At 36.6% G+C, this 68,504-nt stretch overlaps 2 protein-coding genes and 1 long non-coding RNA gene across 3 annotated transcripts; 2 read left to right on the top strand and 1 right to left on the bottom strand.

Moving 5' to 3' along the window:
- The first annotated feature begins 34,836 nt into the window (after window positions 1–34,836).
- Window positions 34,837–36,119, top strand: LOC144567234 (disease resistance protein RPP13-like). The gene is made up of 2 exons (XM_078317324.1): window positions 34,837–35,542; window positions 35,879–36,119. Exons 1-2 carry the CDS (start codon window positions 34,917–34,919, stop codon window positions 36,117–36,119), a joined length of 867 nt encoding a protein of 288 aa, XP_078173450.1. The 5' UTR covers window positions 34,837–34,916.
- A 10,156-nt stretch (window positions 36,120–46,275) lies between these two features.
- LOC144569763 (CBS domain-containing protein CBSX5-like) lies at window positions 46,276–49,381 on the bottom strand. The gene is made up of 2 exons (XM_078320239.1): window positions 49,000–49,381; window positions 46,276–47,274 (listed from the first exon to the last, which is right to left on the bottom strand). Exons 1-2 carry the CDS (start codon window positions 49,314–49,316, stop codon window positions 46,425–46,427), a joined length of 1,167 nt encoding a protein of 388 aa, XP_078176365.1. The 5' UTR covers window positions 49,317–49,381; the 3' UTR covers window positions 46,276–46,424.
- A 4,081-nt stretch (window positions 49,382–53,462) lies between these two features.
- Window positions 53,463–55,340, top strand: LOC144548986 (uncharacterized). Its single transcript, XR_013509532.1, has 2 exons — window positions 53,463–53,907; window positions 54,175–55,340. It is a non-coding gene; the product is annotated as an uncharacterized LOC144548986 (long non-coding RNA).
- Window positions 55,341–68,504: the final 13,164 nt, after the last annotated feature.

The raw sequence follows: 68,504 nt of genomic DNA, 5'->3' as shown, positions 1-68,504 counted from the left end.
TTAGTTTAAGGGAAGGAGAGATCTTCCAAAGATGGTGGAAGCGGCGAGAGAGGATAGAGGTGCGAGCGGCCATGGCACAGCTGAGCGGGAAAGGAATGTGGTTATGCTTAGATTAAGTAGAGGTATATAAAAGTTAAAATGAAAGTTCACAATGATATTTTGGGTTTAGACCAAATTTGCGTTCAGTTATATTTATTTAGGTGAAGATCCAAAATTCAGTTATAAGTTAGTTTAATTTTTTATTCGGTCCTATATTGAGTTAAATTATAGTATATTATTAATTTTTATCTCTTAATTTGCAGACTTATTTAGAAATTTAACTAAAAGTAACATTATATAAATAGGATACATGTACACTATGTGTTAACAAATATAAATATACAAACAAGTTTCAATTTACAAAATGCAATTACTATTACTAATATACAACCATAAATACATATTCTAATTCTACTCTAATTGCTATTATAGTTCTACCATTTTTTGTTGACATTTTGGGCCTTTTTCCATAAATTTTTTAAAATTAAATCACAACATTTAACCCTTACTTCCTTAGTTAGACTATGTACCAAGTGACAATAAAAAAGAACAGTAAAACATTGTTCCTCTTAGTTTCTACAATACAACAGCTAATAAAGAGGATTTCCTCATGCCAACTTTAGTATCAACTACACAGAGGCCTCATGTTGCTTCGGTAATTATTTTCAAAATATGAAGTTATGTACAACTGAAATTAGTGAAATGCATAGACGTTATAAAAACTTCATTAGACATAATTCCAATTTGAAATAACAAAAAGTTTACAATTGAAAACAGTTAAGATTGTTTTGTGATAAATCTTCTGAAAAGAGTTTTATCTCATAACAAAATACATTCAAGTGTTTTGTTAATGGGTATACCAATGCAATAATATTTACAACTAACAAAATATGTCAAAAAAAATTGTACAAAATATGGTAATAAAGTAATATTTTGATAGGATCGATTTAATGCAAAGGCAAAACTTAATATATTTTACTTCTGTTATCAATATCTTTTACTCTATTACTCTCTTACATCCAAAAGACTCCTTACACATTATATAAACCTATAGGAACTTTCTACACACTCCACTAACACTAAATGACATTTAATCATCTCATAAACTCTCTCTATTTCTATACAAGATTGTTATCTTTCAAGATAACCTAAATGACTACAACATGCATCTACATAATTCCAATACATTCATAACAATTCTAGAGAGTTTACAAATTAACAAATACATTTGACTAATTGACAAACTAATTAAGTTTACTATTTTCAACATCCCTTCTTAAACTTAATTATTTTCATCCTTTCCAATTTATGATACAAATATAATTCTTCTTTTAGGACATCTTTCTCAAACTCTATTGTTTTCATGGGGTTACATCAGTGAATCGTCTACTAATCATACTTGATCTATCTTCATGGTCACTTCTTCACATGACTTACTATTTTCGTGAGCATCATACTTGAATCGCCTATCAAGCATCCTCATAGTCACTACTCCGTGCTACTTGCTTCGGCCATGAGCACACTCAACATCACATAACTCTCACAAAAACACTCTAGTAAAATATTCTCCAACGGACTTACACTACTTCGTAACAATCAGCTCAAACTCAGCCCTTTAGAATTTGGAGCAGCAACTTCTTCACTTAATAAACTCCAAACCACATCTCTTCTCATAGGTAATCTTTTTGAACATGTCATCATCCAACCCTTGATGGATGATACTTAACACGCTTTGATATCCATTTTTTTCAAAGCATTTCACTCTCTTACCGTGAGTTCGCTATCATCTTCGGGATCTTCAACCCAGTTTTCGACAATGTTCCACAATCCATGAGCGCCAATAATGGCTTTCATTCGCAACGATATTCATAACGACTGTGACCTCTACAACAACCACCACGACCGTTCTAACCTTGATCACTGTTGCCCGATCTTCTTTTCGTTTTGTTTCACTAGAAACTATTCTTCAAGCAATTCGTGATTACCATTTGGCAATCTCACTTTGCATATCTATTTTTTCTTTTTTTTCTTCTTCTTAGCCATGGTTGAACCTATTTTTATTTTACCAGGCTCTGATACAAATTTGATAGGATCGATTTAATATAGAGGTAAAAACTTAATATATTTTAGTAGTAGAAGAGAGAACACTCTATGGCATAAAATTTACTTCTATTATCAATATCTCTTACTCTCTTACATCCAAAAGATTCCTTACATTATATAGACCTATAGGAACTTTCTACACACTCCACTATAACACTAAATGATATTTAATCATCTCATCAACCCTCTCTATTTCCTATACACGTTTTTCACCACAACATGCATCTAGAGAATTTCAATAGATTCCTGATAATTCTAGAGAGTTCACACATCAACTAATACATTTGACTAATTGACCAACTAATTAAGTTTATTATTTCCAACATATTTCAGGAGCCTTGAGTCATCACCATCGTATTCCTTAAGCTCCAGGGTTAGAGCATGGAAGGAGTGCACTGTGAAAACTAGTGATCAAGGCCAGATGAAAGTGCACAAATTTGGTTAGGATGGTAGGCATAGGTTCCCGATTATTGGGATCAGTTTCTTTATCTTGTACTGGGCCAACACATCCTCTCCTTCATCAATTTTCTGTAATAAAATATACTAATGATTTTAATCTTCTGCTAGAAATATACCATTATTATAATTTTTAAATGTTGCACCATGACCATTTGGATCAACTTGAATATTTTTGTGCATACTATAATCATGATATATCTGGATACATAATTGAATATTTTTCTGCTGGAGTGTTGTATTAGGGTTGTAAATGCCTTATTATCTTGCCATCTGGAGACACTACTAAAGTGCTGCAAACACGTTCAATTGGAGAGTTGTATTAGGGTTGTAAATATCCTATACTAGAGGGCTCCAAACAGCATCAATTGGATTGTTGTATTAGGGTTGTAAATGTCCAATTATCTTGCAATCTCGAGACACTACTCGACTGCTCCAAATACCTTCAAATGGAGTGTTGTTTTAGGGTTGTGTATGCAATATATCTTGCCATCCGGAGACACTACTAGAGTGCTGAAACCACCTTCAATTCGAGTGTCCTATTAGGGTTGTAAATGCCATATTATCTTGCATTCCAAAGACACTACTAAAGTGCTCAAAACACCTTCAATTGGAGTGTCGTATTAAGGTTGTCAATGCCATATTATCTTCCCATCTGGAGACAGAACTAGAGTGCTCCGAACACCTTCAATTGGAATATTGTATTATTGTTGTAAATGCCCTATTATCTTGCCATCTGGACACACTACTAGAGTGCTCAAAACACTTTCAATTGCAGCATTGTATTAGGGTTGTAAATGTCACACAATCTCGCTATACAGAGACATGACTAGAGTGCTCCAAACACCATCAATTGTAGTGTTGTATTAGAGTTGTAAATGCCCTATTATCTTGCTATTTGGAGATACTACTAGAGTGCTCCAAACACCATCAATTGGAGAGTTGTCTTAGGGTTTTAAATGCCCTATTATCTTGCCATTAGGAGACACAAGTAGAGTGATCAAAACACCTTCAATTAGAGTGTTGTATTAAGGTTGTAAATACCCTATTATATTGCCATTGGGAGACACAACTAGTGTTCTCCAAACAGCTTCAATTGGAGTGTTGTATTAGGGTTGTAAATGCCATATTATCATCCTATTTATATACACTACTAGAGTGCTCCAAACACCATCAATTGGAGTGTTGTATTAAGGTTGTCAATTTCCAATTATCTTGCTATTTAGACACACTACTAGAGTGCTCAAAACACCATCAATTGGAGTGTTGTGTTAGGGTTGTAAATACCTTATTATCTTGCTATTTAGAGACACTACAAGAGTGCTCCAAACACCATCAATTGGAATGTTGTTTTAGGGTAGTAAATGCCCAATTATCTCGCCATCTGGAGACACTACGAGAGTGCTCAAAAAACATTCAATTGGAGTGTTCTATTACGGTTGTAAAGACCCTATTATCTTGCTATTTAGAGACACTATTAGACTGCTCCTAACACCTTCAATTGGAGTGTTGTATTAGGGTTGTAAAGACTTTATTATCTTGATATATAAAGTCACTACTAGAGTGCTTCAAACACCGTTCAATTGGTTCGTTGTATTAGGGTTGTAAATGCCCTATTATCTTACTATTTAGAGACACTACTAGAGTGCTCGAAATACCATCAATTGGAGTGTTGCATTAGGGTTGTAATTTCCCTATTGTCTAGCTATTTCGGGACACGACTAGAGTGCTCCAAACACCTTCAACTGGAGTGTCGTATTAGGGTTGTAAATGCGCTAGAATGATGCCACCTGGAGACACCACTATTGTGCTCTGAACACCTTAAATTGGAGTGTTGTATTGGGGTTGAAAATGCCCTATTATCTTGCTATCTCGAGACACAACTACAGTGCTCCAACCACCTTCAATTGGTGTGTTGTATTATGGTTTTAAATGTCCTATTATCTACCCATATAGAGACTATTAGACTGCTCCAAACACCATTAATTGAAGTGTAGTAGTTGTAAATGTCATAATATCGTGCAGTATAAAGTGACTACTAGAGTACTCCAAACACCTTATATTGGAGTGTTGTATTGGGGTTGTAAAGCACTTATAATCTTGCTATTTAGACACACTACTAGAGTGCTCCAAATACTATCAATTGGAGTGTTATATTAGGGTAGTAAATGCCCAATTATCTCGCCATCTGGAGACACTACGAGAGTGCTCAAAACACCTTCAATTGGAGTGTTGTATTACAATTGGAAATGCCCTATTATCTTGCTATTTAGAGACACTACTAGAGTGCTCCAAACATCTTCAATTGGAATGTTGTGTTACGGTTGTAAAGGCCCTATTATCTTGCCATATAGAGTCACTATTAGAGTGCTTCAAAAACTATCAATTGGAGTGTAGTATTAGGGTCGTAAAGGCCCTATTATCTTGCCATTTAGAGACACTACTAGCGTGCTCCAATCACCATCAATTGGAGTGTTGTATTAGGGTTGTAAATGCCTTATTATCTTCTTATTTAGAGACACTACTAGAGTGCTCCAAACACCATCAATTGGACTATAGTATTAGGGTTGTAAATGCCCTACTATCTAGCCATGTATAGTCACTACTATAGTGCTCCAAACACCAACAATTGGAGTGTTGTACTACGGTTGTAAATGCCCAATTAACTTGCCATCTGAAGACACTACAAGAGTACTCAAAGCACCTTCAATTGGAGTGTTGTATTAGGGTTATAAAGGCCCTATTATCTTGCTATTTAGAGAAACTACAAGAGATCTCCAAACACCATCAACTGGAGTGTTGTATTAGTGTTCTAACTGCCTTGTTATCTTGCCATTTAGAGACACTACTAGAGTGCTCCAAACACCACCAATTGGAGCGTTGTATTAGGGAAGTAAATGCCCAATTATCTCGCCATCTTGAGACACTATGAGAGTGCTTAAAACAACTTCAATTGGAGTGTTGTATTAGGGTTGTAAAGGCCCTATTATCTTGATATTTAGAGACACTACTGGAGTGCTCCAAACATCTTCAATTGGAGTGTTGTGTTAGGGTTATAAAGGCTCTATTATCTTGCCATATAGAGTCACTATTAGAGTGTTTCAAACACCTTCAATTGGAGTGTTGTATTAGGGTTGTAAAGGCCCTATTATCTTGCCATTTAGAGACACTAGTAGCGTGCTCCAATCACCATCAATTGGAGTGCTGTATTAGGGTTGTAAATACCCTGTTATCTTGCTATTTAGAGACAGTACTAGAGTGCTCCAAACACCATCAATTGGAGTGTTGTATTCGGGTTGTAAAGTCCCAATTATCTTGCTATTTAGAGACAGTACTTGAGTACTCCAAACACCATCAATTGAATTGTTGTATTAGGGTAGTAAATACCCAATTATCTCGCCATCTGGAGACACTACTCGAGTGCTCAAAACACCTTCAATTGGAGTGTTGTATTACAGTTGTAAAGGCCCTATTATCTTTCTATTTAGAGAAACTACTAGAGTGCTCCAAACATCTTTAATTGGAGTGTTGTGTTAGGGTTGTAAAGGCCCTATTATCTTGCCATACAGAGTCACTATTAGAGTGCTTCAAACACTATCAATTGGAGTGTTGTATTAGGGTCGTAAAGGCCCTATTATGTTGTCATTTTGAGACACTACTAGCGTGCTCCAATCACCATCAATTAAAGTGTTGTATTAGGGTGGTAAATACCCTGTTATCTTGCTATTGACAGTCACTACTAGAGTACTCCAACCACTATCAATTGGAGTGTTGTATTAGGGTCGTAAAGGCCCTATTATCTTGCCATTTAGAGACACTACTAGGGTGCTCCAATCACCATCAATTGGAGTGTTGTATTAGGAATGTAAATACCCTGTTATCTTGCAATTGAGAGATACTACTAGAGTGCTCCAAACACCATCAATTGGAGTGTTGTGTTAGGGTTGTAAATGCCCAATTATCTCGCCATCTGGAGACACTACGACAGTGCTCAAAACATCTTCAATTGGAGTGTTCTATTACAGTTGTAAATGCCCTATTATCTTGCTATTTAGAGACACTAGTAGACTGCTCCAAAAATCTTCAATTGGAGTGTTGTGTTAGGGTTGTGAAGGCCCTATTATCTTGCCATATAGAGTCACTATTAGAGTGCTTCAAAAACTATCAATTGGAGTGTTGTATTAAGGTCGTAAAGGCCCTATTATCTTGCCATTTAGAGACACTACTAGCGTGCTCCAATCAGCATCAATTGGAGTGTTGTATTAGGGTTGTAAATACATTGTTATCTTGCTATTTAGAGACAGTACTAGAGTGCTCCAAACACCATCAATTGGAATGTTGTATTCGAGTTGTAAAGTCCCAATTGTCTTGCTATTTAGACACAGTACTAGAGTACTCCAAACACCATCAGTTGGAGTGTTGTATTAGGGTTGTAAATGCCCTATTATCTTGCTATTTAAATACACTACTAGAGTGCTCGAAACACCATCAATTGCAGTGTAGTATTACTGTTGTAAATGTCATAATATCGTGCAGTATAAAGTGACTACTAGAGTACTCCAAACACCTTATATTGGAGTGTTGTATTGGGGTTGTAAAGCACTTATTATCTTGCTATTTAGACACACTACTAGAGTGCTCCAAATACTATCAATTGGAGTGTTATATTAGGGTAGTAAATGCCCAATTAACTCGCCATCTGGATACACTACGAGAGTGCTCAAAACACCTTCAATTGCAGTGTTTAGGGTTTAGGGTTGGAAAGGCCCTATTATCTTGCTATTTAGAGAACCTACTAGAGTGCTCCAAACATCTTGAATTGGAGTGTTGTGTTAGGGTTGTAAAGGCCCTATTATCTTGCCATATAGAGTGACTATTAGAGTGCTTCAACCACTATCAATTGGAGTGTTGAATTAGGGTCGTAAAGGCCCTATTATCTTGCCATTTAGAGACACTACTAGGGTGCTCCAATCACCATCAATTAGAGTGTTGTATTAGGGTTGTAAATACCCTGTTATCTTGCAATTTAGAGATACTACTAGAGTGCTCCAACCACCATCAATTGGAGTGTTGTATTAGGGTAGTAAATGCCCAATTATCTCGCCATCTGGAGACACTACGAGAGTGCTCAAAACACCTTCAATTGGAGTGTTGTATTAGGGTCGTAAAGACCCTATTATGTTGCCATTTTGAGACACTACTAGCATGCTCCAATCACCATCAGTTAAAGTGTTGTATTAGGGTTGTAAATACCCTGTTATCTTGATATTGACAGTCACTACTAGAGTACTCCAACCACTATCAATTGGAGTGTTGTTTTATGGTCCTAAAGGCCCTATTATCTTGCCATTTAGAGACACTACTAGGGTGCTCCAATCACCATCAATTGGAGTGTTGTATTAGGGACGTAAATACCCTGTTATCTTGCAATTTAGAGATACTACTAGAGTGCTCCAAACACCATCAATTGGAGTGTTGTGTTAGGGTTGTAAAGGCCCTATTATCTTGCCATACAGAGTCACTACGAGAGTGCTTCAAACACTATCAATTGGAGTGTTGTATTAGGGTCGTAAAGACCCTATTTTGTTGCCATTTTGAGACACTACTAGCATGCTCCAATCACCATCAGTTAAAGTGTTGTATTAGGGTTGTAAATACCCTGTTATCTTGCTATTGACAGTCACTACTAGAGTACTCCAACCACTATCAATTGGAGTGTTGTTTTAGGGTCGTAAAGGCCCTATTATCTTGCCATTTAGAGACACTACTAGGGTGCTCCAATCACCATCAATTGGAGTGTTGTATTAGGGATGTAAATACCCTGTTATCTTGCAATTTAGAGATACTACTAGAGTGCTCCAAACACCATCAATTGGAGTGTTGTGTTAGGGTTGTAAATGCCCAATTATCTCGCCATCTGGAGACACTACGAAAGTGCTCAAAACATCTTCAATTGGAGTGTTGTATTACAGTTGTAAATGCCCTATTATCTTGCTATTTAGAGACACTACTAGGCTGCTCCAAAAATCTTCAATTGGAGTGTTGTGTTAGGGTTGTGAAGGCCCTATTATCTTGCCATATAGAGTCACTATTAGAGTGCTTCAAAAACTATCAATTGGAGTGTTGTATTAAGGTCGTAAAGGCCCTATTATCTTGCCATTTAGAGACACTACTAGCGTGCTCCAATCAGCATCAATTGGAGTGTTGTATTAGGTTTGTAAATACCTTGTTATCTTGCTATTTAGAGACAGTACTAGAGTGCTCCAAACACCATCAATTGGAATGTTGTATTCGAGTTGTAAAGTCCCAATTGTCTTGCTATTTAGACACAGTACTAGAGTACTCCAAACACCATCAGTTGGAGTGTTGTATTAGGGTTGTAAATGCCCTATTATCTTGCTATTTAAATACACTACTAGAGTGCTCGAAACACCATCAATTGCAGTGTAGTATTAGTGTTGTAAATGTCATAATATCGTGCAGTATAAAGTGGCTACTAGAGTACTCCAAACACCTTATATTGGAGTGTTGTATTGGGTTGTAAAGCACTTATTATCTTGCTATTTAGACACACTACTAGAGTGCTCCAAATACTATCAATTGGAGTGTTATATTAGGGTAGTAAATGCCCAATTATCTCGCCATCTGGAGACACTACGAGAGTGCTCAAAACACCTTCAATTGGAGTGTTTAGGGTTTAGGGTTGGAAAGGCCCTATTATCTTGCTATTTAGAGAACCTACTAGAGTGCTCCAAACATCTTGAATTGGAGTGTTGTGTTAGGGTTGTAAAGGCCCTATTATCTTGCCATATAGAGTGACTATTAGAGTGCTTCAACCACTATCAATTGGAGTGTTGAATTAGTGTCGTAAAGGCCCTATTATCTTGCCATTTAGAGACACTACTAGGGTGCTCCAATCACCATCAATTAGAGTGTTGTATTAGGGTTGTAAATACCCTGTTATCTTGCAATTTAGAGATACTACTAGAGTGCTCCAACCACCATCAATTGGAGTGTTGTATTAGGGTAGTAAATGCCCAATTATCTCGCCATCTGGAGACACTACGAGAGTGCTCAAAACACCTTCAATTGGAGTGTTGTATTACAGTTGGAAAGGCCCTATTATCATGCTATTTAGAGACACTACTAGAGTGCTCCAAACATCTTCAATTGGAGTGTTGTGTTAGTGTTGTAAGGCCCTATTATCTTGCCATATAAAGTCACTATTAGAGTGCTTCAAACACTATCAATTGGAGTGTTGTATTAGGGTCGTAAAGGCCCTATTATCTTGCCATTTAGAGACACTACTAGCGTGCTCCAATCAGCATCAATTGGAGTGTTGTATTAAGGTTGTAAATACCCTGTTATCTTGCAATTTAGAGACAGTACTAGAGTACTCCAAACGCCATCAATTGGAGTGTTGTATTACGGGTTGTAAAGTCCCAATTATCTTGCTATTAAAGAGACAGTACAAGAGTTCTCCAAACACCATCAGTTCGAGTGTTGTACTAGGGTTGTAAATACCCTATTATATTGCTATTTAGATACAGTACTAGAGTGCTCCAAACACCATCAATTGGAGTGTAGTATTAGGGTGGTAAATGCCCAATTATCTCGCCATCTGAAGACACTACGAGAGTGCTCAAAACACCTTCAATTGGAGTGTTGTTTTACGGTTGTTAAGGCCCTATTATCTTGTTATTTAGAGACAGTACTAGAGTACTCCAAACACCATCAGTTGGAGTGTTGTATTAGGGTTGGAAATGCCCAGTTATCTTGCTATTTAGAGACAGTACTAGACTGCTCCAAACACCATCAATTGGAGTGTTGTATTCGGGTTGTAAAGTCCCAATTATCTTGCTGTTTAGAGACAGTACAAGAGTTCTCCAAACACCATCAGTTCGAGTGTTGTACTAGGTTTGTAAATACCCTATTATCTTGCTATTTAGAGACAGTACTAGAGTGCTACAAACACCATCAATTGGAGTGTAGTATTAGGGTAGTAAATGCCCAATTATCTCGCCATCTGAAGACACTACGAGAGTGCTCAAAACACCTTCAATTGGAGTGGTGCATTAGGGTTGTAAAGGCCCTATTATTTTGCCATATAGAGTCACTATTAAAGTGCTTCAAACACTATCAATGGGAGAGTTGTATTAGGGTCGTAAAGGCACTATTATCTTGCCATTTAGAGACACTACTAGCGTGCTCCAATCACCATCAATTGGAGTGTTGTATTAGGGTTGTAAATACCCTGTTATCTTGCTATTTAAACACAATACTAGAGTGCTCCAAACACAATCAATTGAAATGTTGTATTAGGGTTGTTAATGCAACATTATCTCATAATATAGAGTCAATACAAGATTACTCCAAACACCTACAATTGGAGTATTGTAATAGGGTTGTAAATGCTCAATTATCTTGCCATTTGGAGACACTACAAGAGTGCTCCAAACACCATCAATTGGAGTGTTGTATTAGGGTTGCAAATTACATATTATCTTGCCATCTGGAGACACAACTAGTGTGCTCGAAACACCTTCGATTGGAATGTTGTATTTGAGTTGTAAATGCCCGATTATCTTGCTATTTAAACACAACAATAGAGTGCTCCAAACACAATCAATTAGAATGTTTTATTAGGGTTGTAAATGCCATATTATCTTGTAATATAGAGTCAATACTAGAGTACTCCAAACACATTGAATTGGACTATCGTATTAGGGTTGTAAATGCTCAATTATCTTGCCATTTGGAGACACTACTAGAGTGCTATGAACAATTTCAATTGGAGTGTTGTATTAGAGTTGTAAATGCCCTATTATCTAGCCCTATATAGTCACTACTAGAGTGCTCCAAACACCATCAATTGGAGTGTTGTATTAGCGTTGCAAATACCATATTAGCTTGTTATTTAGAGACACTACTAGAGTGCACCAAATACCATCAATTGGTGTGTTGTATTAGGGTTCGAAAGGCCCTATTATCTTGCTATTTAGAGACACTACTAAAGTGCTTCAAACACCATCAATTGGAGTGTTGTATTAGGATTGTAAACGCCCTATTATATTCCTATTTAGATGCACTACTAGAGTGCACCAAACACCATTAATTGGAGTGTTGTATTAGGGTTGTAAATGCCCTATTATCTAGCTATATAGAGTCAATACTAGACTGCTCCAAACACATTCAATTAGAGTGTTGTATTTGGGTCGTTAAGGATGTATTATCTTGGTATTTAGAGACACTACTAGAGTGCTCCAAATACCATCAATTAGAGTGTTGTATTAGGGTTGTAAATGCCTTATTATCTTGGTATTTAGAAGCACTACTAGAGTGCTCAAAACACCTTCAATTGGAGTGGTGCATTAGGGTTGTAAAGGCCCCTAATATCTTGCTATTTAGAGCCACTACTAGAGTGCTCCAAACACCTTCAATTGGACTGTTGTATTAGGGTTGTAAATGCCCTGTTATCTTGCTATCTGAAGACAGTAGTAGAGTGATTCAAACACCTTCATTTGGAGAGTTTGTATTAGGGCTATCAATGCACTATTATCTGGCCATCTAAAGGCACAACAAGTATGCTCCAAACACATTCAATTGGAGTGTTGTATTAGGGTTGTAAATGCCCTATTATCTAGTCATATAAAGTCACTACTAGAGTGCTCCAAAAACCATCAATTAGAGTGTTGTATTAGGGCTGTAAATGCCCTATTATCTTGCCATCTTGAGACACAACTAGTGTGCTCCAAACACCTTCAATTGGATTGTTGTATTACAGTTGTAAATGCCCTATTATCTTGCTATTTAAACAAAGTACTAGAGTGCTCCAAACACATTCAATTGAAATGTTGTATTAGGGTTGTAAATGCAACATTATCTCGTAATATATAGTCAATACAAGAGTACTCCAAACACCTACAATTGGAGTATCGTATTAGGGTTGTAAATGCTCAATTATCTTGCCATTTGGAGACACTACTAGAGTGCTCTGAACACTTCCAATTGGAGTGTTGTATTAGGGTTGTAAATGCCCTATTTATCTAGCCCTATATAGTCACTACTAGAGCGCTCCAAACACCATCAATTGGAGTGTTGTATTAGGGTTGTAAATGCCCTATTATCTTGCCATCTGGAGACACAACTATTGTGCTCCAAACAGCTTCGATTGGATTGTTGTATTAGAGTTGTAAATGCCCGATTATCTTGTTATTTAAACACAACACTAGATTGCTCTAAACACAATCAATTGAAATGTTTTATTAGGGTTGTAAATGCCATATTATCTTGTAATATAGAGTCAATACTAGAGTACTCCAAACACATTGAATTGGAGTATCGTATTAGGGTTGTAAATACTCAATTATCTTGTCATTTGGAGACACTACTAGAGTGCTATGAACAATTTCAATTGGAGTGTTGTATTAGAGTTGTAAATGCCCTATTATCTAGCCCTATATAGTCACTACTAGAGTGCTCCAAACACCATCAGTTGGAGTGTTGTATTAGCGTTGTAAATACCATATTATCTTGTTATTTAGAGACACTACTAGAGTGCACCAAATACCATCAATTGGTGTGTTTTATTAGGGTTCGAAAGGCCCTATTATCTTGCTATTTAGAGACACTACTAAAGTGCTCCAAACACCATTAATTGGAGTGTTGTATTAGGGTTGTAAATGCCCTATTATCTAGCTATATAGAGTCAATACTAGACTATTCCAAACACATTCAATTAGGGTGTTGTATTTGGGTCGTAAAGGACCTATTATCTTGCTATTTAGAGACACTACTAGAGTACTCCAAATACCATCAATTAGAGTGTTGTATTAGGGTTGTAAATGCCTTATTATCTTGCTATTTAGAAGTACTACTAGAGTGCTCAAAACACCTTAAATTGGAGTGGTGCATTAGGGTTGTAAAGGCCCCTAATATCTTGCTAATTAGAGCCACTACTAGAGTGCTCCAAACACCTTCAATTAGACTGTTGTATTAGGGTTGTAAATGCCCTATTATCTTGCTGACTGAAGACACTAGTAGAGTGATTCAAACACCTTCATTTGGAGAGTTTGTATTAGGGCTATAAATGCACTATTATCTGGCCATCTAAAGGCACAACAAGTGTGCTCCAAACACATTCAATTGGAGTGTTGTAATAGGGTTGTAAATGTCCTATTATCTAGCCCTATATAATCACTACTAGAGTGCTCCAAACACCATTAATTGGAGTGTTGTATTAGGATTGTAAATATCCTATTATCTTGTTATGTAGAGACACTACTAGTGTGCTCCAAATACCATCAATTGGAGTGCTGTATTCGGGTTGGACAGGCCCTATTATCTTGCTATTTAGAGGCACTACTAGAGTGCTCCAAACACCATCCATTGGAGTGTTGTATTAGGGCTGTAAATGCCCTATAATCTTCATATTTAGATGCACTATTAGAGTGCACCAAACACCATCAATTGGAGTGTTGTATTAGGGTTGTAAATGCCCTATTATCTAGCCATATAGAGTCACTATTAGATTGCTCCAAACACCATCAATTGGAGTGTTGTATTAGGGTTGTAAATGTCGTATTATCTAGCCATTTGGAGACACAACTAGTGTGCTCGAAACACCATCAATCGGATTGTTGTATTAGAGTTGTAAATGCTATATTATCTTGCTATTTATATATAGTAGTACAGTACTCCAAACATCATCAATTGGAGTGTTGTATTAGGGTTGTGAATGCCCTATTATCTTGCCATTTGGAGACACAACTTGTGTGCTCCCAGCACCTTCAATTGGAGTGTTGTGTTAGGGTTGTAAATGCCCTATTATCTAGCCATATTGAGTCACTACTAGAGTGCTCCAAACATGCTTCAATCGTTGTGTTGTATTAGGGTTGTAAATGCCCTATTATCTTGCTATTTAGAGACACTACTATAGTGCTCCAAACACCATGAATAGGAGTGTTGTATTAGGGTTGTAAATGCCGTATTATCTAGCCATATAGAGTCACTACTAGACTTCTCCAAACACTTTCAATTGGAATCTAGTATTAGGGTTGTAAATGGCCTATTATCTGGCCATATAAAGTCACTACTAGAGTGCTCCAAACACCATCAATTGGAGTGTTGTATTAGGGTTGTAAATGCCATATTATCTTGCCATCTGGAGACAGAACTAGTGTGCTCCAAACACCTTCAATTGGATTGTTGTATTAGAGTTGTAAATGCCCTATTATCTTGATATTTAAACACACTACTAGAGTGTTCCAAACACAATCAATTGGAATGTTGTATTATTATCTTGCGATATAGAGTCACTACTAGAGTGCTCGAAACATCTTCAATTGGAGTATTGTATTAGGTTTGTAAAGGCCCTATTATCCTGCTATTTAGAGACACTACTAGAGTGCTCCAAACACCATCAATTAGAGTGTTGTATTAGGGTTGTAAATGTCTTACTATCTTGCTATTTAGAGACACTACTAGAGTGCTCCAAACACCATCAATTGGAGTGTTGTATTCAGGTTGTAAAGACCCAATTATTTTGCTATTTAGAGACAGTACTAGAGTACTCGAAACACCAACAATTGAAGTGTTGTATTAGAGTTGTAAATGCCCTATTATCTAACCATTTGGAGACACAACTAGTGTGCTCCAAGCACCTTCAATTGGAGTGTTGTGTTACGGTTGTAAATACCTTATTATCTTGCTATTTAAAGTCTCAACTTGAGTGCTCCAAACACCTTCAATTGGAGTGTTGTATTATGGTTGTAAATGCCCAATTATCTAGCCATATTTTGTCTCCACTATAGTGCTCCAAACACCATCAATGGGAGTATTGTATTAATGTTGTAAATGCCTTATTATCTTCCTTTTTAGAGATACTACTAGAGTGCTCCAAACACCATCAATTGGAATGTTGTTTTAGGGTTGTAAATTCCCTATTATCTTGCTTTTTAGAGATACGAGAATATTGCTCCAAACACCATCAATTGGAGTGTTGTATTAGGGTTGTAAATGCCCAATTATCTTGCTATCTGGAGACACTACTATAGTGCTCAAAACACCTTTAATTGGAGTGTTGTATTGGGTTTGTAAATGCCCTCTAGCAATATTGAGTCACTACTCCAAACACAATCAATTGGACTGTTGTTTTAGGGTTGTAAATTCCCTATTATCTTACTATTTAGAGATACGAGAATATTGCTCCAAACACCATTAATTCGAGTGTTGTATTACGGTTGTAAATATCCTATTATCTTGCTATCTGGAGACACTACTATAGTGCTCAAAATACCTTCAATTGGAGTGTGGTATTAGAGTTGTAAAGGCCCTATTATTTTGCTATTTAGAGACACTACTAGAGTGCTCCAAACACCTTCAATTGGAGTGTTGTATTAGGGTTGTAAATTTTATATTATCTTGCTATCTGGAGCCACAACTAGAGTGCACCAAACACCTGGAATTAGAGTGTTGTATTAGGGATGTATAGGCCCTATTATCTTTCTATTTAGAGACACTAATAGGGTGCTCCAAACACCATCAATTGTAGTGTTGTATTACTGTTGTAAATGCCATATTATCTTGTTATTTAGAGGCACAACTAGAGTACCCCAAACACCATCAATTGGAGTGTTGTATTACGGTTGCAAATGCCCTATTATTTTGTCATTTAATGACACTACTAGACTGCCCCAAACACCTTCAATTGGAGTGTTGTATTAGGGTTATAAATGCCCTATTATCTTCCTATTTAGAGACAATACTAGAGTGCTCCAAACACCATCAATTGGAGTGTTGTATTAGGTTAAATTTACGAGGTTCGATACCATCGTAAAATGAGTGATACAGTATCTCATGTTTGATAATAGGAAACTGAGAAACTGTAGGAATTATGAAACATATCTGGAAACTACTGTTGGTCACAAATGTACACTAATGTTTCCAGCACTGGAAGTGGGTATTTCCGACCAGGACTGGATATTTCTAAATGTGCTATTTGGTAGATATTATATTTGGGTTATTGGAAGACTTTGTGGTTCGACCTGTAGAGCACTCTTCCAGCTATAGCTAGTTTATATATGGATGTGTATGGATGTTCTGGATGTTTTGGATGTTTAATTTGGATATGGATGTTATGGATGTTATGGATGTTTTGTAATATAACCTGTGGATCTATTCAATTTGGATGTTAATTTCGTAAAATTAATTAACACCACTAGCTCGTGTTAGTTTTCTGTTCTAAAAGTTATCTTATGTTGATTACTTTTATATGTTATGTTTATGAATTGGATGTTATATGTATTTTGTTCCATGAAATTTATGTTTATCTTTAGAAGTGTTCAAGAAGATGCTCTTGGTCTTGAACCATAGAACTCTATATGATGACAAACATAAATCTCTAAAATGTTCACAAACTTGGTTATTAACATGGAACACTAATATACCATGATAAGTTTGTCATGTCGATTAAAGTACATTGTAGTTCTATAAATGTTGATAAAGGCTTATCGTTTAATAACATTAGTATATGAAAGGTTTCATATATTGAACAGACCTAACGAATGAAAATATTATATGGGTTATGTTAGTGTCATTAATATTTTCATTGTGTCTTGGAATTCTAATATATGAGATGTATTTCTTTTTCACATGAGAAGTATATAATGTAATTAGTATTAAAAGCTGCTTATCATAAGTGGTGATAAAAATATTAGTTCCTTGTATATAACTTGCGCGGGAGAAAGTTATATGTCAATAGTATCATTGCCCCTTGAGTAATGATATTTTATGGGCCCCTTGGTAAAGTAGAATTATAATGCATGCAATATAACTGAAGTGCAGTTATATATTTTAAATTTACTTAAGAGACCAAGAAACGAATATAATACAAAGATGACACAGTCCGACTTTGTATATTATTCATAATATCATGTGGCAAGGAATAGACACAAGTAATGTTATTTGTAACGTTACTTTAAAGGATCATGTATTGTAAAAAGGATACTTTACATCTATGTTATTTGGGTAACTATAATGTATAGCTAGAATACTGCTTATAGTTTATGGTAATAAAATGTTTTATGCCATTGCCAACATAACACAGATCCTCCATATAGGTCACACCAACTGAACGAGAAACAAGAAGGATATTTTATTTATATGATGTATATTGTTTCATATGACATGAAATAATATATATGTGATAAATAAATATTATGACTGCTTAGAACGAAGATAAATTTATGAGAAGTGTGCATGTATATTATTTGGTATAATATGGTGCATATTATATAGTATAATATACATGACACATAATTAATAATGTGCAAAACATTGTTATAACATAAGTTTATTAAAACCCAAAATGAATATGAGTTGAGGCTGGTACTGTAGCGATCACTGTAGCAGTTACTGTAGCACGCATTGTAGCAGTGGCTAGGGTTGTCTCTTTTAATAAAGAGAATTATACTAGGAAGGTTACACAATGGAAACCCCAGTATATTTGTATATAAGAAGAGGTAGAGAAGGTATTCAATAAGTGAGAAGCAAGAAATTTTCTGAAAATTTATTTCCTTCTCTTCCTCTCTCTCCTAGCCGCCATCTCTCTTCCTCTCATATTATTGATTTCTCTAATGAATAATTAGTAGAAGAACAAGAAGGGTTATTAACTAGGTTTTAAGCTTAGATTAGATTAATATCTCTAACAAGATCTTTCTAATCCTTGTTTAGTTCAAGGTGAACACTAGAAGGTCGTTTCAACAAACGAAGGTATCCAAGAGACCTAGAAGAGAATTTGATTTCTCTCTATTTACCAAATTGACATTTGGTAGAGGTATATCTAAATCACTTTTAGTAGATAAATTTGTGATGAATGAATGAGTAGATAATTATTTGTGCATATGAATTGGTTGAATAAAATTAGCATAATAAAGTAGATTCGTAGATGCTTGTAAGAAGGTTAAATTTTTTGAATTTATTGCCTTGCCGCATCATGAAATCCTTCAGCTCGGCCCAAATATCTCTTCATTTTTAATTTCCTATTTGAAGTTTTTTTTAAGAAATTTTATAGTACAAAGATCAAGTTATCAATTGATCAATTATTTGTTGCAGTTTTGTGTCGAGGATAATGATGATTGGCAATATTTTTTCGCTGGTTGAAGCATCTGACAGAAGAAATCTAGAGATGGTTGAGGTTCAATGTTGGAGGTTTGATACCATGGTACAAACAGTGATGCGGTATCTCATATTTTGTAAAGGGGAATTGAGAAATTTTAGGTACTTTGCTATGTCGACTACTTGTTCCGAATATTTTAGTAGAACGATAACAACAATGGAATTGGGCTATAGTGATCGGGATTGGCTGTTTGTACATTGGATGCTTGGTCAATATGAATGTTGTTGTCTGAAAACTTTGGAGCTTTACTAGCTGGATGGTTGTCTCGGATGCTTGATGTTTTGTGCATGTATGGCTGTTTTGGATGTTTTGTATTACATATTGGGATTTATTTTGGATGTTAATTAATTTGATAATATTAATTATTATACCACTAGGTGCATTCCTTAATTGTATTTGTTTTAATTTAACTTTTTATGTACATAGTTGTTCGCTTACAAAGGTATGCTACAAAGTCTCAGGTACAACAAGTTGTACCAGTTTAAACCTTGAATCTACTCTCGTCTAAGGTTGCAAGTGCACAACCCTATCCGTATAGCATAATAAGGTATCGATCCTCAGGGACGGTTTAATTCGATTCTAAATTTCTACAAATCCGAGTTAAGTACTAGAAGTGTGAAAGGTTTGGTTTGAATTCGTTTCAATTTCTCAATTCAATAACAAAAGATTGCAAAAGAAAGTAAATGTTTGTTTCAGTCAAGTTTAAAAGGATGTTTCCAGGGTTTCAGATTTCATCCTCAGCTTTGCCTCTCTGGACCTTCACTCGACTCGCATCATCTCTGATGCGACCCTAATGATGCGACCCGCATGGTCTCCCATGCGACTCGCATGGCCATCGAGTGAATGCAGCATTTCACCTGTTTCTGAGTTATTCGATTGTGCAAGGTTCTACTAACCCTACCCACGATTCCTGAGCCTCAACTCTCGTTTATTAGCACCAGTAACCTAGTAGGGAATTGCAATTTCACCTTCTTAGATCTACAACTTTCAACTCTCGTTTATTTGTATTCAATCTAAGTCAATTGATCGGTTTGCTAAAGGTATCCACTATCTCTCAATAAATGGAAATCTCACCTTTCGGTTCAATTGATCTATCTTTTCAGATTTCTAATCTACCTCAAGTGCTTGATTAAATTGCAAGAAAGATCTAGATCAAGATATTAGAAGAGATGAAAGATTCATTCAACAATAGTCAACAAAATGCAATCACACAATCTCAATCAAGCTTTAAAAGGAAGATACACAATCAATTGATCACAAGAACAACTCAAATTCAAGTGAAATACACACAATCAAAGCTTTAGACTACATCAACCCTAGAAACAAAGAAGGATCTACTCAAACAACATCATAAAAGAAGAGAGAAGAGATAGGATCATGATAGAACCAATTGAAGCAATCTTGCAAGGATCTTCCCTCCTTTCTCTCTTTCTTGATCAACACTCCAATTCTTGAGGCTTTGAATCTTCAAATTTCAGAACTCCCTCTCTGGTGACCGAGGCGGGCTATTTATAGACTTTTCAAAACATTTGCTTCAATTCTGGGCCCTTATTGGGCCTTTGTTGTCTGCTCTGGAAGCTCGCGATGCGACCCGCATCACCACTGAAGCGACCCGCATCAGAGTGTGATGAATGCGCCTCGCATGCAGTGGTGCTGCGACCTGCTGGTGCGGCTCTGAGTGGTTGATGCGCCTCGCGTCAATCCTGATGAGGGTCGCATCAAGGTCTCTTAACTTCAGTAATTTGCTTGATTTCACCAATTTTCCTGCAAGATAAGAATGAAAGCACAGCAGTACCAATTCTACGCATAATCATTATAATAGATGTTATTTAATGGCTCAAGATTCATGTTTTGGTACCGAAATTGGTCAAAACAATAGGTCGGATATAGCAATATCAAATTCCCCCAAGCTGACCTTTTGCTTGTCCTCAAGCAAGGAGCATTCTTTGGTACCAGATTGGTTCTAAATGCAAGAATCGACATAAGTTGTTATTATCAGGAATTTCGTGAGTCATTTTGATAACAAGTTAGGCTTTCCTCGAACTACTTTGATTCACTCCACAAATCGTCCACTTAACTTCTTTTTCCAAGATGTTTTGTTAATTAGAAAGACTTAGAACTCAGATTTATCAATATTCATTCTTAAACTGAAGTTATACCCTAGTTTGTGGTGTACGGATCAAGTTCCCCCAAGCTTGGAGCAAGCTAGAGTCAGAAAGTTGCGGACGAAGTGTGTTGATATATGCAAAAGTATATTATTTCCATCGAGCTCAAAGGCATCCGAATGGATTGTGCCAGTACTCTTTTTTTTTATGTTTAAATTGGGAGACGAGCTCAAAGGCGCCCCGAAGGACTTATTGCCAGTACTCTTATATTCTCCATCTTTTCTTTTCTTTTCTTTTTTTTTTTTCTTTTTTTTTTTTGCATATACCATGAATACACACAAACACTGGTATTCATTCATACCAATGAGTATCCCAATCTTTCTTTATTTTTTTTTTAAATCCCGTTTTCTTGTTTTAAAAGGCATAATTCAGATTTCAAACGTTTCTCGATAAAATTTAAGATCTCATCTTTTCAATTTCACAAAACTATCTCATTCAAGTCGGTTAAGTGGTCAACCATGGGGTTAGACATAAGCAATTCAAGATCAGACTAGTTATTACCACAATAGTTCACAAAATTTCCGAATCAAACAAGTCATGCAAGAAAAGTAAACATGATCTAAAAGGGTAAACATGGTCTAAAAATGAAAAAGATAAAGGTGTAGTGTACCCCCCCAAGCTTAGTCTGAGCATTGTCCTCAATGCTTCAAGACTGAAAGATAAAGTAAAGAGGGGAGTAAAGAAAGCGAACCTGATCAGTGGTGAGGAGGAGGATGATCTGGCCAATATCCATGGTCCTCATAAAAACGCCAGTCCTCCATGTGAATCTCAAGCCTCTCGAGTCGTGTATCATGAGCTGATAAATCCATCTGGATGCTGCTAAGAGTGTCACCCTGGTCAATCAGAGTGGACTGGATCTCCTGCTGAGTGGTACGGATAGAGATCTGAGTAGCCTGCATGTCCATGATAATGCGATACAGGTCTCCGATGGTAGGGTCAGATGGGTGAGATGGAACAGCTGTAGAAGTAGAGGCGTGAGCCTGGTGAGAGGGGACAGCTGTAGGAGTAGAGGTGGGGGGATGGTGAGACGAGCTGGGGACATCAGTCATGACAACATCCTCGGAGGGATAAGAAGAAGGAAATGGAGCTATAGGGGATGAAGAAGGATGAAATGAGATATTAGGAGAAGAAGGATGAAATGGAGCAATAGGAGAAGAAGCTCGCTCGAGTGGAGATGATGTATGGAATGAGGTATGAGGAGGTGGAGATGGGACTCTCTCAGGCTGAGGTCCAGTGAAAAGCCAGGTACTCTCATCCTCAAAAGAGATCGGTGCTCGAAGAGGCAGCTGAAACTGAGCACCATGCTGCAGGCGCCAAAAGTAATGGTCACTGTGACCGGCTGGCCCGCGCACGATCTTGATAAAGGTCGCTGACTGGTAGGCTACGGCATCCATGTCAATCCGACCTCTAGACTGGGTAAAACCCGCGGTCGAGACACCTAACCTGTCAGCGATGAGAGTGACGTAGGCTCCAATGTGGATGGAACCTCCTACCTTCTTGTTCTGCTGGATATCGACCCAGTGTCGAACCATGAAGAGCATCAGATCGGGCCGCTCTAACTCCACATCGCGTCGTAGCATGTGGTCCAGCAACTGGAGATCCTCCTCATTGGCCCTAGCCACCGTCTCGCCTCGTGCGAAGATGGTGTTGGATAGGGCACGCTGAATGCAGCGAAGAACAGGGTGTGGGATGGCGAGACCTCTGTACTGGTTGCTTGTGGCTGTCTGCATACCAGTAATCAGGCGCCAGAAATGATCCTTGTCAAAGCCCACGCGAAAGTCGAGAGAGTCAGTGGTGGGGTTTGGGGCAAACCCGAACCACTCGCGGAGCCTGGAGACACGCACGCGCCGAACCTCACTACGCATCTAAAATTTGATGTAGGGCTGGTCAGAGTTATCATACCTGAGCTTGAGCAAGGAGAGGAACTCAAGTGTAAGCTCGTCGAAGCATGGTCGCTCAATCTCCCAGAATGCCGGCAGGAACCCTACTCGCTCAGTAAGGCGGCAGAAATCGTCAGAAACTCCGAAAGCGCGGAGTGCGTCAAAATCGGGACGGCGCGTGTTCGCGAACTTGCGCTGCTGCAAGAGCTCGAACCGCTCAAACATACCCCGACCCGTGAAAGAGAAGGGAGGGTCAGGGTAGTGCTCAGCACGAGGAGTGGTCTGAGCAGAGATGGCATCAGAATCCTCGGAGACATAGTCAACAGGTGTCCCTGCTGCATAATGAGAAGAGGGAGAAGGGTGATAGGAAGAATGAGGAGAAGAAGAGGGAGAAGGGTTACCCGTATTACCAGACGAACCCGAGCCTTGCTGAGACCAGTCAACCGACTCCGAAGACTCAGAAGGAGAAGGAGTGGGGTCTGGTATCCCCTGTTGGAGACGAAGGTCTCTCTGACGGCGGAGCTCTGCTTGATGGCGCTCGTGGTTGCGCTTGGATCGGAGCTCTCTGCACATTGCTTGTTCTGGATCATCCATGATGCGGGTCGCGTTAGGGTTGAAGCGGGTCGCGTTGGGGTTGAAGCGGGTCGCGTCTACCTGGAAGCGGGTCGCACTGGAGAAGCTCGGGGCGCAGCAATGGCGGAAGGGCAACCGCCCCTTCGTCTCCTTCTCTCTCGGCTGTGCTTCCCTCGCGCTCTCTCTGTCTCTCCCTTTTGGTCAATCTCTCTCTATCACTCTGTCTCTCTCGATCTCTCTCTCGGTTTCTTTCTCTCTCTCACGGTATCTCTCTCCCTTTCGCTCGGTCTCTCTCTCTTTCGCTCTCTTGCTCTCTGTAGGTACGGTGAAGGAAGAAAGAAGAGGGGGAGGGTTAAGAGGGAGGAGTCGGGTCGCTTGGGCTACTGGTCTCATTAATGCTGTCGGTGTTGCGATGCGGGTCGCATCATGACTCATGCGGGTCGCATCAGAGTGAGTCGAGTCGCAGGAAACACTAAAACTTAAATTATCTAAATGCAGGATAACTAGAAACAAACATACAAAAGGAATGAAGGTTATGCAAAAAGTAAAAAGAATGTTTGGGCTGCCTCCCAAGAGCGCTTGTTTTAGGTCTCGAGCCTGACCGTCGTCCGCTAGGTTTCGGTTGAGATAGGATCGGAGAGATCATGAACCAATCGTCCCGGACGAGGGTGACTCGCAATGTAGTGCTTGAGACGTTGTCCATTGACCTTGAAGGTTCCACACGCATCATTTCCAATCTCAACTGCACCAAATTGGTACACCTTTTTAACCTCAAACGGACCGGACCATCTAGACTTCAATTTCCCTGGAAAGAGTCGCAAACGAGAATTAAAAAGAAGGACAAGATCACCTTCTTGGAATTCGCGAGGCATGATATGCTTGTCATGGAGAAGCTTCGTCTTTTCCTTGTAGATCCTTGCATTCTCGTAGGAGTGTAAGCGTATCTCGTCCAACTCGTGTAAGTCAAGAATGCGCTTCTCTCCAGCTTCCAGCATGTCCATGTTGATGGCCCTTGTAGCCCAGAACGCTTTGTGTTCAATTTCCACAGGAAGATGACATGACTTGCCGTACACCAACTTGAAAGGGCTCATCCCAATCGGTGTTTTGAAGGCAGTTCTGTACGCCCACAGTGCATCACTCAGTTTCAGAGACCAATCCTTCCGTGTCCTCGCTACGGTCTTCTCCAGGATAGACTTGATTTCCCTGTTGGAGATTTCAGCTTGACCGTTGGACTGGGGGTGATAGGAAGTGGTGACCTTGTGTGTCACCCCGTGTCGACTCAGGAGTTTGTCGAATTGGCGGTTGACGAAATGCTTGCCACCATCACTGATCACAGCGCGTGGGACTCCAAAGCGTGGAAAAATGATGTCGGTGAACATGCGTTTCACTGCATTTGAGTCAGCATATCGACATGGAATTGCTTCGACCCACTTGGACACGTAATCCACCGCAACCAAAATGTACTCATAACCGTGAGATGGTGGAAACGGTCCCATGAAATCAATCCCCCATACGTCGAAGAGCTCTACCTCTAGGATGGAATTGAGAGGCATCTCGTTGCGTTTGGAAATGTTCCCTGTCCTTTGGCACTTGTCACAAGCTGCAACTAAGGTCCGCGCGTCTCTGAAAAGAGTAGGCCAATAGAAACCAGATTGCAGGACCTTGGCAGCTGTCTTGGAGAATGAAGCATGACCTCCGTATGCTGACGAGTGGCAGTGCTCAAGGATAGAACGCGTCTCTTCATTTGGTACGCAACGCCTGAGTATACCATCAATTCCTACCTTAAAAAGAAAAGGCTCATCCCAAAAGTAGTGCCTTGAATCTGATTTGAGCTTCTTTCGTTGCTGGTACGTCATGGTGGCAGGGGTGATCTCAGAAGCTAAGAAGTTGGCAATGTCTGCATACCAAGGGTTTGATTGAAGGCTTGTGCGGGTCGCATGAGGAGTGAAGCGGGTCGCATGACCCTGGATGCTGGTCGCATTGATGGTGTTCAGTGCAGAGATGGACAAAAGTTGTTCGTCAGGGAAAGAATCGCTGATTGGTAGATGAGCAGAGCTTCCTCCATCCAAACGAAGTCTAGAGAGATGGTCTGCCACCGTGTTTTCGATGCCCTTCTTATCCCTGATTTCAAGATCAAATTCCTGCAGAAGAAGAATCCACCTGATCAAGCGCGGTTTAGCATCCTGTTTGCTCAACAAATACCTGAGTGCGGCATGATTTGTGTAGACGATGATTTTGGATCCCACCAAATACGACCGAAACTTGTCGAGAGCGAAGACAATCGCCAGGAGTTCTTTCTCGGTGGTCGTGTAATTCATCTGAGCTGGGTCTAGCACTTTGCTGGCATAGTAAATCGCACACGGCTTCTTGTCTTTCCTCTGCCCCAGAACTGCTCCGACGGCGTAGTCACTAGCGTCACACATGATCTCAAAGGGGAGAGACCAATCAGGAGGTTGCAAAATGGGCGCTGAGATAAGGGCTTCTTTCAATCTGCTGAAAGACTTGACACAATCGTCCGTGAAAACAAAGTCAGAATCCTTAACGAGTTGATTGGTCAAAGGTTTCGCGATTTTGGAAAAGTCCTTGATGAAGCGACGGTAGAATCCTGCATGCCCGAGAAAGCTCCGTATGCCCTTGACATTTGTTGGAATCTCCAGTTTCTCGATCACCTCTATCTTCGCCTTATCCACCTCGATTCCCCTGGAGGTCACTACATGTCCCAGAACAACTCCAGTTTGGACCATGAAGTGGCATTTCTCCCAGTTTAAAATCAAATGGACCTCCTCGCATCTCTGGAGAATCTTGCAAAGGTTCGTCAAACAAGACTCAAAACTTGAACCGTACACGGAGAAGTCGTCCATGAAAATCTCCACCTCATGCTCAATGAAATCAGAAAAGATGGCCATCATTGCTCTCTGGAAGGTTGCAGGCGCATTGCACAGACCGAAAGGCATCCTACGGTACGCGTACGTACCATAGGGACAAGTGAAAGTGGTCTTTTCTTGGTCCTGTGGGTGAATGGGTATCTGGAAGAACCCGGAGTATCCGTCCAGATAACAAAAATATGAATGATTTGCAAGCCTTTCCAAGAGTTGATCAACAAATGGCAAAGGAAAGTGATCCTTGCGGGTGGCAGCATTGAGTTTTCTGTAATCAATACACATGCGATAACCGTTCACCACACGTGTTTGGATTAACTCGTTCTTCTCGTTCCTCACCACTGTTGTACCACCTTTCTTCGGCACCACATGGACAGGACTCACCCATTGGCTGTCGGAAATTGGGTAAATGATACCTGCGTCGAGAAGCTTGAAAATCTCTTTCTTCACCACCTCTCGAAGGTTTGGGTTGAGCCGTCTCTGGTGTTCAATTGAGGGTTTGTGATCGTCTTCGAGGAAAATTCTGTGCGAGCAAATGGATGGACTGATTCCCTTCAGATCATTGATGGAATACCCGATTGCCCCTTTGTGAAGCTTCAGTTTCTCCAAGAGTTTGGAGGTCTGATCAGGGTTCAACTCTGCGTTCACAATGACTGGAAAGGATCGATCTGAGCCTAAGAATTCATATCTGAGATTGGCTGGAAGAGGCTTAAGCTCAGGGACCTTTTCTTCTGTCTGCGTGTTGATGCGGGTCGCATCATCTCCCTGCGGCTCGCGTTGAGGTCCTTGCGGGTCGCATCCTGCTTCTTTCAGTTCAGCTGTTTTCACATCTGCTTCAAACATCTCTCCCAATCGAGCAGTTTCAACTTGTATCTCAGACAAGAAATCAGCGTGTGCTTGCATTCCCTCCTGAATTTGTTCAATGAAGTATCCTTCTGCCAAGTCCGTTAGACATTCTTCGGTCGCATCGATGCGGAAACAGGACTCGGCGGTGGACGGGTACTTCATTGCTCGGTCAATCTGGAATCGCACCCTCTCTCCTCCAAAGTTCAAGGTCAGCGTTCCTTGGAACACGTCAATGATTGCACCTGCGGTTCGAAGGAAAGGTCGTCCAAGAATGATCGGGACTTCCTTATCATCTTCCATTTCCATGACTACAAAGTCAACAGGCACGTAGTACTTGCCGACCTGAACTGGCACATCTTCAATTATGCCAAGTGGAAGTCTTACTGAGGAGTCAGCCAGCTGAAGTGACATCCGAGTTGGTTTAAGCTCCCCCACTCCCAATTTCTCAAAGATCGTGCGAGGCATGAGGCTCACACTCGCTCCTAAATCACAAAGAGCTCTCTTGATTGTCGCTTTCCCTATAATGCAAGGAATAGAGAACTTACCTGGGTCATCCAGTTTGGGAGGAAGCTCGCTGTTCAAAATGGCACTGCACTGCTCCCTCAGTTTCACCGTTTCGGCCCCCCCAAGCTTCGTTTGTTGGATAGAATATCCTTCAAAAACTTGGCGTAAGTGGGCATCTGGGTTAGGGCTTCGGTGAATGGAATTGTGATGTACAATCCTTTGATAACCTCAACGAAGTTAGCGAACTGTGCATTCAATTTGGTCTCAGCCAATCTTCGAGGGAAGGGTACAGGTGGTCTGTACGGAGGTGGCTTCTCGGCTTTTCCTTTGTTCTGAGCCTCAGGCTTGTCTGATGCGGGTCGCGCGTCTGGGATGCGGGTCGCATCCAAAGTCTCTTCACTTGGCATTGCGGGTCGACTAGCTCCTTCATGAACATGAGGGTCTTCAGAGCTGGATGCGGGTCGCACGACTGGGATGCGGGTCGCATCAGATGAAGTTTGCTCTGCAGGGTTGACTGGTTCCTTGTACTGGGTTCCACTTCGCAAAGTAATTGCCTTCGCCTCTCCTCTGGGGTTTGGTTCTGGTTGTGCAGGTAGCTTCCCAGGTTGGGGTTGGCTCGAGGCGACTATGTGACTCAACTGCTCAAGCAATTTGTTCTGAGTGGCTATTTGAGTCGACATGGACTGCATTTGTTCCCACATAATTTGGTTCATTTTTCCTTGCTCGTGTGTGAAGTTGGTCGCATAGGGAGGCACATAAGGTTTGGAAGGACCAGCTTGAGATGCTCGGCTGTTCTGATTGGGGAATGAAGCGTTTTGGTAGAAGTTTCTGTTGTTGCTCCCTCCAGAAGAATTGTTCCAGTTGTTGCTAGATGAAGGGTTGTTGAAGGGTGGTCTGGGAGGATTGTGGAATGGTGCAGGATTGTTTTGATTCCTATTCCAATTTTGTTGTTCCATTGGATCCTTGGAATAGGATCGGTTGAAGGGAGGTTTTGGGAAGAAGGAAGGTTCGTTGTTGATGGAGTTGACCTGCTCGATCTCCTCATCAGCCTGCACCAATGGACATTGCTCGTAAGCGTGTCTCTCATCACCGCACATGACACATGCTTGCGGCTGCTGTTCGACTGCCTTCACGCTCAGCTTGTCCATCGCTCTCTGCATGGCGTCCATCTTGGCGGTGAGAGCCGTGATGTGATCCACCTCGTACTTGCCACCTCCTTGGCTACCACCTTGGCCTCCTCTTCGTCGCGAGTTGTCACGGCCGGACCACTGCTGGTTCTGCGCCATGCTGTCTATCAAGTTCATAGCCTCTAAAGGCTCCCTTGACATCAGCGCGCCTCCCGCAACAGCGTCGACGTAAGCACGAGTGCTCTCGTTCAAGCCGTCATAAAACGTTTGGATCAAGAGCCAGTCCGGTATACCATGGTGTGGACAAGAGTACTGCAGTTCTCTAAACCTTTCCCATGCCTCATTCAGGGGTTCATCAAAAATTTGACTAAAGCTGGTCAGGTCATGTCTTACCTTGGCAGTTCGTTTATGAGGGAAAAATCTGGTCAGAAACAGTTTGGATAATTCCCTAGGTAAAGATCCTAACCATTTCTTTGCCTTGTCCCTGAGAGTGAAAAGAAATAGATCAAGCTTAGTGTAATCAGCATTCTCGCCGTTAGTTTTGATGGTCGTGATGCACTCGAGGAATGTTTGGAGATGGGAGTGCGGGTCTTCGTGGTCGAGTCCATGGAAGGTGTTCTGTTGCACCATGTTGACTACCCCCGGATTGAAGTTCGGTTGTTGACCGGGAATCCTTGGTAGTCTGATCGCGCCTCGGACATCTCCGGCTCTTGGTACGTTGAACTCACGCAAGGTCCTTGGCATGAAGACATCCATGTCGTCGTCAGACTGATCGGTCAGGTCTTCTCTTTCTCTGTTTCTGGCTTCTGCATCCCTGTCCTCCATGCTCGGATGTTCTGACATTGTTTCTGTGACGCGAGTCGCTTCAGAAGTGATGCGGGTCGCGTCGGATGTGACTCGGGTCGCGTCAACTTCGATGATGGTCGCGTCAGCTGATAACTGAGCAGGAACAGTGTCGTCAGGAGGAGTGTCGTCAAAAAGCGGTCCTCTGCTCCTCAGTTGGTAAGTCAACTTGTATTTACCTGCAGGAGGGGGAATGAAAGCCAGTTTTTAGTGATAAGGAAGTAAAGAAAAAGAAAAGATACAAATTAAAATCTAGATTAACTAAGAAAAGCAAAAATCTAGAAAGGAATTGATAGCCGTCCCCGGCAACGGCGCCAAAAACTTGTTCGCTTACAAAGGTATGCTACAAAGTCTCAGGTACAACAAGTTGTACCAGTTTAAACCTTGAATTTACTCTCGTCTAAGGTTGCAAGTGCACAACCCTATCCGTATAGCATAATAAGGTATCGATCCTCAGGGACGGTTTAATTCGATTCTAAATTTCTACAAATCCGAGTTAAGTACTAGAAGTGTGAAAGGTTTGGTTTGAATTCGTTTCAATTTCTCAATTCAATAACAAAAGATTGCAAAAGAAAGTAAATGTTTGTTTCAGTCAAGTTTAAAAGGATGTTTCCAGGGTTTCAGATTTCATCCTCAGCTTTGCCTCTCTGGACCTTCACTCGACCCTAGTGATGCGACCCGCATGGTCTCCCATGCGACTCACATGGCCATCGAGTGAATGCAGCATTTCACCTGTTTCTGAGTTATTCGATTGTGCAAGGTTCTACTGACCCTACCCACGATTCCTGAGCCTCAACTCTCGTTTATTAGCACCAGTAACCTAGTAGGGAATTGCAATTTCACCTTCTTAGATCTACAACTTTCAACTCTCGTTTATTTGTATTCAATCTAAGTCAATTGATCGGTTTGCTAAAGGTATCCACTATCTCTCAATAAATGGAAATCTCACCTTTCGGTTCAATTGATCTATCTTTTCAGATTTCTAATCTACCTCAAGTGCTTGATTAAATTGCAAGAAAGATCTAGATCAAGATATTAGAAGAGATGAAAGATTCATTCAACAATAGTCAACAAAATGCAATCACACAATCTCAATCAAGCTTTAAAAGGAAGATACACAATCAATTGATCACAAGAACAACTCAAATTCAAGTGAAATACACACAATCAAAGCTTTAGACTATATCAACCCTAGAAACAAAGAAGGATCTACTCAAACAACATCATAAAAGAAGAGAGAAGAGATAGGATCATGATAGAACCAATTGAAGCAATCTTGCAAGGATCTTCCCTCCTTTCTCTCTTTCTTGATCAACACTCCAATTCTTGAGGCTTTGAATCTTCAAATTTCGGAACTCCCTCTCTGGTGACCGAGGCGGGCTATTTATAGACTTTTCAAAACATTTGCTTCAATTCTGGGCCCTTATTGGGCCTTTGCTGTCTGCTCTGGAAGCTCACGATGCGACCCGCATCACCACTGAAGCGACCCGCATCAGAGTGTGATGAATGCGCCTCGCATGCAGTGGTGTTGCGACCTGCTGGTGCGGCTCTGAGTGGTTGATGCGCCTCGCGTCAATCCTGATGAGGGTCGCATCAAGGTCTCTTAACTTCAGTAATTTGCTTGATTTCACCAATTTTCCTGCAAGATAAGAATGAAAGCACAGCAGTACCAATTCTACGCATAATCATTATAATAGATGTTATTTAATGGCTCAAGATTCATGTTTTGGTACCGAAATTGGTCAAAACAATAGGTCGGATATAGCAATATCAATAGTAACCTACTTGTTTTTAATTGTAAGTATGAACTAACGATAACAATGAGTATTTATTGATTATGAACTAATTGGTACTTTAATTAATCTTGGTAAAAATGAGTATTTTTAATCTTGCTCCTTAATTTAGTCTTGATTATGAGCTTATAATAACAATGAGTATTTATTGTTTTTAATTTAGCTAGCTAGTGATATTTTAATCTTGGTACTTTAATTATGAACCTTTTATATGTTAACAAATTATGACACAAAAATTTCAAGAGCCTATACGTTAATCCTTATTATTTAAATAGATATTATTGAGTTGGTAAATAATTATCTCATTATATATAATTGGCGAGTATAGCTCCAAATTAACTTAATGACACATGCAATACATCACAAGAAATACAGTTGAGAACATCGCCATCTGTTCAACAAAGAACGCAGTTGGTACTAATCAAACTAATGCTGACGTCTCATCTACATCACGGATGGTAAAGATCACCACATCTACATCATATGTTTAATAGCCCAACCTATGTGAAAGATTCAATCAAAACCAATGGTTGGTTAAAAATTAACCGATGGCAAAAAGGGGGGCATCAGCGCCATCGGTTTTTTAAATGCCAACAGATGGTAAAAATTTCAACATAAATATAGCGTTGCCACTCGTGACGAATACCATCTGTGTGGAAGACATCCGATGGTAAAGGGGTGATGGAAAAGATGTTTTTTGTAGTAGTGCAAAATATTATAAACTTTTAAAATTCATCCATTTTTAAATTTTAAATACAAATGTAAAAAAGAAATTGTGACATGTGTGGTACTGAAATTCCTGTTTTTCAAATATATATAGGTATCCTATTTGGATATTATTGAAGCAAAAAGAAAAATGGTGATCGTATATATACATCTTCACCAATAATTTTGAAAGAAACATCTTCACAAATAATTTTGTGTCTCCCATTTTCCTCATGAAATCCTATTACAAGATTTTGGAAGCATTCAAATCTGAAAAGGTTTTAAATTCCCTTGGTACAGACACATTGCATCAAGTTATATAACTAGAAAATATGAATAAGACATGGCTATTAAATATCTTCATCTAAGTTTTAGTATTAAAAAAAGGAAGCGTCTAATTGTCCACAGCCTTTTGTCCACCATTTGTCTACAGCTTTGACTTGCACGAATACTGTAAAATTACTTCTACATACTGTATAATTATACAATATATCACATAAAATATATTAGTTAATCACAAAACATCCAGCAACTATTTGAAGTGGTCCTATGATAGTTAGAAAAAGATTGCAACTTGCACAACATGACAAAATAAATGTACTTTCAAACTGTACTTTCGGAAATTACAGTTATAGGAAGTTATTGACAGTTAGATTTAGTTATTAGCGGTTATTGACAGTTAGAGTTAATTATTAGCGTTCGCACTGGGTTGAATCTTGTATACAGTAAAATTGAATCTTATATACTGTAAACTTGAATCTTCTACACTGTAAAATTTACAATTGAATCTTGTATACTGTAAAATTGAATCAGCAGAATTGTAAAATTGAATCTTGTATACAGTAGAATTTTCAATTGAATCTTGTATACTGTCAAAATTAAATCTTGTATACAGTAGAATTTTCAATTATATCTTGTATACTGTAAAATATATACTGTAAAATTGAATCTTGTATACTGTAAAATTTCAATTGAATCTTGTATACTGTAAAATTTTCACATAATACTGTAAATTTTCAATTGAATCTTGTATACTGTAAAATTTCTAAAACTAAACCATAAAATAATACCATCTATACTGTAAGATAAAATGTAACAAATGCTACATTTCAGTTTAAACTATAACCTATAAAGAATCATGTATACTGTAAAATTGTAAAATATAAAACATAAAATAATACCATGTATACTCTAAAATTGCTAAATCTATACATACATCCATCATCACACAAAAAATATGTTCCCCACAAAACAACATATGTTCACCACAAACAACATCTGTTCAACACAAGATAAAAATATTCACCGCAACATTCAGAATAGCATAATAGCAACAAAAAAACTATGGACAAATAACTTTTATATTAAAAACCTCTTGTGTTCATTGTTCGGATGAGTAAGAAGCCTCTCTATCATCTCTTTCCTCCAGATTTTCACAAGATGAATACTGTAAAGTTACAAGATGAATACTGTAAAATTATAAGATAAATACTGTAAAATTAACAAATCATCTCTTTCTTCCAGATTTCCACAAGATGAATACTGTAAAATTAACAATGCAATATTGTAAAATTAACAGATCAATACTCCATATCGCCGCTCTATCATCTATTTCCTCCAGATTTCCACAAGATGAATACTGTAAAATGACAAGATGAATACTGTAAAATTAACGGGGCAATACAGTAAAATTAACAGATCAATACTTCATATCGCCTCTTTATCATCTCTTTCCTCCAGATTTCATTTGAAATGCTAGATCTATTACTGCATACAATGACAACAATAAATTTAACAGAAATAACTTACTAGATTTGAATTTTACCGTGCTCTTCAACAAAAACAACTTCTATTCGATCGCGCTCCACGATTGAAGGTTCCATTGCGATCATGTATAAAAAATGAGATCGAGTCAGTAATCTCAATTAAAATCGACATTGCAAAGGAAAAATGTATCAGAGAAGGTAAATAAAAAAATAACAATTACGATTTCGTTGCTGTCGCGGCTGATCCAGATTATTCTTCCGATCCGATCCGATCATCTCTTTCTTATCCACTCTCGTTGTCGTCGCGGCCGTCGGTAGAGAGATGAGAGGGGAGAGATGAGAGCAAAATCAACAGAGAAGGTAAATTCAAATGAGATTTGAATAGCGAAAGAATCCTAATTGTTGGCCCGTATCCCTGCCTCCAACCTTGCTTGAGAGCAATTCGTGTGAGCAGCGTTGAATCCTAATCGTTGGCCCATGCTTTACTAAAAAAGCGAAAGAAACGAACGACAATATTGAAAGTTTCATCAAGGTTCTACTAAGCACCCTTTTCTCCTGGCCCTTCTCTATAAACTGAAAGCAAAATCAACAGAGGCGATAGGTGAGAGAGAGAGAGGAGAGATGAGAGGTTTTGTTTTGAAAATGAGATTACAAAAAGAAAGAGATAATCGGATCGGAAAAATAATGAATATTTAAATAGCGAAATCTGGAAAAAGATTTGAATACCCGTTGAAAGGTGGAACCAAGCCGTTAAAATTAGTTATATGAGAGTGGATAAGATCTGTGGACAGATGGTGGACAAAACTCAGTTGACAAAAACTTTTTCTCTTAAAAAAATACAAAAAGATGTTGACTTGATTATCGAATTGTCAATTAAAGTAATCTGATGGCCAGTTCATTTATTTTTTAAAACAAATGAAGCTCTCTTTGTTTTGTTCTCATACCTATATATATATTCCATTGTCGTTCTTACAGCCACAATAACTCCTAATTAATACAACAAACCAACTATTCACCTTTTCCTTAATTTCCCAGTACACTTTTTATACAAATTAAACAGATGGCTGAGATTGTCGTGAATCTTGTTCTTGGCAAGCTGGCCGATGCGGTTGTTCAGGAAGCACTCTCTCTTTATGGGGTACGTGACAAGGCCGAGAAGGTCCAACGCCAGCTCGAATGGATCCAGGCTTTCTTGAAAGATGCAGATGCAAAGCGCCACAAAGATGAGAGGGTAAAACAATGGGTGAAAGAGGTTCGGGAAGTCGGAGATTTAATCGAAGACGTATTAGACAAGTTTTTGGAGGAGGTTGGTAGAGGTAAACCGGAGGGCCTTCGCAACGTACTCAAAAGGATTGGCAAGATGCCCGTAAAAATGATTTCCAAACACAAACTAGGTAGCGAGATAGACAAGATCAACCAGAGGATCTTTGAAATAACAGAAAACAGAAAAAAATACGGCATAGAAGAACTAAAGGAAAGTAGTAGTGCTGGTGTATCTGTCATGCTGCCTATAAGGCCGTTCGTTCATCCTGACATAGATGAATTGGAGGTTGTCGGCTTTGAAGTTGACAAGAAAACCATTGTCAAACAACTCACTGATACAAACACTATGAGGCGAGCTGTGATCACAATTGTTGAAGCCGGTGGTTCAAGAAAAACTACACTCGCAAAAGAAGTGTACAAAAGGTAGCTATAGCAACTTCATATTTTTTTAAATATGTGACACACTTATTTATAAATAAGACACACTAAACAAAATTATTGGTTTAATTTTTAACTTTCACCTGAAGAGAATAATTTTATATACTAAAGATGCTTGTTTAGGAAGGTAGAAATTATCGCAAATTAAATGTACGAGTGATGTTACTTAAGTGCTCGAAGTTTCATCACCATGCACTAAAAAAATAAATAATGGATCATTTTAATTTTGGTAAAATCTCAGTTTGTCTTAACTTCCAAGATGTATAAGTATGTTAATTACTTGTATAATTATCTAATTAATTTATTTGATGCATTTCATAGTTCTGAAGTTAAGCGTCACTTCGACATCTCCATTTGGTTAACTATTTCTCAAAATTACAAGCTGAATAGTATTTTGATGAAGCTGCTGAAGGAGATCGGATCAGAGAGGCAAAATGAGGAAGAAGAGTATTTAATTATTGAGCTTAACAAATGCATGAAAGAGAAAAGATATCTGGTGGTATTAGATGATGTTTGGTCAAGCAATGTCTGGACTCAACTTAATAAGGGGATGATTTGGTAAATAGTATTACATTAATTACAAGCAGGTTTTGTGGCATTTCTTTTGTTGTTAAATAGTATTACATTAATTAATAAGGGGATGATTTGGTAATATTTTTCGACAATATTAACAATATTAAAAAATAAAAGTTTAATTTTAAATACACATCAAAGACATGATCTATATAAACCACTATATAATTTTTATAAGTGTGATAAGATTTGATATATGCTTTACCGTACATTAAATAATTTGAAATGTCAAGGTTCGAAATTAATGGTCCTTGATGCTTCTTCAAACAATATTTGAACTACATAAAATCCGATTGTTATACTATCCATATGTCCCATATATATTTGTAAATTTATTCAATTTTTAAACTTGACATGATTTTTTGTACAAAAAACTATTGTTAAGACTTTAAAAATAACCATTGTCAACTGATTCCTTCTAATAATATACGGTTCTTATGTTTTGAGTACTGATCATTATTAGGTTCGCTAAGACCGCTGAAGATGCTGATATTGAATCTAAGCCATATGAGATAAAACCCTTAAATGAAGAAGAAGGCAAACAACTATTACTTAAGAAGATCTTTCCGAATCATTTTGCAAATGAATGCCCCGATGATTTATTTCACCTAGCAACTCAATTTGCCAAAAAGTGTAGTGGATGGCCTCTTTCATTGGTGGTGCTTGGCGGTATCTTATCAAGAAAAAATCCCAATTATGTTAGGTATGAGGTAATGCAAAAAATGGATTGGCAAACTGATGGTAGCAGCTTCATGAGTGTTATATCCCCCAGTTATGAGGATTTGCCAGCTTCTCTCAAGCCGTGCTTTATGTATTTTGGTGTTTTTCCAGAGGACTATCAAATCAAATCAACAACTCTGATTCAGTTGTGGATTGCAGAAGGATTCATACAACAAGATGGGATCAAATTACTTGAGGATATTGCTAAAAGCTATTTGGAGGAACTTGTCCAAAGGTATATTATATTTATTATCATTAAATCATTTTGTCAGCTGCAATTACAAATATTTTTTTCTCTTTTCATAAAATGGTTGGTTTTTTATTCTATGTATCAAATCCATATTATGGTACTGGAATGGAATTATACCAATTAAACAATTCTCATATGTATATCTCTTTAATTAATTTTGGTAAATTATAAATTTTGCAACAAAATTTAACAAATATATGTCTTAAAATCTTGATGGCAGTTCAGTTCCTCTCCAGTTACTTTAAAACACTAACTACCATGCTACGTCCAGGGTTGAATAGTAAACAGCCCAGGAAGGCCCAACCCCATTATCCCTTTCTGGGATATTCAAGAAATTATCAAACCGTCTTATATAGTCAGTAATAAAGAAAGTACTTGAATTTCTATTGTAGAAGACTCAACATGTATATAGTCGGTAATATAGAAGTACACTCTAGAAAAGTCAACCGGCATTATATTAGTAAAGTCGGTAACAAGGAATTCACTAAAAACATGTATTATCTAGAAAATTCAATCATTTGACATACACTAGTATAAATAGTGTGCAGAGCTCTTGTATGGCTGTGTGACAAAGAAATAAATACCACCTCTGATATTAAAAATAATACGATCATTATTGAAAGATAAAGTGAACTGGTTGGAGGACGATTATTTTTTAGACACCTACCCCTCTCATTGTCAAAACCAAAAGCAATTTCAACACTATAAAAAAAAATCATAATTAGTTATTATGATTATTGTATTTGTATTTTCAGCGTTCATTGTTCATATTTATTTTTAGCTTCGCATTGAATATATTAATAACTAATACTCAACTTTTGTGAAAACTAACAGGTGCATGATACAAGTCTCAAGGAGATCTTGTACAGGTAAAATCAAGTGCTATCATATACATGATCTCTTACGGGACCTAGCTATTCAAAAGGCTAAGGAGGATAATTTTCTGACGGTAATCTCAGAGAATGAGACCAAGTTGAGTCGTAGTATTTGTGCACGTCGTGTTGCACTTCACGGTTGTGACGATATGATAGAACATGCTTGTTCTAAAAATGTTCGTTCTTTGATAAATTTCGGATATGTACGAAATTTCAATAGATTTGGAACACTAAGAGTTTTACACTTGAGTGAATTGCCAACATTTGTTCTTGGGAAAAACAATTTGGAGGGCTTGAATACCCTGACAGCCTTGAAATATTTCAGGATTGATGAGAATAGTCATAGTTGGTATTGCGGCTTTCCCACTGTTATATTTTTTAAGAGATCTCCTTACGAATCTTAAAATGGTGCGTACATTGTTTTGTAAAAGTTACGGTGAGTTGCCCCCGTCCTTTTGGGGTAATAAACAGTTGAGCCATATCATCTTCTTCATTTGTCCTTTCTGTAGAGAAGTTCCAGAGGGACCACCATACGCAACAGACTTACAAAGTTTACTGACCTTAAAAGTGGTGAAACCAATTAAGGCAAGACTGGTTTGTAAAACTGCCTAATTTTCCCAATATTCATTAGTTGGGGATTGTTGTACCAACAGATGTTGCTGGGGAACCATTGATCAATTTGTTAAGCAACCTAAATTATCTGGGTTCACTGCATTTAGAAATGTCAGAGGACAGCCCTATAACATTTCCAGATTGCATCTCATCCTTCAGAAAGCACAACTGTTTGCACTCATTCCACCTGAAGTGGGGCATATGGGTCAGAAAAGAAATTGTTGACCTTACCGCGTTCCCACCCCATCTCGTTAAGCTAACACTTGTGCGTGTTAATTTTGAGGAAGATCCGATGCCTCAATTAGAGAAGTTGCCAAACCTCCGGGTACTCAAACTAAATGGGTCGTTCATTGAAGTAGTTGATAGAAAACAGATGATCTGCTCCATGGGTGGTTTTGGTCGCTTGCATCGATTGACACTCATTGGATATAATTTGGAGGAATGGAAAATAGAGAAGGGTGCTATATATGCCCATGCTCAACCAACTCCTACTGGTATGTCGAGAACTGAAGATAGTTCCTGACTTGCAATATTTGGTCAACCTTGAAAAGTTCGAGTTAAATTTTACGGAAGTGGTCAAGTCTAGGCTACAAGGAGAAGACGAGTGGAAAATAAAGCATATTCCTTCTGTAAAATTTTATCCCTGATCACAGTTCATTTATTTATTCATTATAGTTGGCTTACTTCTTATACTATTTTATTTGAACTTGTACGCTTTTTGGTGTTATGTAGCGCTTTCATATGTTGTTCTTTTAATTTCCACTCATAGATCTATTCAAGGACTTTGGCTGCATGTGATTATTCAATAAATTTTATATGACTTAACACGACTAAAAACATATATTTTACTATGTTATACCTGACCTGTGGATGGCAAATGGAACATATATTATACGATTGATAGCACAATCATAAACTAATAACCCACAGCTTACTTTTATGAGATGCTACGGTTTGCTACTTCAAAGAATATTTCAGTTCCGTGAAGAAAATTAGTCAAGTCGTTATTGGCTCGATCCATACGGCACATCACATCATATATGTTATGTTCTAGTGATCAATTTTTTCAACATTGTTTTTCTACTTTATTTAATTTATTTTTGCAATTTTCCATATTTTTTAGTATTATTTCTTGTCTCTTTTTTCAACAAACTAACTTAAAATCCGAAAAATAGTTAATGTGACCATTTATATCTTGTTTGATGACATCATGTGTGGTTACAGCATAGCCGCACATGATATGACTATTCATGTGATGTAATTGTTCTTCTCCGTTTTGGTCGTGACATGTCATGAAGTAAAACAAATAAAAATTAATCATGTGACATAATCAAATCACGACATATTAGTCATGTAACTTAATATTTATCCTTTATTATCACATATTGAAAAAATAATTATAGAAAAATGTGTAAAACTGCAAAATCAATTGGATTTCACTATGCTTAATTATTTACGGACAACTGGACAAGTGTAATTATCATATATTTAAGAGTTATATTTTGTGTTACACTTGCCTATTCAATAATTGAAATATTACTGTTACTTTACTTTCAACGTTTTAATTATCGAACATCCACCACATATTTTGAACCAAACTTCAACAAATAAAATAGATTGTACATGATTTCAGTTTGAAGAAATTTACAATTAAGATAAAATAAATTGTTCATTTCATCTCAAAATAATTATACATTCCCAAAGATTCAAAATAATGGGCGAATCTACAAACAAAAGCTCTTAAATGTTTATTTTTGTTCAATTTTTTTTTTTAAGTTTTCATAGTTTAAATTAATAGAGAGGAAAACCCAATTTTGCTTGAAAGATCAAAGCTTCAGTAAAGGTACCCCTTTCTTAATGCGTGCTCTTCATAAAATACGTTGACATGGATAATTTATAAATTTGATTTTTCAATTTATTGATATATATAGAACTAAAATTGAAAAATAACAATTTTTATGTATATATAGAAAAAATTATATAAATCACACCTAACAATTTTGTTTTGTTATATAAATTTTAATTTTTTTATTAATAACAAAAAATTGTTTACCTCCCCACTCGAAAAGCGGGCCAGCAAAAATTACACTTCAATTTTTTTGGTCACACGTGGAAACCAGTTAATTGTATAAAATTTCGTAGACTAAGGAAGTTGAGTATAAGCAAGCTTAAAGGATGAAAAAATAATTTTTACTCTTATTAATTATTATGCTATTATAAAAATAAATAAAGTTATAAACTATTAGTATAAATAAATTGGTGGGAATTATTATTGTTTTTTTCTATTTAAGATTTTTTGTTTACTCTGACATATTTCTTATGAAAATTTAAATATGTATTTACCTTTTCTTTTCTTTTTTACAGAGAAACAAATGAATAAAAATATATTGTGCTAGGGTCCGATTCACCTTCTGAATTCAAATCACCGAAGGCATCTCAAATTTTGATTTTATATCGGGGCCGTCCAATCTGGTTTAGCACGGATATTAAAGAGATTTGAACATGCCATCTCTAACCAGCCGGTTTGGATCGAAACACAACATTTGAGTTACTTTAGAGGTTCCGGCCGTCTTGGTTTCTTGGGCTCTATGGCCGTACAGTGGAGCCCGCATATTACATTTCTACATGTATTATATTAAGGAGTTAGGCTAATATGACACTAGTGTTATATCAAACTAAATAACACCACATCTTAAACCCTTAGATCTGCTTTAAGATTCGTACTATCCGCTTTTACTGTTCAAGCACTTCATTTTGTACGAATCTTAAAGCAGATCTAAGGGTTTAAGATGTGGTGTTATTTAGTTTGATATAACACTAGTGTCATATTAGCCTAACTCTATATTAAGAGGAGGGATCAAGTTACAACATTTTTTGAGTTACAACAAGCATTATTTATATTTTCAAAGTTCAAATCGTCGATCCAAACCGTTAGATGTGATCTCTACAATAAAATGTGCTTGGAGATCAAATTTTATATTTTTTGGAATTTTTTCACTATTTATTAAGGTGGGTACAAAAACTAGTCAAATTCATACCATTGAATTTTGTACCCATCTTAATAAATAGTAAAAAAATTCCAAAAAATGTAAAATTTGGTTTCCAAGCACATTTTATTGTAGAGATCACATCTAACAGTTTGGATCGACGATTTGAACTTTGAAAATGTAAATAATGCTTGTTGTAACTCAAAAAATGTTGTAACTTGATCCCTCCTCTTATATTAATTGTATAGTTCTACAATTAATATTTGATCATAAAGGTAAATTCTACAATTAATATTTTGTTGTCAGTTTATCTTTATTGAATCCTCTTATTTTTCTTATTTGGCACAATGGAATTGTGGTGGAATAAGAAAAGAGTGGAGAATTGTGAAGAAATAGTAGCCGAAGGTGAATAGAATTGAATGCAATAGAGAAAAAGTGAAAAATTGGAATTGGAATGAAATTATGCAGTCAAACTCTCATCTTTTACACTTTAGTCTCTCTCTATTCCATTTCACTATTCTATGGTAGAGGTGGAATTAAGAAATAGTGATTTTTCTACACGTAGGAATTGGCTCAATTCCACTCTTCCATTATTCCAATCGCACTAAACATGATTGAAATTGTATGGAATAGAAGCATCTTCCATTTTCCACTCTTTTACTATTCCATACATTTGTCAAACGGAATATAGAACTGAAATTTTAATTCGTTGTCAGTTTATCTCCATTGGAATCCTCTTACATTTCGACAAACTTAGAATTATCCTTGGCCATATATATATATAGAGGTGGGCTACGGTGAGTTGCGAAGTAAAACGCGTTTCTACTTCACGCCGTATTTTTATTTTGAAAGTCCAAACGACCGATTCGAACCGTTAGATGTTTAATCCATATTGAAATGTGCTTGGAGACCAAATTTTACATTTTTTGGAATTTTTTTACTATTTATTAAGCATTTTTGAAAATTGCTGTTTTGCTGTGAACAGTAAAAAACAGTAAAATTTTCTGGACCATCAGATCAGCGACTTTCAAAATTGCTTAATAAATAGTAAAAAAATTACAAAAAATGTAAAATTTGGTTTCCAAGCACATTTCAATATGGAGAACAAGATGAACGGTTCGGATTGACGTTTTGAACTTAAAAATCACAAAATATGAGCGTGAAGTAAAATAGTCGCTTTACTTCGCAACTCACCGTAGCCCATCTCTATATATATATATATATATGAAAATGTTAATATGCTACGCAAAGCAGAGAGGGCCTTCGTGCAACTGCTTAAAATATTTGAGTTTTTTTTAATTCTAATGGTCGATCCGAACGGTTCAACATGATCTCCACATGAATATGTACTTCCAAATCAAATTTTACATTTTTTAGAATTCTTTCACTATTTTTTTTAGATAGATAGAAAATCACTTGATGTGAAAATTATGTACCATTCAGATCAAGTGATTTTCTATCTATCTAAAAAAAATAGTAAAAAAATTCTAAAAAATGTAAAATTTGGTTTGTAAGTACATATTCATATGGAGATCATGTTGAACCGCTCGAATCGACCAATAGGATTTTGAAAACTCAAATATTGAGCCGTTGCACAGAAGCCCTCTATGCTACGCGTAGCACCCTAACCAACTTCATATATATTTTTTTATGTTATAGAGAAGCAGAAGCTGATATGTTGTAATCCAAATTACTTATTGTGTCCTTTGAATTATCTATCATATATTATTTTGTTGTAGTTTGTAATATATAAAATGTGAGAACTATACAATTAATATTCGATCATAAAGATAAATTCTACATTTATTATATTAAACTCAATATTTCCATTGAACCCTACTAAATTCTTACTAGCACACTTCATTTCATCTCAATCTAGATACGAGTAACGAGTCAGAATCTATTACGCTTTAAAGTGTTTAAATACGAGTTTTCCAAACGGATCGTGTCCGGTTTATACATAAAATGAGGTAGATTTGCTTCAATTAGACAGTTTCACAGATCAAATGCATAATACGCGTCATTCCAACTTTCAACTGTGATCAAATGCATAATACGCGTCATTCCCACTTTTTTTAACAGGAATTTGAAGAGAGAGAGACAAGAATCACAGAGAAAGTTTTGGACTTGAGAATTGAACAGTTTTAGCCCAGCGGAATTGAGAGTTGAACATGCCTTTAATTTCAACTGGGCTTCAAGCCTCCAACCAACAGTTTTGGGCTTTTTAAAGAGAGGTAAAATAAATTCCAGAAAAGAGCAAGACTGATATGGGCCAATAAATTTTACAAAATTAAAAATTCAGAACGAACATATACATATGTCTGCCCCTGTTGACCTGAATTATAATCGAACAGTCCAAGTCTTAAACATAAATGTTCTATATTACCTCGACTGATACCAAAAATGGTCAAGTAGTCAGATAAACTATCCAAAGGCCTCTTCCAATAAACTCTCCTCTGACATTACTAGGGGAGGTAACACAATTGGCTAGAAAAATATCCTAGAGTTGTTATATCCAAAAATCGAGAGTTCGATTTCCCCTCACGAACCTTGGTAGCTACTATCAAGTTTTCAAAAAAACATTACTACTACTACTTTGCTTGCTTACAACTGTTTGGATGTTGAACCACTAACGAACACAACTGTGCTACCACTAAACACATCAAATGTTATTACGGGTTGTATGACATTAGTGTTATTTTAGCCTATATACCACTAATTTCAAAACTATCGAATTGACTTCAAATGACGAATCTAACTCATTCAAATCGATCTGCTTCATTAGTTGTGAGTTTATTTAATATCAAGTCAAACGGTCAAATATGAGATTTTTTAAAAGTTAATTTTAATACACTCATTTTTTACCTTGACTTGGTAGTAAAATATTTTTTAAAATATAAAATTTGAATATAAACATATCACTCATATTGTAAATCAGATTGAACAGTATGAATTCGTCGTTGAAGTATATCCAATACATTTTTGAGTTAGTGTCATATGACACCGATGTCATACTAGCCGGGCTCAGTGTCATTTTAACCTATATACCACCAACTCCACGGTTTATACTATCTATAATCATTTTAACCTATATACCACCAACTCCACGGTTTATACTATCTATATAGCCTAGTACAATGTAGTAATATTCGGTCTATTCGGTCAAATATTCCTATTCAGTTGCAATCCGAATAGAAAATATATATTTGGTCCGAATATGCAGTTTGAATAGTATGGATTCGTTGTTGAAGTATATTTAATATATTTTTAAGTTAGTGTCATATAACATTCATACCATACTAGCCGTACTCAGTGTCATTTTAACGTATATACCACTAATTCCACGGTTTATATTATATAGTATAAACCGTACCAAACAAACAGTACGACAATTTCGACCATTGATGAAACTTAATAATTAATTAAGAACCCACATAAATTCGTCTGATTATTATTTTGTTGAAAGGACTAAAATAGACTGTAGGTATGTACTCCTCCATACTAACCTGAGGCTATTAAATTACAACACATCAAAGCACACCTACTGTCGTACCTTGCATGTTCCACAAGTAATGACAAAAGATCTAGACATAATAGTTTCTTTTATACCCCTAAAAAATATTAAATATGATAATTTTATATGAAACAAGAAAAGTCTCCTTCCTACTGAAACATCATTTTCTAATTTCTTTTAAACTATCTAAATTAGTGACTTGTTATTATAAATTTCTCAGGGATGCAAATGATGAAATCACCTGAACACCAGAAGAAGTATTAATTGGTTCTTTACTACAAGCTCCAACATTTATCATGCTGCATTTATAGACAAACATTCAAAGTTGGAATCAGTGGTTTCCTTGAATTTGGGCGATATAATGACAAGTCTACAGCTGGTCTTGTTAGGTTCATGGCAGGCCGTTTCATACATCATCAGGAAAAAAATAATACAATAAAAGGAAAGGTCCCAACTTCTAGGTAGCTCTAGCAACCAACATGCAAAACATTAATTGTTTTTCCTGACTCTTGAGTGTGATATTTATATAGTGAAATCTGTGTATTTTGATAAGATATAGCAGAGAAAAACCAACACCCAAAGAAGCAGGAGCGTTATTTAAAGTTATGAAATTACGGTTGATAACACAAGGTTTTTTATTTTATGTTTTACTATATACACATTCCCCATGTTTTCTCATTTTGTCATGAGATTTGATTTAATTTTCTATTATATGATATACAAGTTACAGCAACAGTGCATTTTTTAGTAAAATTTGTAAGTCAAGTCACTTAACTATTTAATATTTACAAAAGAATTAATCATTTGAATTTCAAACCTGCAATCACAGTACAATATGTTTACAAAGGATGTTTTTATAATACTATTATCTGTTGAGAAAAAAAATCTCAAATTGGAAAACTTAAAAAGTTATAGAATTGTTACTGTCTTTTGATTTTCACATATTTTACAGTGTGAAATTGTAGGATTGGATATTTTTCAGATAGTATTAATTGCCACAATTCCTGAAAAAAAACAGCTGCAAGGAAAATGTTTGGGTAGTGCGTTTGACATAGAAAAAACCGATCGTATCGCATCACCGCCTTCAAACCTTTTTACTGCTCTCGCCTAATTAATTAAAAAAGTGATGAACAGTAATAAACTGCTCTGAATGCACCAATGAATAAAAAAACGGGCAATTGGTAATAAATTAAACTGCTCTAGCAAAAATTATTAACATCAATGCTTCCATCGTTTGCAAAAATTTTAATTTAACCGCAAGCACAACACATTTTAAAACAGATCCCTCACAAAAAAGAAAGCCCGAGTTACCAAATTTCCAACTGCACAAGACCATCTAAATAGACACCTCTAGTACTTCTCTAAACTGTTCCCGAAAAACATTAAGGATATCTAGAAATTCGACAATGCCGACAAGCCCATACTCCTCATCCACGACCCAAATGTATCCGACCCGGTGCGCCAATGCCTGCACCATGACTGCCACAAGCGAGCTCCATTCATGGCACACAATGGCATCCTCCCTTTTCCTTCCCATCCTTGCTGTATAGCTCCCGTTTCTCCTGATCCTACGAATAGTGGGTTCCTCATCTGATGAATCACACCCGGATGACTCTGAGCCAGACGAGCTAGCCGAGACAATCGATGAATTAGAGGATGATACATCTGGCTCGAGCAATTCCAACATGCCGAGAAGGTTTTGAGATTTCAACTGTGACTTGATTGCGCGCATAGTTGATGTAGGATGGGAGGTTTGACAATCTAAGAAGGAAATGAGGTCTCCAGCAGGCAGAGTGGCAATAGCAGCAGCAGCAGATTCGTCAGAGAGGGAAAGAGTGTATGGCGAGATTTCACCAACAAGACGCCCGTCGTCAGACAAAACTGCCACTGACGACTGGGTCGCCACAGCAGCACGCAAGAGTGGCACAGCCAAAATAGCAGGGGTAGAGTGGTGGATGGTGTATTCTGCGGGTCGGATGATACCAAGAGAGGAGATGGGGAGAGTAGGAGTCGGCGAGAGAAAAGCAATGTTGTTCAGGAAGAATCTGACAAAGTCCTCTGGCGTCAACCAGCAGAAGTCAAAAGAAAAGCTGTTTTTCTTGCGGCCAAGAGGGGTTGAGCGTTTACAGATCGGCACAACCAAGTACTGTGCTCCTTCAAGGAGTTTGTCTAGGGCATCAAGTACACTGTAATAGTACATAAGATGGTTGATTAGCAAAATGAAATCCATATCAATTTTATCAGTTTCAACCAATGACAACAAAGTTCTTATGGTAAAATTTGGGCTGCTAGGATAAGTGAATAATTTTATTAAAATTATCAAATGGGAGGATTGTTCTATCTTCTGTATTGTTTTGAGAAATGTAGCTCGGGTAAAATTGCAGCAAACTATTCAATTTTAACTAAATGGCCCTTTGTCTTGGCTTCAGAACCATTTAATGCCCCGAGCTGCACTAAAACACCGGACAATCAGAACCATTTAATAGTTTTGCAATTTTCTTTTTTTTGCGATAAGTAATTTAAACAACCATACCTTTTGCTCAATAAAAATTGCGCACAGTAAGGAAATTCTCACAGACATAATATAGTAAAAAGAAAGTACATGTGCGCAACCGTACCTGGCCAATGTTTTTCTTCTCAATGGCCAGTCTTTTCAACTTGCCCTGCTACAATGCAAGGCAATAAATAGGAAATTGCCATTTGGATAAGATCGTGCCATATGATCTTAAAAATTGAATTTTACTTTCTCTGATCCAATACAATCAATAATTAACTAAGCTTTAACAGTTTTGCTGAAATTATGAGGCTGTCAAGCTACATCTCCAATGGTAGAGAATCCCAACTGGACTAAATTTACATTTTAAAATGTGTCCCCGTCACAAGACATGACACATTTTAAAATCCATATCAATATCCAATAGAGATTTAGCTAACAGTGCAATAGATTAGTTTAACAATGTCATTTATTTACTTTCCAATGCTACTCGTTAGTTCAACAATTTTGACAAATGGTTAACATTGTTGATAAATTAACTCCACATAGAATAGGCTATTTTTGGAGTTAGGCTATTCCTAATAGCCTATTCTGTGTTTGGTTGAGTTAGAATAGTTAGAATAGTGCATCCAAACTTTTTGTCTTGTTAGAATAGGCTACTCCTAAGGGATTTGAGATTTGCCTATTGACCTATTCTAATAAGAAAAACAATAGTTATTCTTGATTTGCCTATTCTTGCTATTCTTGTTTTGCAACCAAACATACATTCAAATAAGATATTATAAACTATCTTGTCAAAGTTGCACATTAAGTCTGCAGGTCAGTTGAACAAAATTATATATTTTAGCTTTATTGACAGCTAACTGGCCTTGATGGCAATTTATAAGTGGTATATTGACAGCTAATGCCATGATGGCAATTTAGTAAATTAATCGAACTGCAGCAAACACGACAAGGTCTTAAATGAACAGGCCCAGGTAACTTATCTATAATTAATTACCTGCTTCAAATTCAAAAGGCAATGAATTAATTAGTAAATACAGAATATAATGGACACGAAAAGCTACACCTGATCTCCACACGAGATCCAATGAAAAAGGGTAATATATTCGGTGGTATATTCCAGCTGGCAGCTGTACAAGTACAAACATTTTTCGCCACTTGTTTAAAATAAAACCACAAGAAAATCGGAAAAAGAAAGATCCGGATTCTTTGTGGCATCTTTTACTGTAAGACTTTGTGTGGTATGTCGTCATCGTTTGGCTTCATGCAGCGCAAAATCATATGCAGCAATTTTTAAATTCTATAGTCCGTGCACTGCATGAAGCCAGAAGTGCCCTTTTAAAATCTTTACCCCTGGCAACGCGTTATTATTAAAACTCGATTTAAACTTAAAAAGGCAAAAAAAAAAAAATACCTAGTTTTGGGTTCGACTCTTCGAACAAGACCATCCGATCCTTCTGAGAGCAGAGCAGAGATCGGTGCGGACAGAGCAGAGGAAGGAGAAGAGAGGTTCTCTTCGGCACAGAGATAACAGAGCACATCGACCATGCAAAGTCGGCCTACAATGGTTGGGTTCGTCTCAGGTGGGCCCCACAAGGCCACGGCGCCGCCACCTCGTTTCAGAACGGAGAGAGCCTCGGCAACGGTTGCAGTCGGAGGCAACGATCTCAGCGCCGGCTTGCCGATGCACAAATCGGAAACATTGTATGAATTCAGGAGGGTTATTGCCATGCACAAAAAAGAAACAGAGAGAAGAGGTGAGGTGAGGTTAGAAGCTGAAGTTTCGACTAGGAGAGAGGAGAGGAGAGGAGAGGAGAGGAACAGATGGAGTTCTCGATTTATTGAGGGGAGGGGGTTATATAGAAAGAGGAAACTGGACGGGGGGGGAAAGAGTTTAACAGAGCAATATTAGCTTCATGCAGCCCAAAAAAACACATGCACCTATGGTTAGATTCTATAGTATGTGCGCTGCATGAAGCTAAAACGGATCTGTTAAACTGTTTACCCCTGGACGAGTCGGTAATTGATTGTTCTTCTCCAGTTATTTGAACAGGACAGATGCAGTCTATTACCTGGATATTAACTGGATATGTCTGGTGTAAGATATTCTCTCCAGTTCCTAATAACAGGATAGATGCAGTCTGTTACCTGTATTTCTAACCATACAGATTTAATCCGATCCATTCGAACGATTCCATCAATTTGCTATTACAGATTTAATATTAAATTAATCTGATAAATATGAATAGATTTTGACTAATCTGATAAATAAATTTTGGATATAAACCTTGTAAAAAAAAGTAAGTAAAATCCTACCCGGACTTCTAAATTTTCTAATTAATAAAATTTGTACTAAATTAATTCGAATATTTAAAATTTTCACATGTAGACGCATCACTCGTAAGGTAGGCGAATTTCAACGGTTCCGATTCGTCATTTAAAATCAATTTGACGGGTTTCAGACTTGAACCAAGAAACTTGGTTAACTTAGGGCGTGCTCCACAAAACCACCGCGTAGAGGGAAGGAACGGAAGGAGAAGGAACAGATCGGCGGTCGTTTTCCCTCTACACCCCGATTCGGAGGTGACAAAATTTGTAACTTTTCTATAGCGTGTTCTTCCTTTCTCCCTGCCGCTCCTCTTATTTTTCTCTTCTGGAGCACGGTAACAGCCTCGGTCAGATTCGATCACCTGTTTTTTCCCCTCCTCTCCCGTTTCTTTTCTTTAATGAGCGACAACTGGAACACAGCCTTAAGAACACCCTAGTTCTACTCTTACATTATAAATAGATTATGTACTAAATAATAATACAATTTAAGAATTGTTCACTCATTCGAGGACGATTAATCACTTTAAGTTGTGTCAAGTTTTGTATGCAATCTTTATTAATTAAAGGAATATTTACAATTTACTTTCTATTTTTATAGCAATTTTGTCCATGATTATATTTATAAATAAACTCACTAATATTGCCTATTCCTTGACATTAATTTCATTAATTTCTACATCATTATCAACAACATCTGAATGACTCCAACTACAAAAATAAATAAATCTGTCGGAATTAAAAGATGTACAAATTGAAAAGGCAAATAAAATTGAGGAGGGTTCAAATGCACCCAATTTTGTGTGCACCCAAATGCACCCTATTCTTTTTCTCCATTTTCAAAGATTGAATAGTCAATCCGAACCGTTAGATGCGATCTATATATTAAGATGTACTTGGAGACCAAATTTTACATTTTTTGAAATTTTTTTACTATTTATTAAGCCACTTTGAAAAATCGCTGATCCAATGGTCCAGAAAATGTAAAATCAGCGATTTTCAAAGTGGCTTAATAAATAGTAAAAAAATTCCAAAAAATGTAAAATTTGGTCTCCAAGCACATCTTAATATATAGATCGCATCTAACGGTTCGGATTGACTATTCGGACTTTGAAAACGGAGAAAAATGATTTGAAAGATAGGGTGTATTTGGGTGCACAAAAATTTGGGTGCATTTGAACCCTCCTCAATAAAATTAACGATTTTTAAATCACTTTTCAATTAAATTGGATTTCATTGCACACCTCTGTGTATGTTTTTGGCGTCATAAATTAGCAAAAGTTGTAAACATCGAAAATATTTTATGTCGCATATCGTTTGTGTAATTTCACTAAATTGATAGCTTCGGTTAATTAATTATCTTTCTAACTAAGCAAAATCAAACAAAAAAATATGCATGTTTCCGGTTCAAACTACAGAAAGTTTATTTCAACTCAGTCCAACCTTGGATGAAAATAAATAGAGCTCAATTAAAAGTAGATGGTTTTATATAATGAGATATATTTAATTAAATCAGTATCCTCGCATGGCAATCTTAAAGGGGACATCCAAGTAATATCAGTGTTGTAAAAAAATGTCTGTTTAGGATGATTAGTAGTTGGTGGTGATCAAATTGTTATAGATTTTTTTAATTAATTAGTCGATTATTTCTAATTATGGCCGATTATTTTCAATTAATTGCTTGACGATATCCTTTCCGTTCAACGACTGTATACCGTTATTTACAATACTGAGATACCCTATCCGTCCGACGATTGAATACTGTTATTTACAATAGTGACAAATATATTGGTGAAGCTAGTTAGAGATTTTTGTTTTTTTTTTTTAAAAAAAAAAAAATTGGTAGCAACTGTCTAAGTAGCTAGTTAGAGAATTTCACAGCAAAAGATTTCATGTATCATACGCAAGAGTAAAACTTACCTTAAAATCTATTATAATAATTTTAATGACAAATCTAAATTGTTGAAAACAATCTGAATTCTTTGTTTGAAATCAAAGTGATTGGTTCTAGAGTTAAACTCATAAAAGGGTCTGAGAAGCCTAACCTCAATATTTATTGAATTGACTTCAAACGATGAATCTAAGCATTTGAAACCAATCAACTTCCCAAAAGATCCATTTAGAAGAAAATTTTATTATTTTATAATTAATTAGTATGAAGTCAAGTGATAAAAATAGTTTCAATTAATTTGACGTATTCATTTTTATTCCTTTTTACCACTTGACTTTATCTCAAATTAATTTGAAAATTTATAGATTTTATACGTAAATACATTACATCTCTTGTGAAGTAGATTAGTTTCAATTTTGAATAGTTTAAATTCATCATTTGAAACCAATCTAATAATTTTGAAGTTAAACTTGTCAAGAACTTGAAAAATTTAAGAAAACCCTAGTTCTTCTTCTATAACAATTTTTTCTTTCTTTCTAAATTCAATTGTTAGATATCATACATTCATACTAGTAATAGCTCTAAGATATATATGTAGCTTACCAAATCTTATTATAATATAATAAATTAAGGAAAATGTATGTAGCTTACCAAATCTTATTATAAGATAATAAATTAAGGAAAATATATGTAGCTTACCAAATCTTATTATAATATAATAAATTAAGGGAAATGTTATATATCTTGTTCTTACCAACTCAAAGAAAAAAGAAAACAAATTTACCCGGTCTTGTTTAAAACATGACAAATTAACTTGATTCAATCTAAAATTAATTAAGTCGGTAAAACAAATTATACTGACGAAATTTCGCCGTCCCTGTGGGCCCGGGTGTGTTTTCCGCATGTCATATTTTTACACATATTTTATGTTTGGAGGAATTTCATGTATACCCCTCATAATCTTGGAAATTAAATATTCCCTCTCTAAAATTCATAATGTCGTATTTATCCTTCAAAACTTCAAAAACTCACAAATTTACCTATTTTATTGTCTTTTCTATTAAAACTAAGTTTAAATTTATGAAGTAATAATTTTACCTTTAATTAAAAAAATTAAAACTAGTAGCATGTTTCAGAAAAATGTCAGTTTTTAATTGGTTGGTGTTTTAGGACAAATGGGTCATTTCTCTACTTCTGACGCTTACACAAGTATATATCTAAGTGTCAGAATTAGAGAATGCCGGGAACTGTTCAATTAAAAGACAAATATTTTTCTAAAATATGATATATGTTTTTTTATATTTTGAATGAAGGGTAAAGTAGAGTAGACACTTCATAAATTTAAAATGAATTTTAATAGAAAAAATAATAAAATGGACAACTTTATTAGTGTTTGAAGTTTAAACGAATAAATATGATATTATTATGAATTTTAAAGGACAAATACATAATTTCCACATTTTGGAGGGGTATACATGAAATTCCCCCTTCATATTTACTTGGTTTTCTTGTCACCGAGAGCATCTTCCTACATGGCATGTACTTTTTATATACGATATGATATGATATATATCCCACGTGATCTCGCACAAGAGAGCGATCTATTAATAAAATCAATTTGGTCAAATTCGGAAATACATCTGCTGCGATCCTAAGAGCATCTCCATCGGCTTTCAATTGCAATTGCAAATCCGCGTTGGCGTCTTATGTGGCATTTTATTTCTTGAATCACCGATGCAGACAAAATGGCAAATATGCAAGCTTTCATATTATGAAAGCTTTCATTTGGCCTTTCATTTCGCTAAAATCACACTTGCACGGAGAATTTCCAATCAAATTCGCTCGTCTCTTGTATTCGTCGCTCCATCTCACCTGCTTCTTCCTCTCACAGGCGCATGACGAAGCTGAAATCTATGGTCGTTTTTCCTCTCCTCCTTCCCGTTCCCGTTCCTTCACAGATCTGAGCCCATCGCCACTGCCTCCGCTCTTCCCCTCTCCCCCTTCCCGTTCCCATTCCTCAATAGGTCTTTCTTCTCCATTAGAGCCTCCACCTTCACTTCAAAGGAGTTAGTGTTCCAGGATTTCACTGATAAGCGAGCTCTAAAGGTTTCTTTTCATGTTTTCAAACTGAAATTTGGTACCAAATTTAGAGGATCAAGGTTTCTTTTCATATTTTCAAACTGAAATTTGGTATCAAATTTAGGGGATCAGCTTACCAAGTAGCTTGAACAAGGTGTTTCGAATCTTGTCAAGTTAACCAGCTTTTAAGTTTCTGCTAGTTCGAATTTTGTCGACAATTACCTTTTCTTATAATCTAAACTGAAAAATTTGATTTGTGTGCTTTTGTGTATATTTGTATATATTTGTATGTAGATGGATTAGGGACATAGCAAATGGAACTAGCTCTAAATTGGATTTTGTCAGCAACTTGACATCTTTGGAAATTTTTGTATATATCCCTTTTATTTTAAATGCTTATTCAGGATTTCATTTCTCTAGATGTGCTCTCACCTTCAGTATATTTTTAATGAAGTTTACATTGTAGAATCTTAAGGAATTGCAAGATATCAGGTACTCTCCTAACAAACTTCTCTAAGTTCAAAATTTAAAATAAAACTTAAAAAAAATTTATTCATTTATTGATGTTTATTGCTTATGTTACAAGGGAAAATACCACCAAATGTCAGATTGTTCATTTTCCTTCTGCTACAAGGGAAAATACTGACAAGAGATGTGCTAACAAAATTTAAGGACTGAAGGATTTAAAGATTTTGAGAAGTAAGATAGAGCAGGGAATCTTCTGGTTTATCATTATAGTTAGAAAGCAATGTTTTTCTTACACTTTGGAATGATGTAAAAGAGTGGATGTAACCAGAAATTGCTTAATAAAACCAATACTGGCAGCATCTGTCAGTTCATTTCAAAAAAAAAGAAAAAAAAAGATGTTTATTGCTTATGTTGTATTTTGGGGCAGATTTTTTGGGAACAATAGTCTTAATACAAACTGAATGGGAGAAATGCTCCAATTCCAGGTTGCGATTTGCGTCTCCCGGTTAATTACAAAGCACTTCCTTTCTTTTTATGGTTGCTTGATTTGTGCTTGTGCGTTTTCTGTGATTGTGGCCGTGCTTGTTTGTGTGATGTGGCACTGGTACTGCTCTTAATGGGGCCCTGATTGTGGATGTGAGGTGCTGAGAGTGGTTACTGGTACGGTTCAGGGTGTGGAGATAGAGTTATTTGGCAAGGACGGGGTTACTGGTATGGTTCCAGGTCAGGGAGAGGGGCCAGAGGTGCACCGAATACTAACTAGTATGATCCTGGTAGACCAGTCGGACTGGATTGTAAGTTCAGTGCTGAACTCAGGGTGTAGTTTGTAATTTTTAATCTTTGAGGGTGTTTTTTTTATTAAGACCAGTAGGAGCCAATTCTCTTTTCATTTAGTAATTTTGATGTATGTTGTACTGTAGAAGATGATGCTACAGGATTGTATTTTAAAATTTCATATATAATATATGGTTTGGTAGCTACTGCCAATAGTTTAGTAAAAAAAAATAGAGAGAGGTCTGAGAGACTTTATGTTTGTTTTATCTATGTGAACAAGTCGGGAGAGAGAAAGGGTTGATAAGGATATATTGTTGACGTGACATTCAAAATGCAATTAAAACGAATTGCACCGATGGAGGGATTTTGAAATTAGAATTGAAGTTAATTTCATTTTAACTTCCGATGTGTATTTGCAATTGCAAATCACTTGCACCAATGGAGATGCTCTAAGGGATTGTAAGGTCCTACGATTCTAAATCCAACATTTCATTTGTTTTGAGATTCGTGCATACAAAGCAATGTCTATGGAGATCTGTACATCCGAAAAATAAAAGGTTGGATTTTGAATCGTAGGACGCTACAATCCCTAAGGTCATAGCAGATTTATTTCCGGTCAAATTCAAGGGGTTGCACTTAAGCAGCCTTTGCAGCTTTTCAAAATTGGAGACGCGAGTCAACGAAGTACGCATGTGGATTAGCTCGATTTTGGACTAACCCCCGTTTACATGCCTTTTTAAAATCATATTTATTTTCCCAATTGATTCTTAGAGTTGTAATTTATGAGCTTTTTTAAGTGTAACAAACCAATTATATAGTCATCTGATTGTCTTGCAAGTTGCATTTCACCAAATGGAGCATGGCTCTCCTTCCTCTCTTCTCCTTTCATTGTCTTGTCTTTTTGAGTTTTTGGCCTTGGAAAAAGATCAAAAATTAATTTCTCCAAGGCTCCAACTGTTCAATGCAAGTTGCATTTTGCCGTATTGAAGAGGAAAGTGCGGGGAGTTCGATGGACATCGGACTCAAAATCGGTATGATGTATGCTCGAAATTGTTCAATTTGCTTCATTCGCACAAATCATGAAATAGAATCTTGACTTAGTGTATTGAAAAAAAATATGAGATATGATGATGTATGATGAGACAAGCATTAGAACCCTCCTCTAAGAATATATAGGTCAAACAAACATACTTGTAATATTTTTATCTAAAACACAGCACATCAGACAACCCCCCAATTACATAGAATACATTAATCTGACAGCAATATATTATGACAATTTTGACAAAATAAAAAAAAAAAAGTTTAAATTTAAAACCGTCAAAAAATACTTCAATTATGAGGTTAAGTGTCATACCATCAAACAACACTTATACTAGATAAAATTTCATTAGAGTATCCTTGTCTTTCATAATATGCCTATAATATAAATTTACTTTTTTATTTTTAATGTCAATTTTATCTTATTTGAATTTTTTTTTGTCAAGATGATCTCTAATATTTTTGTCTAATTGATATTTTCTCTTACAGATATAACATCTTACATTTTACTTTGTCCAAAATTTTAAAATAAATTTTTTTTTAAAGCCTGGCAGCAGCTGCCAAATAGTATATTAAAAAACATCAATAGTTCACAGTATATCAGAGCAAAATTTAAAAATAAACTTATTATTTGCTATGTAACATTTTAATGACCTGAAGTTTACAACTGTTTAAAATTTAAATCCTCAGTGTTGGAAAAATTTCAACACAAATTAAATGATGTCACTTTTAATCGAAATTCTTATTTCATATTGGAATTTTAATAATGATGTAACTTATTATAAATATCTCTCTTAAAAATTCAACGAAGCCAAAGGGCAATGATTAGGGACAGCTAATGACAAGTGTCTAGTTTTAAATAAAACAAGATATTATAATGTACTGTAGAAGCAAATAAAGGGCTGTACATATCACAATCACACTAAAATTAATAAATATTAATTAATCCACCTGGCCTCAAATGGTGTATTGTCCAATTCTTTTCTCAACAGGATGCCAATAATGTAAGGACAAAAAAAAAATTCAATAACTCTAGAAACCTTAATTTCCTTACAGATATCATCAATTAAGATTTAAGACATGACTATTATGAACTGATTAATAGAACATCAAATTAAATTGAAGCAAAAAAAAATTAATTTCTCCAAGGCTCCAACTGTTCAATGCAAGTTGCATTTTACCGTATTGAAGAGGAAAGTGCGGGGAGTTCGATGGACATCAGACTCAAAATTGGTATGATGTATGCTCGAAATTGTTCAATTGCTTCATCCGCACAAATCATGAAATAGAGTCTTGACTTAGTGTATTGAAAAAAATCGGACGGTTCAGTACCGGATAGGACGAACTGTGGATCAGATCAGGACCAGACCCAGGGGCGGAACTAGAAAATTTGAATAGGGGAGCTAATCTATAAAATGTAATATGTAAAAAAAAAAAATGTGGTTAGTGGGAATTGAACCCATGACCTTGCACATACCAACTAGAGTACAAATCACTAGACTACCAATACATTTTTGTTATTTTGTGAGGGGACTTAAACTATATAAAGTTTAAATTCAAAAGTTCAACTAAATTTTAAGAGTAAGGCTACGGTGCTATGGGATGCATAGAGAGCTACAGTGCTATGGGTTGCATAGTCCTCACTACGGTGTTACAGCTCAATACTCGAGTTTTCAAAATTCTAACTGTCGATCCGAACCGTTCATCTTGTTCTCCATATTAATATGTGTCTGGAGACCAAATTTTACATTTTTTGGAAAAAATTTTACATTTTTTGGAAAAAATTTTACTTTTTTTTAGATAGGTAGAAAATCAAATATATGAATGGTGCAGAATTTTTTAGATCAAGTGATTTTCTACCTATCTAAAAAAATAGTAAATTTTTTTCAAAAAATGTAAAATTTGGTCTCCAAACACATATTAATATGGAGAACTAGATGAATGGTTGGGATCGACCGTTAGGATTTTAAAAACTCGAATATTGAGCCGTAGCACCATAACCCTCTATGCAACCCATAACACCGTAGCCTTACTCAAATTTTAATATACATATATAATTACTAATTTTAAAATCATAGGGTGGCTTAGCACCCCTTACCAATAATAAAACTTTCAACTTCGTAATTGAATTTTTTTTTTTTTCAAATTCCACCAATCCTTAAAAATTCAAATGCCCAAATTGGCAAACAATTAATTACTCACCGGCGGCCAAATTGAGTTTCAACCTTCAAATTTAAAATTTAATTCAACATAAATGCACAGCACAAGCCAATGGTAAGAAAGAAAATATATCATCATCATATATTTAATAATTAATCTAGCTAGCTGCCGCATAAGGTAATTTTTAATTCGTTCTATTATTGAGTAATTACAGTAAAGTATATAGAGGAGGGTTTCAATATTCTCATATTTTTTATATTTCATCATATCTCATATTTTATATCTTTGTTTTTAAAGTTCAAATTATTGATCCGAACCGCTCAACGTGATATTCATATTCAATTATGCTTGGAGACTAAATTTTTTATTTTTTTTATTTTTTCAGATAGGTACAAAATCACTGTTTCTGACTGTCCAAAAACAGTGATTTTGTACCTATCTTAAAAAATAGTAACAAAATTTCAAAAATTATAAAATTTCATCCCTATATATATTTTAGTATGTATATCATATTGAACGGTTCATATTGATAGTTTGAACTTTGAAAATGAAGATATTAAATATAATATGACGAGATATGAAAAGCATGAAGTATTATAATCTTTCTCAAGTATATATCAATATTGGTAAGAACAAAGCTAGGGTGTAATATGTTCACCAAGAAAATTTGGTGAGCACAACTCTAAAAGTATATAAGATCGATTTCAAAGACCAAAGGGGACTGAAAGTGCACCCTAGTCAAAAAAGCACAAAAAAAAAATGACTGCATCATTGCTTACCAGTTTTTGAAAAAGATCTCTCTCCAGTACCAGAATAACCTTCCCCCAGGTGTGATTTCCAAATTATCTTCTCAGTGCTATATAATAGTAGCCTTAGCAAACAAGAAATAAAAAAAAGAGGTTACCTTTTATGTATATGTCCAGTGAAATTCTCTATTGCTGTACATGTGTTTCTTAAGTCCAATATGACATTGAAATTTGAAGACAATCATTACTGTACAAATTGGTTACTAATGCATTTATAAAGAACAAACACATGTGTATTTATATTAAAAAATATGAACATATTTTATAACTTTGTTTTCAAAGTTCAAATTATCAATCTGAACCGTTCAATGTGTATTTATATTCAAAAATATGCTTAGTGACCAAATTTTATATTTTTTATATTTTTTTACTATTTTTTCATGTAGGTACAAAATCACTATTTTTGAACAGTCCAAAAACAATAATTTTGTATCTATCTTAAAAAATAGTAACAAATTTTCAAAAAATATAAAATTTCATTCCTAGACATATTTTAGTATACATTGTTGGGGTTTCGGGGTGGTATAACCAAAACCCCTTTTAGGCTTAAGTTGCGGAATGACCGTAGAACAAAAATTTCTACAGCCAACTTAAGCTCAGGATTAAACGGGATATGTCAGGAAACTTTCCAAGGCGGTCCACCTTCAGTATTCCTTTGGCATCAAAACCCAATTTAATCCTTTTACAGATCTACTCCATGATTGATTTCTAAAACTTTAACCTACTTACAAATTAAATAGATTAATATAACATATTTATACCTTGTTTCCAAATCACAGTTGGAATGCAGACCGAGCGAGTAGAGCCTCACCAGGGAAGGAATCGACTCGGAGTATCACACGTGTGATACCTCTATCGGTTATCCACCAGGACTAACCGGAGAGCGGTTTATTTCTTCTGCCAGAAATACCGTAAACCGCGGAATTCTGCAAAAACACTATTCACGGGGAAAAGACGAAAACCCGTAAACACGAATTTTCGGTTGCTCAGTTTCATCAATATGCAAAACTGACATACCGCTAAATTCGGTAAAACACTATTCATCGATCCCGTAAATATTCTCCACAACAACCCGCAAGATTATACGTCAACTACGTATAACTTTCTTTTCTCAACCGAAACACTATTTGGGAGAGAAACCGAGAAAGAGAGAAAATACCGATTCGTTTCTGCACGAAAAGATACATGTGAATGTGCATATGTATATATGTGAATATATCTTTCTCTCTCTACCCCTCCACCCCTATTTATAGTGTTTAGATTCGGTTGCAAAAGACCAAAATGCCCTCCAAGTTCGGCCTATTTACAAGATATGCCATTGACACCTCATCCTTTTATATGTGAAATGACCAAAATACCCCTTCCACACCCTTCCACATTCTTCTCCATGCTTCTACACATGCAAGGTGGCATAGGTGTGAAATGACCATTTTGCCCTTGTGGATAGGATTGATGACATGTCATCTGGATAGGATCAATGACGTGTCATGCGGATAAGCACGAATCTGAAAAGACCCGAATGCCCTCGGCCCGAACACAAATAATATTCGTATAATTATTCTGAACAATTATATATATATTTTTCTTTCGGTTATTTGTTTCGGTATCGATGACGTGTCATCTGGATAGGATCGATGACGTGTCATGCGGATAAGGACGAATCTGAAAAGACTCGAATGCCCTCGGCCCGAACACAAATAATATTCGTATAATTATTCTGAATAATTATATATATTTTTCTTGCGGTTATTTGTTGTTTCGATAATTTATACAATGTGTCCTGCACATTTATAAATTAACCGGTTAACTTTTATAAAACGTGTCATACACGTTTATAAATTAACCAATGTTTTTGCTTGTTATTTTTACATAACATTTATAATTTAATTATAACACGTATAATTAATTATAACCATCTTAATATTAATTATAATCAATTTATAATTAATCAGTAAGATTCTCCGAGTAGCTCCTATATGGTGTGACCCAATAGGATCTGTGTTATGTTGGTAAACAGAGTTAAAACTGTTTTAACTTCTGTTAGTCATGGGTGGCATCTGGCAACACATCATGACCATCCAATTACACAGATGATGCTGTACTGTTCAATATCACGATCCAGTAAACAATTTACTTGTGTCTGTTCTTCTGTCTCATAGCTATCAGATTAGTTTCAAGGTAGATGTGTGTCATCCTTGCTAACTTAATCTTTTCTTGATCTTGAGCAGATTATCAAATATAATTACTCTTGTAATTATACCGCTAGCAGATAATCTTACTCTATCAAGGGGCCCAGTGATGCTATAGCTCGTATAGAGATACGAGGGACAAATAGTATTCTTGGTAAACTATCACTTCCTCAGCTAAGCTATACATATGGAAAAGCTACCGTTATGACTGCTTTTTACGGACAGCGGTGGATAACAATCACACATACATATTTCTCAGTGGGAACGATAAATACCTCATACTGTAGAACGTGACACTGAATGAAAACATAAATGACACGAACACAATTCTATTTAATGTTTCATTCGGGGTCTGTCAAATACCATGTTTCTAAAACATGTATCTATGTGATTAAAATGACATCTCGTGTCAGGTGGTTTGTAAAACTTAACCATCTTTTAATCCACATACTAACCTTATCACGGTAATTAGTGTTCCTGCTAATTACCTTGGTCAGTGACCTTTTAAGAATATATATCATCTATATTATGGAGTTTCACAATTTCAGTCATGAACTCGAAATGATCCATAAATTCAATAATACTCAAGGCAACAAAATGCTATATAAATAAACATTCAATTCATGAACAAAGCTTTATGATAAATTATCGTATTATTGACTTCTAGATTATTACAAACTAACAATCTCCCACTTAAGCTAGGAGTCAATCATCGTAGACCCTACTTATATACAAAACTCTTTATTCTCTAAGATCTCGTAGATCCTGAGAAAATCTCACAGCCAATCTTCTATGTGTTCCAGACCCATAGAAGCATTAAGCATCTCGTGCTTGGCTTGAGGAAGAGATTTTGTGAGTGGATCAGCTGTGTTGCTGACTGTGTCAACTCTACTTATCTTTACATCACCTTTATATTAATTATATCTTTTATAATTAATTATAAGCATCTTATGATGTTTACGATCTCTCGTATTAGGTGATAACGTTGTAGACGAGAAACATATCCTTAGTTCTCCTCAAGAACTTAAGGATATTATTTACAGCATTCCAGTGCTTTATGCCTGGATTAGCCTGATATCTACTCGTTATACTCAAAGCATACGAGACATCTGGGCGAGTGCACAACATGGCGCATATGATAGAGCCAATAGCCGAAGCGTATGGTACTCTACTCATAGTGCTTTGCTCATCAGTTGTCGAAGGAAACTGAGTCTTGCTAAGCAGTGCACCATGATTCATTGGCAGGAATCCTCTCTTAGAATCCTGCATGCTGAACCGATTCAGCACTTTGTCAATGTACGTGCTTTGACTTAATCCTATAAGTCTCTTTGATCTACCTCGGTAGATCTTTATGCCTAGTATATAGACATCCTCGCCCAAGTCCTTCATCGAGAAAACTTTTCTTTAATGAAGACTTGGCTAATTGCAAATAGAGGAATATCGTTTCCTATTAAGAGTATGTCATCTACATATAAGATTAAGAAAGGCGATGACACTCCCACTAGTTTTTCTGTACACATAAGATTCTTCTTCGCATCTGACGAAGTCAAGCTTTTTGACTTCTTCGCCAAATCGAAGATTCCAACTCCGTGATGCATGCTTCAATCCATAAATGGATTCAAGAAGTTTGCATACCTTCCCAGCATTCTCTGGATCTTCAAAACCCGTAGGCTGTGTCATGTACACATCCTCTTCTTAAATTTTCATTTAAGAATGCGGTTTTGACATCCATTTGCCATATTTCATCATCATGAAATGTGGCAATTGCTAGGAGTATCCGAATTGACTTAAACATAGCCACGGGTGAAAAAGTTTCATCAATTCCCAGAATTTGTTTGAAACCTTTTCGCTACTAGCCGTGCTTTGTAAATAGTCATATTGTCATCCATGTCTGTTTTCCTTTGAAAACCCACTTGTTAGCTATGAGCTTCACCCCATCAAGTGGTACAACTAGGTTCCAAACCGTGTTGTCATACATGGACTGTATTTCGGATCTTATGGCCTCCAGCCATTTATCAGAGTTAGGCCTATCCATTGCTTCCGCATAGGTCAGAGGATCTTCAGTGTCAAAACTGAGACCTCGTGCAGTCCCAAGTACCTCTCGGGTGCATGGACTGTTCTCATTGACCTACGTAGCACTTGTTCTTCAGGCTGTCGAACTTGATCCACAACTGTCTGCGGATCCAGTTCTACTTCAACTTGCGTTGAAGCACTTGAGCTCGAGACTAGAACCTCATCCACAACTATTTGTGGACTTGGTACTTCCAGATGCTCATCAGCCAAAAAATCAAGAGGTGGGTTAATCTGATCTAGTTCAGATATTGTATTGTGTGATGTATCTTGAATTTCTTCAAGTATTACATTACTCCCACTACTTCCTTTTGCAAGAAACTTGTTCTCCAAAAGTATACCATGACGAGCAACAACTAATTTGTTCTCGGACTGGTAATAGAAGTAATATCCTTTCGTTTCCTTAGGATACTCTACGAAAAAGCACTTGTCAGATTTGGGACCAAGTTTGTCAGACGTCAGACGTTTGACAAATACTTCGCAACCCCATTTTTAAGATAAGACATATTTGGGATTTCCCAAACCATAACTGGTATGGAGTCTTTTCAACTGACTTGGATGGAACCATATTTATCGTTAGTGCGGCAGTATCTAGTGCGTGTCCCCAAAATGATTTTGGGAAGGGTGGCGTTACTCATCATGGAACGAATCATGTCCAGCATGGTTTGTTTCATTTTCTTGGCAACACTGTAACATTGCAGTGTTCCTAGAGGTGTGAGTTGTGAGACTATCTCACATTCCTTTAAGTACGTTTTGAAAACCATAACTCAAGTATTTGCTATCACGGTCCTACCGTAATGCCTTAATACTTTTGTTCAGTTGATTTTCTACTTTAGTCTTAAATTCCTTGAACTCGTCAAAGGATTCAGACTTATGTCTCATGTAAGTCAATACTTTCATGAAACGTTTTGAGTCTTTTGTTATTGATGTTAAACACGTGGTTTTCCATTTCTAGCATATAAAGATCATTTAACAAGTAAGATGATCCATAATATGTCTCATTTTTATAAATAGAACATCTATTGTCCTTTATAACAAACGAGAAACCATTCATCTCTAAACACGAGATTGATATGATATTTCTAGAAATGGTAGGAACAAAATAAACATTTTCTAGTTCCAGAATAAACCCGCTAGGCAAGTACAATTTTATCATACCGACTGTAACAGCTGCAACTTGTGCTCCGTTTCCAACTCGGAGTTGTACTTCCTTATTGCGTAACTTCCTTTTAGTGCGTGCATATTCGTGCAAATATGAGCACATGATCCAGTAGCCAGTACCCAATCATTAAAAGAGGTCGCAACATTAATTTCAATAACATAAATACTTGAGACTGAGACTTTTGAGACATTCTCAAACTTCATATCTCCAAGATACTCCGGGCAGTTTCTCTTCCAGTGACCTTTGCTATTGTTAAAATAGCAGTCAGAGTTAGCAGAAACATTTATCTTGGGAGAGTTCGTTCCTGGAACCAACTTCCCTTTGCCTTTGTACTTAATCGCCGTTTTTCCCTTTTGCTTTCTTGATCTTCCTCCCACCTTCTTGGATCATGAGGACATGAGAGCTATTCTCAATGTCTTTATCAGTGATCCTCAGCATCCCTTGGGGCTCCTGCAAACTTTTATCCAACTCTTGCTTATGGGAGTTCACAATGAACTCCGAATAGCTGGGAGGAAATAAGTTCAGGATAACTTCTGTGGCCAACTCGTGGCTCCACAGACAGTTAAGCTTTTACAGTTTCTCATCATCGCTTGTCATACGAAGTGTGTGAGTACTGACAAAGCTGCTCTCTACTATTTCAGCAGGGACCGGTGTATTTAGGATATATTCTTTTTCCTCACGTATGTCTACCTTTCGAATAGAGAGCGTAAAGAGAAAGACGTTTCTTTAGCCATATTTCTACAACGTTTAAAGTAAAGATTTTAGCTTTGTTCATGTAATGTTTTATTCCAATAATAAAACTCCCACTGCAAATTTGTTCTATTCCCGTTTGCAGTAGGACCAAGATCCATATTTTCACCAATAACCAAGGCAGTGTATGCATATCATGGCTATCAGTTATCTTAGGTAAGCAAACTTGCTAATCACATCTCTTTGTGATTCTTGGTTTCGTTAAAACATCACGTGTTTTTAACGAAGACTTTGCCCCGAGCCCAAAACTGTTTTGGAAATCATCGGTAAGTAACCTCACTCTATTTGGTTTGATATGTCGGACATAACCCTCGACCACCAAAGGTAAAAGGCGATGTCTACTGAGTAGTTTAATCATCAACCAATGAACAATGGTTTGAGGAGGATAGAGTGGGAAGGGCATACTACTTAATATTTAATGGGTTGGTGTTTATGCTTAATAGTGCCAGCAATCTCCAAAGGGGTATGTGAGAAAGAACGACTAATGTGATTCTATTCGTATCTTTATAACGACTTCTTTCATATGCTTCATTAAGCAATTATGGAAAGAAAGTCTTGAATACTGAATGTGATCTCCATTTCTTTTCTTATCTTATGTTAGAAAGAACGATTAATGTGATTCTATTCGTATCTTTATAGCGACCTCTTTCATATGCTTCATTAAGCAGTCGTGGAAAGGAAGTCTAAAATATCGAATGTGATCCCCATTACTTTCTTTTCTCAACATATGTAAGAATGACTAAATGTGATTCTATTCGTATCTTTATAACGACCTTTTTCATATGCTTCATTAAGCAGTCATGGAAAGGAAGTCTTGAATACGAAATGTGATCTCCATTAGTTTATGTTCTCATCAGTACCTCTTTGATACGCTTAGCTTTGTTAAGCAGTCAGTTCTTGTAACTGACTTTGGACACGTGAAAGTCGTCTGCCAGAAAGACAACGGTGAGTTCCTTCACAAATCTTTCTTTGACATCACGTTCTTTCACGGTTCCTTTGAAAGCAATAAATCTAATTTATTCAATTCATATCAAAGCAGTAAATCTAATTTACTTATATACGGGAGCAAGTCAGGTATATTATTTATCAGTTCCTAATTCTTTATTTTGCAGCTATGCTCAGTTCTTATTTATACCATTTAAAGCACATAAACAATTTATATGTTTTAAAGTCAGATATTCTTTTCGGTCCATAAAGCAATTTGGTAACGTGACAAAGTTCCTTTTGGGCCAGCCATTAGGACACGTGAAAGGGGCTCCCAGGAAAGATTGGGGTCACGAGGACCGCTTAGACTCAATCTTTCCTAGACAGAACCATCTCTTTCTTGTGTGGAAATGACAGCTCTTACTCAGGTACTTTATCACATTCTTCGATGAACTTTATTTATCCGAAGGTTTTCGAAAAGGCGAAAAACTTACACTAAATTTTGCCATTTCAAAAGCGTTAAAGCAATTTGGTAACGTGACAAAGTCCCCTTTGGGCCAGCTATCAGGACACGTAAAAGAGGGTTAGACGAAAAGCCGAGACTTTTCTTGTCATTAACCTTGTCTTTTACGGGTGGAGATTAACAGCTCTTACTCAGGTACTTTATTGCTTCATCACATTCTTAGATGAACTTTAACGCAATCAAAAGTTTTGAAAACGAAAACATAAAGAAAGCATAAAATCCTATTTTATCTTTCTCGGTCGGAAAACCGATCCAAGAAATGTAAAAGTTTACATTTCATAAGAAAGCATAAAGAAAGCTTAAATTTAATTTAACTTTCTTAGTCGGTAGAACCGATCCAAGAAAATCTCATTTCTAATCGATTTTGGACTTAAGCTGCAAATGTAAGGATTAAACTGATATGCGGTATATGCACCTAATTTGCATAAGTTATAACTTTTAGAAAATCAATCAGCGGGAGAGCCTTGTGCTCTGATACCACTGTTGGGGTTTCGGGGTGGTATAACCAAAACCCCTTTTAGGCTTAAGTTGCGGAATGACCGTAGAACAAAAATTTCTACAGCCAACTTAAGCTCAGGATTAAACGGGGTATGTCAGGAAACTTTCCAAGGCGGTCCACCTTCAGTATTCCTTTGGCATCAAAACCCAATTTAATCCTTTTACAGATCTACTCCATGATTGATTTCTAAAACTTTAATCTACTTACAAATTAAATAGATTAATATAACATATTTATACCTTGTTTCCAAATCACAGTTGGAATGCAGACCGAGCGAGTAGAGCCTCACCAGGGAAGGAATCGACTCGGAGTATCACACGTGTGATACCTCTATCGGTTATCCACCAGGACTAACCGGAGAGCGGTTTATTTCTTCTGCCAGAAATACCGTAAACCGCGGAATTCTGCAAAAACACTATTCACGGGGAAAAGACGAAAACCCGTAAACACGAATTTTCGGTTGCTCAGTTTCATCAATATGCAAAACTGACATACCGCTAAATTCGGTAAAACACTATTCATCGATCCCGTAAATATTCTCCACAACAACCCGCAAGATTATACGTCAACTACGTATAACTTTCTTTTCTCAACCGAAACACTATTTGGGAGAGAAACCGAGAAAGAGAGAAAATACCGATTCGTTTCTGCACGAAAAGATACATGTGAATGTGCATATGTATATATGTGAATATATCTTTCTCTCTCTACCCCTCCACCCCTATTTATAGTGTTTAGATTCGGTTGCAAAAGACCAAAATGCCCTCCAAGTTCGGCCTATTTACAAGATATGCCATTGACACCTCATCCTTTTATATGTGAAATGACCAAAATACCCCTTCCACACCCTTCCACATTCTTCTCCATGCTTCTACACATGCAAGGTGGCATAGGTGTGAAATGACCATTTTGCCCTTGTGGATAGGATTGATGACATGTCATCTGGATAGGATCAATGACGTGTCATGCGGATAAGCACGAATCTGAAAAGACCCGAATGCCCTCGGCCCGAACACAAATAATATTCGTATAATTATTCTGAACAATTATATATATATTTTTCTTTCGGTTATTTGTTTCGGTATCGATGACGTGTCATCTGGATAGGATCGATGACGTGTCATGCGGATAAGGACGAATCTGAAAAGACTCGAATGCCCTCGGCCCGAACACAAATAATATTCGTATAATTATTCTGAATAATTATATATATTTTTCTTGCGGTTATTTGTTGTTTCGATAATTTATACAATGTGTC

The sequence above is a fragment of the Carex rostrata genome, chromosome 2 (assembly GCF_964058835.1).
Source record: "Carex rostrata chromosome 2, lpCarRost1.2, whole genome shotgun sequence".
Lineage (NCBI taxonomy): Eukaryota > Viridiplantae > Streptophyta > Magnoliopsida > Poales > Cyperaceae > Carex > Carex rostrata.
Note: the sequence above shows the minus strand (reverse complement) of the source record. Positions and strands in the feature narration are given on the sequence as shown.

Excerpts from the sequence above, each read along its gene's own strand:
- LOC144567234 (XM_078317324.1), top strand. The coding sequence starts at position 34,917 with ATGGCTGAGATTGTCGTGAATCTTGTTCTTGGCAAGCTGGCCGATGCG. Across the intron at positions 35,543-35,878 it reads GCAAAAGAAGTGTACAAAAG|TTCTGAAGTTAAGCGTCACT; the intron begins GTAGCTATAGCA and ends TGCATTTCATAG.
- LOC144569763 (XM_078320239.1), bottom strand. The coding sequence starts at position 49,316 with ATGGCAATAACCCTCCTGAATTCATACAATGTTTCCGATTTGTGCATC. Across the intron at positions 47,275-48,999 it reads AGAGTCGAACCCAAAACTAG|TGTACTTGATGCCCTAGACA; the intron begins GTATTTTTTTTT and ends GTACTATTACAG.